Below are 72,089 nucleotides of genomic sequence, written 5' to 3'. Positions count from 1 at the left end.
TAAAAGAAATTAAAGGCCATGAGCGTGAAACAGAAAATAACACTGATCCATTCCTGACACCTCTTACCTAATGTGAGAGAGAGAGAGAGAGAGAGAGAGAGAGAGAGAGAGAGAGAGAGAGAGAGAGAGAGAGAGAGAGAGAGAGAGAGAGAGAGAGAGAGAGAGAGAGAGAGAGTGACTCACATGCAAAATAGCTCAAATGTCTGCCTTTTCTTTGTGTTAGTATATTTCTCTAATATAGTTACACAGAAACACACCCTGTAGACATATAACCAGCTGTATATGGGTGTGTGTGAGAGAGAGAGAGAGAGAGAGAGAGAGCTTCTGATGGGTTAATATATCCGCCCTGTACCCAATTTCTGCATCCCACTCAGATCATGGAGCAAGGGGACTGTTTGACTACAATCACCATATAAAGAGCCATTAATATCCATGAACGAACAACACTACGAGGTCACTGTCTCCCACTGCTGCTCTGCTACAGTCACAGAAATACGATAAATCAACGCCCTGCGTTTTGCTCATTTACAGTACGTACTGCTCCTCGCTCCTTTCAGGCCTACACTCCTGCATGCGGCGCATCTGTTCAGCATGAGGACACCTGGCAACCTGCTGCATGACAACAAAAGAGAAAGATCTCATCTTTAGTGGATTTCCTCAAGTTAGCTCCAACCATCCATTTCCTTCACAGTAGCTTAAAGGTCCAGGAGACAGCTCAGCTAGAGTAATTACACATGATCCCACATTTTGATGTGCCAGACACAAGGAACTGAGCAGAGGCATGGGATTGAGCTAGAGTTAGTTCAGATTATGGATCTGTTTAAACGTAACAGACTCAGAATATAACTAGCGGGAGTCAGTTCTCCATCCATCCATTTTCTGTTCCGCTTATCCTACACAGGGTTGCAGGGGAACCTGGAGCCTATCCCAGGGAACTTGGAGCACAAGGTGTGGGACACCCTGGACGAGGTCCAAACCATTGCAGGGCACAATGGCACACCCATTTACACTATGGACAATTGAGAGATGCCAATCAGCCTACACCGCATGCCTTTGGACTGGGGGAGGAAACCGGAGTACCCGGAGGAACCCCCCCCCCCCCCTCCCCACGCACGGGGAGAATATGCAGACTCTGTGCACACCATTATAAATGGCATAAAACCCTAATGTAGAATGATATTAAAGTTTTAGTCATAATAAATGATCAACTTGTGGTTTTGCTGTATTTTATTACCACTCTTAATTCTGTGTATTTTCACTGTGTATTTTCACTAAAGACTAAAGTACTGACACATTCAGCAGTGTTGGGATACGTGTTTCTATTAAAACATTGCTTTTCCATCATGCTAAATAGTTTATCCTGTGATATGCCTACTTTAATTTCCTAATCATTACTTTCATAAACAGTTCATGTAGCATTTCACAAATCATCACCCACAGGAACTCTTCCTACTTTCATGGGTTGTGACTAGCACTTGTGCCTCCTATTTGGCTGGAATTAAAGCCTGCAGGCACACCGGCCCTTTGTGGACAAGATTGAAGACCTCTGCTCTAGAAGTTGTCAGGCATTTTGCTTCACAATGTAACCACTGTTGCATTTTTTCATATTTATAGGTCATGTGAAAAAAATAAGGAAATTGCCTTTTTTGACATATTTGGACAAGCAAACATTTGATCTTTGAAACCGTGCCTATTAATAAAGTTCATATACTTGAACAAAACCACAAGGAAAATCAGCTTTTTCAATTATTTGTTCAACATAAATTTCAATAGATGTTGATATTCTTCTGAGGAAAAAGTAAGTACTGTACACCCTTGGACTCTGAGGCTAATATTGCCCCCTTTAGCAGGAATAACTTCTTGTAGGCATTTTGCATAATTGTCCACAAGTGTCTGACATTGGCTTGCTGGAAATTTTGACCACTGTTCCATGCAATATTCTTTCAGTTGCAAGATGTTTGAGGGTTTTATTGCATGTAACTGCCCATTTCAAATCCCCCCCACAACATTTCAATGGTATTCAAATACGGGCTTTGACTAGGCCATTCCATAACCCTCTATTTCTTCTTTTTGAGCCATTCCTTGGTGGATTTGCTAGTGTGCTTTGGATCATTATCCTGTTGAAAAGTCCACTTTCGGTTCAACTTCAACTTTCGGATAGATGGCCTCACAATATCACATACATCACTCTTTGATATGATACAGAATCCATAGTTGAATCAATTAATGCAAGCTGTCCAGTCCCTGAGGCAGCGAACAACCCCAAACCAAAACATTTCCACCACCGTGCTTCACAGTTACGAGGTGCTTCTCCCGAAAAGCTGTCTTTGGTCTCTGCCAAACAACTCTATGATTCGTCTGTCCAGAGCACATTATCCCAAAAGGCCTGGTATTTGCCTATATGCTCATTGGCAAACTGTAGTCTTGCAAAGGCTTTTTCCTGGCACGCCTCCCAACTCTTTAGATCTTGCCATGATGACACCACACACCTCAGTAGCAAAGGGAACACCAGACACTAGATATGGGAGGGGGTATAAATAAGACACGTTCCACCTGCACTCCCTAAGCAGGTTCTAATCACTGACACCCAATCTTGAACACGTGATTTTAATTTTATGTATTTGAAGGTGTCATAAATGTAGGGGTGTACTTACTTTTTAAATTGTGAAAATTACTACAAAATGGCAACTGTGTGTGTTATTTGATAGTCTATCAACTTTATTAATAGGCACTGTTTCAAACACTTCTGAGTGCAAATCTGTGGAAAAGCACAACGCTTGTATCTCCATTAAACAAACAGCAATATACACCTTCACCTGTTTATTACCTTTTCTTGATGGTTAACCTGCAACAAAGGTATAATTCTGAATAATTATGTTTAGATATTTAGCATCTTCAGAACCTTATCTCAGATGCTTCTCAGAAATGTTCCTGTTGAATCAAACCCCGGGCTTTCTTTCTATAAGCTCTGCTGCTCATTTCCATTAGTCACATAGCTAGGAGAGACGCATCTATGTGCATTTACTGTGCACATTTGGTTTAGATCATTTTCCTAATATCATCTGTGAAATGGCTGCAGGGGAAAAGGAACTGGGAGGAGTGCCAAAAAGAACACACAATGATAATACACACACTGGTCAAACAAGTTTTTAGGTACACACCAACATGGATGAATGTTGAAGACTACAATGGTGGAAGTGATCGCAAATCACAATATAGGTCACATCTCATTGTTCTAAAGTTTTTTCTGCATGGTGCGTTTAAGAGTGTACACACACACACACACAGAGCTATTAAACATATCAATATCCAAGTTCTGAACCTCTACAATATCAGGGTCGTTGTCATCATCATGTCAGGTTTCTGGCTGAACTTCGTTTGGGGGGGGATTTCAGCATTTGCATATGTACTGTGCTCTGTCATGGCAAAAGATACACAACATTCCTGTGGGTTCCAGGTCACGTCACATCACATCTCCCCCTCTCTCTCTCACATACATACACACACACACACACACACACACACACACACACACACACACACCTTTGTCCATTCCATAATGAATTCTTTGTACGTATAAATATCCTAGTAGTACTGCAAGAAACGTTGAAAGTTTATTACTTTTATTACTACAGCACGACAAATAATTCAAACGCTAACATTTAATACTTCCTAGATTTTATTTAACTAGCAGTATACAATCCCAATACAGGCCATCACTATGCTGGTATTGTACTCGACCTATAAACAAGTCACCTTGTGCATACATCTTGTAATGCTCATACAATACACAAGTGTATACACAACACATATGGCACACTAATTCTCCAAAAACTCTGTTGACAACTCTCAGTAATGTCACGTGTTCTGCTTGTGGTCAGAACACCCCCCCCCAGTTGAACCAGATTGTAACTTTCCATCACCTGTTTCCAGAAAGCTGCCCATGACCACAACACAACTGGTGTGTGCACTACTGTGTTTATAACAAAAGAGTTAACAACCACATAATGCATCTGAATGAAAGAAAAGTGAAGGCACATCTATTTTACAATCTCCCGACAAAAGAAAAAAAGAAATAAGTGTATTCTGCAACAGGACAACACCCCAATCTATTTTCAACGGACATTTTGTTATGACCCTCCCACTCTCAAGACCTAATCTGAAGGAGACCATTCATAGGATTTTGACTTATAGCAAAGAATGTGAATGTATTACAACTGAGAGGAGGCAAAAGAAGTTAAGCGTCTGCTGAACATGTTCTCGTGTAGGTTTTGTCTGTTGAAATGATAACTTATTAGAATGAGCACGTTAATATAAACCTCGCAATTGTCCCTACTGGGCAATGCAACAGCACTGTGGTATAATAGAGAAAATGTAGATCACAAAGTAAATGGGAGATGCAAACTTTTGAAACAAATGTACTTTTTTTTTTTTTTTTTTTTACATTAACACCCATTTTCTATTATTTGTTACAAGCAAACAATGTGAAACCTAATAAACCAACCGTTTTTATTTCAGTTCTATGATGATGCACTTTTGCAACGCAACTGGGATCTGGTCTGAGTAATAGGTGTTTAAATGGCACTAATTTTTCCAAACATGTTTAACTAAAATTACATCTTCACGAACAGAATCAGGACTAGATCCTATCTGCACTATTATATTATAATAATTATTATAATATTTATTAGTAGTAGTAGCCTACTAGTACCTGTGTTGCTGCTGTTGCCATTATTATTACTATGATGATGATGATTAGTAGTAGGAGGAGGAGCAGTAGTACTAAACATACCTCATGGCACATTTAAACTGACATTATTGCACATTTCCACTACATCCAAGTGAATTGTTTACAGCATGTGTTTATACTTTTTTTGTAAAGAGATAAATTCCCACTGCACCTTAATGCATTTTTTAAAAAATTGCACTATGCTTCTTTATTTTATTAATGTTTATCTGTAAATGTTTGTTTTTCCACATCTCAACAACTGCACGATCCTGTAGGTTCATCCTGTACAACATCAAGAAAATCAGACCCTACCTCACCTAACAGGCTACACTTCTACTAGTCCAGGCTCTTGTTATCTCAAAACTGGACTGCTGCAACTCACTGCTTTCAGGCCTCCCAGCCAGCTCCATCAAACCCCATTCAAATGATTCAGAATGCAGCAGCATGCCTCGTCTTCAACCAGCCCAAGAGAACCCATGTCACACCCCTCTTCATCTCCCTCCACTGGCTGCCCGTATCAAATTCAAGGCCTTGATGCTCACCTACAAGACCTTGTCTGGAACAGCACCCTCCTACCTCAACTCTCTCCTGAAATCCTATGTTCCCTCTCGCAATCTGTGCTCAATCAACGAGGGATGCTTAGTAGTACATACACAGCGTGGCTCAAGGTCCCTTTCAAGAACCTTCAAACTAACTGTTCCTCAGTGGTGGAATGAACTTCCAACCTCAATCCGGACCACAGAATCTCTCACCATCTACAAGAAACAGCTAAAAACCCTCCTCTTCCGTGAACACCTAATAACCCCAAATTTTATTTATTTTTATTTTTTTTAACTCTGGCACTTACACCTCTACTCTGCGCACTTTGCTTCTTCTGGAACTCAGTTAATGGATCTTATATGGTAACAGTACTTGTATTGTTCTCTGCTTGATATATCGCTTTGCTTGTATTCTCTCATTTGTAAGTCGCTTTGGATAAAAGTTATCTGCTAAATTAATAAATGTAAATGTTTTTACCACTACTGTAACGATGCGATTTCCAACAGGATCAATAACGTTTCAATCTATCTATTTATTTATTTCCATATAACTGCCTTTGGAGTAATACAATCTGAGCACTGCCTTAGAGCACGAAGCTGTATGAAAGATACATGCCTTCCCAAAAGATCTGGAAATGACAACTTCTCTCCACGGCCTGAGTCATGGAGATGAGGAGCAAACAAACAAGCGCGCGCACGCGCGCGCACACACACACACACACACACACACACACACCCCTCCCAGCAGGATAATATGGAAGTGACATGGAAGTGCAGCAGTTAACTGGGTTTTGGTTACAGATCACTCACTATAATATTACATACAAACACAACAAGATCGCACAATATTATCAACTTATACAAGGCATGAAGTCACTTCACATCGCATCCTCACTTCACATGTACGAATCATTTACCGAGTAGCTACTAACTTCACATATTTACATACAGTACGAACCTGAATATAAAGCCGAAAGTTCTGCACATTTCAGAGCAGCTGAAACTCGTGACTAGCCCTCATTTTGTAGCACCAATAACCGACTAGCTTCATTACTGTCACAGGCTAGGCTATCGAGCTAAGCATAAACCTGCCCTCTCACCTGGGGAGTACAAATTTGCGAGCTCCCGAGCGCCTGCGTGTTGAGGACCCCATCTGGCCGAAGCCCGAGACGGAGAGCTCAGCTCGGCTTCCTGACTTTGTGCCTCAGTAGTAGCCCCGTTTTCACTCGGGTTGCTGGTCATGTTGGCTCCGGGTTTAGTTCACTCTCCCCCGGTGAGGAAGTCAACCCAGCCAGATCAGTTCCTCAAACTAGAAACCACGCCCTAGTCCTCTCGGTCACGTGCAGCATCCTCCAATCATCAATCGATGTAATGACTTCCCGTTAGTAATCTTGACCAATAGGATTACAACGAGGTCTAGACGTATTTCATAACCCCATCCATATGCCACCAATCAGAAACAGCTTTATGGAAAAAGAACATCCAAAACCACACCCTATTCACCAGTGTGTTTAGTTCATTAGTGCTATGGTTCTCAAACTGGGGCACGTGACGCAAATAGCAACTAATTATCGAAGTGATTATATTTATTATTGAGGTCTTATAGTTATTAACTATTAACATAATCGAGGGGTCACTTAAATTTGAATCCAAACCTCAATAACTCAAAAATGAGTAGGCCAATAAATAGTCGGCCTGAATGTAATGATACTTTTCATAATCATGTGTTCTGTGAGTGGAAGGTTCAAAAATTAAAAATCACTATGGGTCCAAAAAGTAGTCAAAATATTAAGGTACACATTTAAATAATATGCCCAATATGTGAAAAGTAGGTATGACCCCAAGTGCATACAGCTGCAATCAAAATTATTCAACCGCCACTGCAAATCAGGTTTATTGTCAAAATTTCAAGTGGTTTCTCCAAATTCAACTGAAAATGCAACTTATAACGACTTCTCCAGTTTCTAAATTATTCAACCCCTTCATAGCAAGCATCTTTAGTACTTAGTAGAGCACCATTGTGCTGTTATGAGCTGCTGCAAACGAGATGCATAACCAGACACCAGCTTCTGGCAGCATTCCTGGGGAAACTTAGCCCATTCCTCATGAGCAATGGCCTCCAGTTCAGTAATATTCTTGGGTTTGCGTGCTGCAACCGCCTTCTTCAAATCCCACCAGAGATTTTCTATGGGGTTCAAGTCAGGTGACTGTGATGGCCCTGTAGAATCTTCCAGGAATTCTTCTGCAACAAGCCTTGGTGGAATTCGAGGTATGCTCGGGATCATTGTCCTGTTGGAAGGTCCAATGACGCCCAAGCTTCAGTTTCCTCACGGACGGCATGACGTTTTCTCCTAGGATTTCCTGATACTTCAATTAATCCATCGTGCCTTCCACACGCTGCAGGTTTCCAGTGCCAGAGGATGCAAAGCAGCCCCAGAGCATCGCCGAGCCACCACCATGCTTGACTGTGGACAGAGTGTTCTTTCTTCATCCTTCCTCCAGACATACCGCTGATCCATCATGCCAAATCATTCCAATTTTGTTTCATTGCGCCACAGAACAGAATCCCAAAACTTCTGTGGCTTATTTATATGATTTTGAGCAGACTTTTCTTGTGCTTTTAGGTCAGTAGTGGCGTGCGTCTTGGAGTTCTGGCATGGAAATCTTCTGTGTTTAGTACGTGCCATACTGTGCTCACTGAAACCTCAGTACCGGTTGCCACCAAGTCTCGCTGCAGGTCTTTTGCAGTCACTCGAGGGTTTTTCGCAACCTGCCTTCTCAGAAATCTGGTTGCGGTCATTGATAGCTTCCTTTTTCTGCCCCGTCCAGGTATTTCATATATTTTCCACTGCTAGCCAGTTTAGATATTTCATGTGTTCCAGCTCAAGCACACCTGGTGCAAATAATGAAGCCATTGATTAGTTGCATCAGGTGTGCTTGAGACAACACTTGCTCTGCATATTTGTGCTGTTCTGAGGGATTTTCAGGGGGTTGAATAATTTTGAGACTGGAGAAGTCATTTTAAGTTGCATTTTCAGTTGATTTTGGGGAAACCAGTTGAAGCATTCATTGGGTTGAACTATTTCAATTGCTTTTGTTTGATTTATTCATTGCAAACAGCTGAAAGTCTGTAATTTTTTAAAAATATATTGCTTTGCTTGATATATTGCTTTGCTTGTATTTTCTCATTTGTAAGTCGCTTTGGATAAACGCATCTACTAAATGAATAAATATAAATGTAATGTAAATTTTGACAGAAAACCTGATTTGCATAGGGGGTTGAATCATTTTGATTGCAACTGTATGCACTGGGGGTCAGTTGATTTTTTTTTGTTAACAGCAAAATGGGTCCTTGGCTTTAGGAAAGAACCAGAGAACTGGATATTCTCACTAAGCTCTGCGTGAGACTAGTTAATGACAAAAATACCAAAAATTTTACAGTAGTGAATATAGTGCGGTTTCGGCCATACCTATTTGTGTCCAAAAATCTCCCCACTTCCTATTCCCTACAAAAGTAAAAGCGTATTACGGTTATTCTGTATTGTCTAATGCACATTGGACACTAACTTATTATAGTGCATTATGGGAGCCATGGATAGTCTCCAAAATAGTGTACTATAGTGAACATATTTGCACATTCTGCTTTAAAGCTGACTCACTTGTAGCCTATAGTGCACCAAACTGTATACCACACACTATACAGTGTACACTATGCAGTAATGAATGCAATATGCATCACAGTGTACTCCATGTGACTATCTGTCAGTCCAGTTTAGAATTAGACTGCTTAGTCTAATTGGGTGTTAAAATTAAGTTAAAATGAGGCGGCAGAGAAAGGCTTTAAGCCATGCAACCAGTTTAACTGCTTTAACCGTTTAAAACAGGAATGCAAAGCAAATAGTAGCACAACTAAAATAAATCATGTTTTCAGTTCTGTATCAAATAAGTCATTACAAACTGTCTGGAAAAAATCCAGTTTAGTCTGACCAGCTGCCAAACACAGGCCAAGTTGGTGCACCCTCTTTACCAAATGCTAAGTTATTTTTCAGCTTCATTACTAGACTGATCAGAAAGTGTTGGAGAATTTCTAATTGCCTCACTGTTTTGTTATTTTATTTAAAACAACTCATTTACAATGTAGAGTTTGTAGCAGTAATTCACAAACTGCTTCTTCTTTTTTTCCTTTTTTTTTTTTTTTTTTTTTTTTACCGGCATGTACCACATAGCAAGGATGCTCTACCAGTTTGACCAGCTCGGCCAGTGTTTTAGCAGCTAGTAGCTGGTTAGTCTAAGCCAGACTTTTCAGCAGGGAAGAATAGTTGAAAATTTTGCCTGAGTAAGTCATCGAGGTGTATTTAGTGTACAGGAAACGAACAAGGTGTTCACATACTATGTATTAGATATTGCATTGCAACAGGTTTAGTACCATAGGAATAGTATACAAAGTATGTCATTTGAAATTAAATTGTGTTGTTGTCACACCCAATAAAGCAAATAAATATACACGATACATCACATCAAATAAGAGCACATAAAAGGTCAATTTGCAAAGAGTTTTGCATATAATTTGCAACGTGACGCTACAAACACGCAAAATTGTTCCGCAGGGAATTCTCAACGCCTTTTCCTGCAGTAACGCAAAGTATCCGCCAGGTGTCAGTGTAGTTATTGTTTGCCTCCAAATGAAGCCAAACTTTAGCTTTGTGGAGTTCACGGACACGTTCAGATTTACTGACTATGTAAACAGCAAAGTCCCCAGTGTTGAATGATTTTTCTTAACAATGTTGAATCAATTTTCAGTGACCATGCAGACAAGTGTTTATTTATGTTCAACTGCAAGCATTGTGTGTTTTTTGGAAATGTGTAGTGTATCAAATCTATCCAGTTTATAGTCCAATCTATGTGGGTTACATTCACTGCCTAGCATCATTAATATTAAGTAGACAACTAAAATAGAGACTTCCTTACTGAAAAACCCAGTTTACTCTGACTAGCTACCAAAACACAGGCTCGAGTTGGTCGAGCTGGCGGACCATCTTCGCCAGCTGGTAAGTCATTTTCCAGCTTCCTTATTACTTGAAAAAAATTCATCAACTGTCATTTTGTTTTCTTAAAAAATAACTTGTTTACAATGTAGCACTAGTAGCAGCACTTACCAGCACTTACCAGCTTGACCAGCTTGGCCTGTATTTTGGTAGTTGATAACTGGTCAGACTAAGCTGGGTCCTTTAGTCAGCAGAGTTGGCCTACTTCATTAAGTTAAGAAAAGTTTTGACCAGGGGCACTGTAAGTTGGGGTAGCCATAAATGGTGGCCAGAGCAAGACACACCTTGGAATTAGTGCCATAAGCCAGATGCGGTAAAGTTAAGGCGGTGGGCTGCCCAGTGTCAGCTTTTCTCAAGAGGTTCAGGATTTCTACTCATGCCCTAGCCATAATCGCTCAGTTAATCCACACTGTGGATCAGGTTTGCCGTTGAAATGGTAAAATGCCATGCTGAGGCCCTCTAGGACTGTCTCCTCTGATCCAGTGTGGCATGCCTGAAATGTCATTGGTAATATAATGGACAAAAATAGGAGCATATTCTCAAGCTGTCCTCTTTTACCTTGTGGTTCTAAAGTTACTTTTCCTAACATTTTGCATTCAAACAGGATCTTCAAGCAGAATTCCATCAGGATTTAATATGACTGTGAAAAGTGGGTGTCTCAAAGCAAACAGAGTCAGACTCAGATACAAATCACAAATCAAACATCAATGACTGTTTTTTAATGATTGATGGGTTTTCCCCCCTGCCTCAATATGCAAGGTCACAATCAAAAAATCTACAATTGATTAAAAGCATTTTCTTGTGTCATAGTATTATCATCAGACAATCTTTATTGTGTAATCTGGTATGCATGATATCGCAAAGTCTGCGACGGAATTTGGCCAAGATTTTATTGCCAGGATCTCATACAGTGTGATATGATAAACCTGCTTTTATCATACAGTGTGCAGAGAGTTAAGCTGACTGTTTCTGTGTTTAAATAATAATAATAAAAAAAACACATCCTTATGGTAAGGATGACACAATGACACAATGGTTCTCAGCTATTTTTGCATCAGTATCTAATTATTTAAATGGTTCATGGAAAATTGTATCAGGCCAGTTCAATATTTTCAACAGGGTATGTGTAGGTGCTATGGCCTACCGATCTATGATTGACGTTTTAACAAATACGATACACGAATCTGTTTTTGATGTGTAATGAAGGTATAAATGTAGCAAAGCATTTTTACAATCCAGATTTAAACCTTATCTATGTATCTGGTGTTATGTTACTGTACCATTCTGTTTTGTTTAACAGCCTGAAATATGTAGGCCTAATGTCTGCCAAAGGGGCTGATCAGATTTTCTGATTTGAACCATATTGTGTTTGTTTCAGAATAGCTTACATTTTCCAGTTCTTCAATACTCAGTGGGCTATTTTAGGCTCTAGGGGGTCGAATCAACTTGATATATAGTTGATATGTTTGTTTGGTGTACTTTGTAGTAAGGGGAAAATGACATCCCACCTCCGTTAACACAGACCAGCAGGTTTAGGCCGGTTTGCACTAGGAGCAGAGTTTTTTTTTTTTTTTTTTTTGGCTTCTTCTTACGACAGTCACTTCTTACACGCCCACTTCCTCAAGCGCATATAAACCCACCTCCGAAACATGGGACTTGACAGCGCGTTCATGCACGAGCATACAGAGGATATCAAGATTAGATCAGATCAGACAGATTTGTCAAGTTTCATAACTGGTGTTTCAGGAAGATTTTCACTAAAACGTTAATAGTGCTTGTTGCTGGTTGTGGGTTGCTGTTGTTGTTGTTGTTTTTTCTTCGAGTTCGTGGGTGTAAACTTTTGTCAGGGCAATCAGCCCCTGCTTTATCGTCCTGCCGCAATCCGGCGGGTGTTAAGATCCATGGAAGTGGTCGGTATTTACGAAAGGGACTGCCTTGCATTCCACAGCGGCCACAGTCTTGGTCCCGTGTACAAAACCTCCACTGACGGCTCGATGACGAAACTCGGCATCTCCGAGCACGAGAAGGCGATCGACTTTAGCATCTACTTGGACTCCGTTCCCCACTACCCTCAGCCGGCAGTCCACGGCGAGGAGATCTACAACGCGGACTTCTCTATCAGCGAGGACGCCAAGAGCAAGCGAGCCGCCTCGGAGGCGCCCAGTTACAAGAGCTACGCGCCGCTGACCGAGCGCGACGCCAACCGGAGCCAGCTCGGCTACCCAGAGCTCCAGGAGACGCGCCTTGACACCGTTTTCAGCCCGGACTTCCTGGGCGGTTACAGCAAAAGTCAGTGGAGAGGCGACGTGAACGAAGACCCGCGGATGGACGGATCGGGGGGCTTCGACATGCGCTCCTACCTGCAGTACCAGTCGGCGCCAAGCGGAAGCCTAGGGAACATCTCCAACGCTTCCTCGTCGTGCTCGAGCCCGCCTGGCACGCCCGCTCCGTCCAGCAATGATAGATCGCCTCAACCGGGCGGTAAAATCCCGTCTACAGGTAAAGGCAAGAAGCGACTGGACAAGGACAGCGATGAGTACCGGCAGCGGCGTGAGCGCAACAACCTGGCCGTGCGCAAGAGCAGAGACAAAGCGAAAATGCGCAATCTGGAGACGCAGCACAAAGTGCTGGAGCTGGCGGCTGAAAACGAGCGGCTGCAGAAACGTGTAGAGCAGCTTTCCCGAGAGCTGGCCACCCTGCGCAACCTGCTCTCCGCCACCGGCCAGTGCTAACGCATACTTCAACAACCTTTCTACACAAGACTGTAAAACATTGCTTCCAAAGAGTATGCATTATTATTTTTTATTTTGTTTTTATTTTAATTTTTTTAAACAAATAAGTCAGTTTTGCGTGAAAATGACAAACCGTGCTTATTAAAAAATGTTTACAAGAGCGAAAGAGCATGAAAAGGGGACTGGCGCCTGGATTGCGCAACACTTTCTCCCATGCTCGATGACTTTGTCACTCTGGTGGTGTTGTGGAAGCCCGCTCGTGTACTTTGATCTGTACAGTATTTTTGTACGGGTGAAATGTCTACTGTTTTTAATAATACTCTGTTATTTAAATACCTTTTCCCCCCATAATCTGGGGCAGTGGCTGTCGAGGGAAGAGTTGTACTGCAGAGGTATGATGCAACGCATTGTAACAGTATTGGCCATGCAAGTAGTCTGCTAAAACAGAATAACGGTAGATATCATGTATTGGTTATATAATATTTTATTGAATTAAATGATTTTTATGTCTTTTTGAGCTTTCTTGTCTGACTGCATTTTTGTCTGATTGCACTAGCTCAAGTCACACTCACCTTTTCTGTGTAGAAAGACTTGCCATATTTTGACACTTCAGTTAGACAATGGAAAAAAACATTCCATATATAAAATATAATCATTCAGTTGCTGAGTTGCCGGAATGTAGTTTGAATCCATTTTATTTAATCACTATTTTAGGATCAAACGTGTGTATGTATGTATGTATGTATGTATGTATGTATGTATGTATGTATGTATATATATATATATATATATATATATATATATATATATATATATATATATATATATATATGTGTATGTATGTGTGTGTGTGTGTGTGTGTGTGTGAAAGGAAGGTAATACACCAAATTCCTCCATAGTCTTGAGTCACTTTGTGTCATACAGTGTGTAAATAGTTAATCAATATCAAGCATTGAAAAATCTATTACATTTCGCTGTGATGTAAAACCTACTATATATATATATATATATATATATATATATATATATATATATATATATATATATATATAATGTGTGTGTGTGTGTGTGTGTTTATAATACCGTAATCTCTGTTAGGGAAAACGAACGTTTTCATAGCCTACATAGGAATTGGAAGAAACCTTTTTACAGGTTTGTCCTTTGTCCATGTCAACCAGCAGTAAAGCAGAATTATCTAAAGCACACAGGCATTGTCAATAGTCTACTGGGTTCAGTGCTCTCTCAGAGCACTGAAGGGGTCAAGGCTAGACCAGCAACGCCCCAAAATGACCAAACTGGAGCTGGTTCTTCTCTAAGAACACATACACAGACACACCACTGAATTTTAATATGAATTTAATATTATGAACCTAATTCTAGAAAACATTTTTTTAAAGATAGAGAACTGAGATTGTATTCTAGTATAACTAGGACCCACAAGAGAAAAAACATAGGTATTATTGGTCATAATATGGGAAGTAAACCTTTTACTAGGTGTCAAGGTTTTAAAACATGTTTGGGCATTTTTATATATCTCAACAGTCCAGAAATAAACATCATAATCTTAAATCATCCAAATTAATGCTTTCATCATATTACTGACATAACAAAGCGTTATACAAGAGTATATGCCCAGGCCTAGGCTGTAATTAACCACACTGCTTGCGCCAGTGCTCTGGGCCATAATAAACTTCGCCATTATGAGCCAATAAACCTATTCTCCAGCACTTCATTGCTTAAAGTGTAGTGGCGGCCACATATTTCCATCCACAGTATCAAATAAACAAACCTGCACCGAGGTTTTCAGAAGCACTGGCATTAAAAGAGCATGATCAAATCTTAAAAGGTGTTGCATCACGGCACAAAAGATATCTTACATGGGAAAATTGGCCCTGAGATAATAAGTCAATTGTGGGGTTTTTTTGGATAGCAAGGTAGTTAAACCTGTTTATTTCATAGGGTTGCCAGTGGTGCGTGGTGTATCTGACCCTGCAGGTAGAGGACTTCTCAAAGCTGGTGTGTGAGAGTGAGAGCAGAAGAACCAGACAGACAGGTGCTCAGTGGTACGTGAAGATGAAGAAGAGACCCCCCCCCACCCCCCCACCCCCCCCACCCCCATCCCCATTCCTTCATCAGAGATCATCACCATGACAATAAAGGGTGGGAGAATGAAAGAGACAGAGAAAGGGAGAGAAAGGGTGGAGGTGAATCAAAGGTTTCTGTGACACATATAGCAATTTTATTAAACATTATGTATTGTATGTAATGTAATGTAATCTACAATCTTAAACTACAATCTGTAAACTACAATCTTTCCTTATGTTATTATATCTTATCTTATCTTATTGTATAAATTTTGTATCAACTACCATCTTTTTTTTTGTCTAAACATTCTCCTCACGCCTAGAGCAAAGGAGGAAAATCATTTCCCTTCTATCATTTCGCCCGCTTCCAAAACTTTGTTAACGTTATACAGAATATCAAAGATAGAGGTTCATATATAATTGATAATGGATATTTCATCACTGTACTACATTTAGACACAAGGCATCAGGCCTTAATGCCTTTAAAAAAAATGTAATACCTTTTAAAAATGGCAGTGCAATTCAACATTACGCTTTTTTAAAAAATGCAGAAATTGTTAAATTCTTTAGGTTTATTAAGTTAACATTTTGAGAATCACTTTTTTTTTTTAATTGATGAACTTCAAGGAGGCTGCACAGTGGTAGCATTGCTGCCTCACAGCTCCAGACTCCCCGGTTCGATCCTGAGCTTGTCTTAATGTCTGTGTGGAGTTTTGCACGTATTCCCTGTGTCAATATGAGTTTCCTCTTGTTTCCTCCCACCTCTCAAAATACAGTAGGTGGATTAACAACTGTAAATTGCATGTAGGTGTGAGTATTGGTGTGCATTGTGCATTGTGATGGACTGACACCCTGTATTCCTCCCTCATGCCCAGTGTTCCTGGGATAGGCTTGGGATCCACCGAGATGATAGAGTGGTTGCTGAAGATGAGATGAATTTCATGATTACAGTTCTGTGCCAGCTAGGCCTATGTTTATCTCCTTTGTATGTTTAGCAGATGATGTCATACCATAAGAAAAAAGATGCTATAGGTTATTTATTTTTATTTGACAAAAATTTGGTGGAAGAAAACTAATAGGCCTGGTGACCTGTCATTGTTTTTGCATGAAAGACATTTCACAACACTTCCCATTCTGGAGGAGAAAACTAGGGTAGCTGTGTGTTGCTCAATGTCACTTCCTTCTCCTTCAGAGTGGCTTTTTCTGTTTCCCAACCATCACAAGCACTACTCAAGAACAGCTACTATGCTGACGCAAAAATTAGACACAGAGCAAAAGAACAGTTAGACAAAGATATGTTACAGTTTTCCAAGCAATAAATGTGAAGACACCTTTTAACAAACTAAAACAATGTTATAAACCATTTTGCCTATATATATCAATGCTTTCTATTGTAGTATGTTTTCAAAACCACTAAAAACATGCAAGTATATATATATATATATATATATATATATATATATATATATATATATATATATATATATATATATATATATATAATTTGTGCCACAAAATTGTATCTCACATGCATGTATTTGTAACTGTGCCATAAATGTAAATAAATGTCATGTATCTCACAAATGGTTACATTACTATTGTTTCAGCCACACATGGTGATTAAAGTTATTAGTGTCATTATTTTAATTTTATATCTTTAAAAATGAAGTTGCAAAAGCAATTTATCACAGGAGAAAAAAATAGTTGCAAAGATAATAAGGTTACAAGACTGAATTGGTTGAATGTACAAAAAACTTGGTTATCATAACTTCACAGTGAGTGTCTTTATACAATACTCAAGAGTTTTAATTTGAAAAGGGATGTTGCCACATCTGTATATCAACTTCCAAAACATTTACATTAGTTCCTTGTTGGTTTCCCATTTAATCAGCTGAAAATTTTCAAACTACTAGGTATGTACCAATCTGATACCGGGTATCAGTAGTGAGACTAATAGTGGCCTAAAATGCTGGATATGTACTGGATCAGATTTGGCATGTTTTCTCATGTACATCAGGTTCTGATAGAAAGTTAACATTTTTCCTTGTTAGTTTCATGGTTTAGCCAACTGGAAAAAAGGTAAAACCACTAGGGATACATTGATGTAATACTGAGAATCAGTATTTAGGTGAATACTGGCATAAATAGTGGATCAGCATTGGATCAGATTTGAGATATTGTCTGATCTGTATTTCAAAGGGATATCATGAGCATGAACATAGGACCCAGAGATGTTACCCAAAGCATGAATGATATGACCCTGGTGATAAGATAAGATCCTAGAAAGGCAATTTCCATCTCTCCACTATCTTTATTCCCCATAGGTTGCAGATCCAAAAACTGCATAGCTCTTTCAGAGTAGTAAAGATGTCCCCGGTGTCCTGGCGAAATTCCCCATTGGTCCTTCTCTCTCATGGCCCCCTAATAATCCTCATCTCTGAATTGTATACATCACTCTCCAACTCTCCACTAATAGCCAGTGTGTGGGTGTTCTGGCGCACTATGGCTGCCGTCACATCATCCAGGTGGATGCCACACACTAACACACTAGTGGTAGTTGAGCCCCCCCCCCCCCCCCCCCCCCACTATGTAAAGCACTTTGATTGTCTAGAAAAGCACTATTTAAATGTAACTGTGGCAGTGGTGGCTCAGTGGTTTAAGGCTCTGAGTTACTGATCAGGAGTTCAAGCCCCAGCACTACCAAGCTACCAGTGTTGAGCACTTGGGCAAGGCCCTTAACCTCAATTGCTCAGTTGTATAAATGAGATAAATGTAAGTCGCTCTGGATAAGGGCATCTGCCAAAAGCTATAGCTGTTATTTAAAAAAGTAGTAGAGAGTGGTAAAATCAGTTTGTTTGTTTTTTGTGTAGAGCTTTTGTAGAATGCCTTTTTATATAATTAACAGTAGGCTCTTAATCAGTGTCTTTCTTTAAGATGTATTGGTAGGTCAGGTCTATGTGTTTGCCTGAATGGGATCAACCATGCTATTTGAGGTCAACAACTAATCTCCTTTCAATTCAATAACGCTAGATCTAATAAAAATGGGGGGGGGGGTTAAATATAAATAAAAACATTTCAGCAAAAGTAATAATCTATCCCAGAGTTGCCCTATTGTTAACTCAATTTTCACTTTTTAAGAAAAATAGGAAGCTGGGAAACTTGTCTTCTGAATCAGCTAGTCATTCTCACAGAGGCAGAACTGAGCCTAACTTTTTTTTTCCCCTCCATCTTTAATTACGTTTCTAACTTCTCTTCCGTCATGTAAAAATGCTCATATATACGCTACACGCATTAATAAGACCTTTGTATCCTGTGAACACATGGGTACACAGAGTACACGACACTTTGGACTTTCCGACTCTCTGGCACAGTATGGGTCAATCACCGGAAGCGGTGGATTAAACCCCGCCCCCTGGAGTCATGCTCGTGTCCAGGTCTCCAGGTCGCGCGCGCTGGGTTTTCCCACATGATCATTCCTACATAAGCGTCTCCTCCTGGACGGAAAGACACGCCCACTTTTGTTCCCGACCGGAGTTTACCGGCAGTGTCGGGGCTCGTGGTCGTAAATGGTTGTTGCGTAATTCCTCCTGCAAAACAGACCAAGCGGTCCTGCATCCAAACATGATGAAACGAGCTCCAAATCAGCTACACTACAATGTTTTATTTAATTATTTATTTTTAGGAGAAACACATCCTATCTCAGATGCATGCCTTCTTTCAGCACTATTCCAGGAAGTTATTTCTCTAGGAATGGCGTGGTTGAGTTAGAAGTGATTAATCTGGGTGAAATTCAAACCCTTTTTGAGAGAACACAGCTGAACAGTTCCACCAAAGCTCTGACTCTGTCTTTAACAGACATTTAGTGGGTGGTTAGACTCGCTTCTCTATTTTAAGACTTTTTTTTCATGTTGTTGAGTTCTTTCACTATTGAAAACCATGTGTACCCCCCCCCCCCCCCCCCCCCACACACACACAGGAAAGCGATAATAAAACCATTTAGAAAGCAACGTGCTAGACAGCAGAATGTTGACACTTTAATAACTGCTGCACTGTAGGAAAATCATGAATGCTCGATGCAAATTTGTCTCACAGTGCTTGAACTCCTTGACTTTTGTATTCTTTGTATGATTCATTTGCTGCCAGTGTTATCACACTGGTCGGGTTTGTATCCGTTGACACTTGCAATATCCATCCATCCATCCATTTTCCATATGACTTATTGTACACAGGGTTCACGGGGAACTGGGGGCACAAGGCAGGGGACACCCTGGACAGTGCGCCAACCCACTGCAGGGTGCAATCACACACACATTGACACACTACGAACACACTCCTCTCTGTCCCCAGATCTCGTCTCTCCACAATGGCTGGCAGGTCTTTTAGTGTTGTAGCACCCAAGATCTGGAATTCACTCCCTTTGACACTTCCCAGCATCACATCCATCTCCGAGTTCAAATCCCAACTTAAAACATATCTGTTTTCAGTGTTATTTGTCTTAATGTGTTGCTATGCATTTTTTCTCAGTGACTATTCTATCTGTACTGTGTTTTTCATTTTCTGTGTCTGATTGTTCATTGTTTTTCACATTTTGTGTTTGTCCATCATTGTTCATTGTTTATGTTTTATTGTATTGATATGGTAAAGTGTCCTCAAGCTCTGGAAAGGCGTTAAACATATTATTAGGCGTTAAACATATTATTATTATTCATTTGGAAATGCCAATCAGCCTACAATGCATGTCTTTGGACTGGGGGAGAAATCCGGAGTACCCAGAGGAAACCCCCTGCAGCACAGGGAGAACATGCAGACACTGCACACGCAGGGTGGAGGTGGGATTCGACCCCCTAACCCTAGAGGTGTAAGGCAGGCACACTAACCACTAAGCCAGTGTGCTTTAGTAAACTATGGGCTGACACTAACTAGATTTTCTTGCTTTTATAATGTAAGGTATGCACTCAATACACATACTGCATGGGACTGTGTTTGCCAGCACCATGTTGTTGTGCCTTCATCAGTGGATGTTTGTGGACGTCCACTTCTCGGTTGGTACGTAACACTTCCAGTCTTTTTGAATTTGTTAATAAGTTTGGCAACATTGTTGTGTGTGATGTGCTTGCCATGTTTCCTGTTAAAGTCCATCGCAACCTTGCGACAGCTTCCCGATCCAGCCATGAGAATGATTTCAGTACGTTCTTCTTTTGTCAAAGGCGTTCTTAAAGGCTGTCTGAAAAAATATATATAATATAAAATAAGTATGAAAGTATTTTGGAAGACATTTTGCTAAAAAGTGTTAATTTCCCCTATGTATGGAGACTTTTGGGACACGCTGTACTTAGGCACCTCACACACACGCACACACACATACACACACACACACACACACACACACACACACACACACACACACACACACACACACAGACAAAGGCCTTAAACATGATCAACATTTGTTTGGTCCAATTTGCAGTAAATATATATCAAATTGCCAAATGTTTACTAAATATATATATATACTTTTAATCTCCATTATCTTGTACGTCGATTCCTTCATAAACTTCTCTGACTACAAACCATTTAATTTTATTAAGTTAGATATTTTGGGGTACAAGACCATATTTAGTTTATCTTTCTGAATTTCTGAAAGTTTCTGAATTACATTCATGATAGTATATCATTAAGACAATAGTTGATATTGAAATTATCATGCTTGTAGCACATTATTAATGAGTAACTTTGCATAAATACCATCATTAAACTAGTGTTTATTTATATCCAGATAAGGCACTTACTTTAACTTAAGTCACTGCAACTAGCAAGCTGGTCTAGCAAAATAGTCTAATTTAAAACCAGCTGCTCGAAAAATCACTCACATATGTCATGTCATATGCTCTTGCATATACTTACACATTTATACCATAGCTATGTGAGATATTAGCCTGTAATATGTGTGTAGCATTCCTCTCGCCAAGAAGTATGGGTAAACCACAAGCGTCCTCCTTAGCTGCTCTGAGGTCAGTTGAAAACCAGTTATCAGTACTGACTGAATAGTATTGGAATGCAAGTATTTTTTCCATGTAATAGGCTACATTCTGCTAGCAGGGGAATGTATAAAATTACAGGGGTCCTGACCTCACTGTCCTCAATGCTACTTATGTCCATGCATAGGCTTACTCTTAACAAGTTGACTGTTGTGGTAAATGATTAATTTGGCACTTAACAGAATTTCTAGCTAATTACAAAATAATATGTTTTCCCCCAGATTTAAAGTAATTATGTGTACTGAGTTATGTGGCGCCATTGCCCAACACCCTTTGTTCCATCTAGCACCCTTATTTAAGTTTCCCTCTTGAGGAACCCTTGAAGTTTGGACGTAAAAGCAAATTTGTCTCACAGTGTTTTTACTCCTTTAACCACATCACTGTTAATCAAAATGAGCTTCATACAACGCATGTTTCTGTACCTGAAGGAAACCCCCGTTTAAATGAAAACTCTTTAACAGAGGTTTTCCGTGATTCCAAGTAGAACCCCTTTGGAAGGTAATAACCATTTTACCATTTAAAAACTATTCAAAGAACTCATAAGCAACCCTTTTATCACTTTTACCACTGTTGAGCAGAGAGAACAGTAGGGCGTGTCTCATTTACACTGGCACCATGCCATTTCTTTTACCAGCAAAAACTTGATTTGCATTTATTCGCATATTCTGAGCAGGTACACATTAATGAAATGATTTGATCACTACTTATGTGTATAAGAAAAATTATCTGTGGATGTTGAATTCCAAATAACAAAACGATTTCTCCAATATACAGGAATATCCACACACACACACACACACACACACACACACACACACACACACACACACACCTGTGGTGCCAAGACAAAAACTGAATTTGTATAGATGTAGGCTGTGTGTTAACATAAGTAAATGTCCTTTCTAAATGCACACACAATTAAATTTTGGGATGAGAAAGCATGTGTCAAATGAGATATAAATAGCTGGTATTCATTATCTTAACTTGCTCCACTAGGTCCCAGTGAAATCCTACATCATTACAGAACTCATGACACACCCAGTCAGCTTTCTGCATCACATCTCATGAGGTCTCCAGCTATGATTCATATTTACCATTCAATCATCTTTTCACATTTCCCTTCGATACAAAAGACTAAATGGCAACAATAAAAAGGAAGAAACACAAACTGACAGAAAAATAAAATTCTGCCAAAAAGGTCTTTAGAGGCCAGGAATATAGCCAATGGGTTGCTATAAACAGTCAACAGTCAACTCAAAATTATTAGTACACTTCAAGAGAATGTGCAAAAATGATTGTGTAAAATTAATATTGCATGAAAATTCCACTGAAACAGCCAAAGCAACTTTTTTTTTTTAAAATTTTCTGTGACAAACATTGTTCATATATGATCTTCCTTTAATAGTATTTTCTCTCAACAACATATGTGGTAAAATTATTGACTCCCATAAAGAAATTGGCATTTCTGAAAATATTCCTTTTTTTTTTTTTTTTATTGCTCTCAACCTCCGGAAACTCAACTGTAGGCCATATGTCAAATAAGTCACCCATCAAGACAAGAAAAAAACTTTGAACTCAAAAGAGGTGGATGGATTGAAAAGCAGTTCAACTAAACATTAAGCACAGTCATTGTCCTAATAATAGAGCTTCATTAGTATGGAACAGGAAAACTGTATAGGAATAACCCAAACATACTGTACGTCTTAATTTTTTCTGCATGGAACTTTGTGAGACATTACAGGAAGAGGCTCAGTGGTGTTCTTTTGAAGAACAATGTAAAATTTAATAAAACATTTATGATTGAAAAAAAATATATATTTGTTGTAATAAAACTATACAGCACCCTCCATTTTTATTAGCTTCATATTCATCTTTCCTGAGTTTCAGCAAGGGTGTGAATCCTTTTAAATCTTATAAACTTATAAATCCTTATAAAATTATAAACTGGGGGGAGTGATTTTAACATTAAAATGTTTTTTGTCAAAATGCCACATTGGGAAAATGGGTGAGTTGATTCAAACATAGTACAAACTCATTTGCCTTGCCTTTGAATTACAGTAACATTGCCTGGTTTAATTGCTGAACGTGCTCAAGCAACCTTAGTCATGCAATAACAAGATAGCAGCAGTGTGGCCAAATATGCAGCAGTCATGCCATGTCAAATGGAGATGATTATACAGATATTTCACCAACTGACTCTGAATTTGAAAGAGAGGCACTACCAGAACATAGAAGAACTAAACCAGGGGCAGTGTATCCCATATTTCTGTGCTCTGTGTAGCATCAATTATTCAGTTTAAGCAATCCTCATACATACACACAAGCATAAGAAGGCATCATGGAGTGCTAAGAAAGCAGGTTGGGCAGAATCCTGGCATTCCAAAAGTCAAGACACACAAAAAAATCCTGCTCAGGGTTCAAATGAAAGATTTCTGCAATTTAACATGATAACACACTATAGCAGAGATTTATCTGGCTAATTTTGCGGTTTCTGTCACTGAACTGGTGGGAAATCTACTACTATCTCACTTCTTGATGCAATGTGACATAAATGCATAGCTATTATTACATTATACATTACAATGATGACCCTTTCAAAAACTTGGAAAAATGTATTGTCTATATGTCAAATGAATGTTCAGTTAGGTCAGAAGTCAGAATCTGACAGCACAATGCATTAGGTAAGCTTTGTCTAGAAAGTGAGCCCTAGCAATATTTTTCCCTGTTTCTTTCTAACGTTTGGCCAGTGTGGTACTGTCAAGCAGAACTAGGTGATCCATGGACCCTCGAACAAGCTCGTTCAGAAGACTTGAAGAAAAACCGCAGCATGTCCAAGATAGGCGGAAGTCCGGTTTTTGGTGGTGCCATTGTCGGGAACTCAGGCGTCTGTGCTGTCCGTAAGAGGAGGAGCTCTGACTTTATGCAGGCCCAGATTTCAACACACACTGTACTTCTCTTATTCTGGCCATAGTGGCCGCGTAGTGACAGCGTCCGCTTGACGTGTCGTGAGGCCGCAAGGTTCACATCATAAGGCCCAGGGTTGAGCAACAGCATGCTTTCCTGTTCTTACAACACTGGGGAGCAGAGATGCAACCCATGTCAGTGCAGAGGTGCACTGACAGGGTGTGTCATATCTGCAGATTAGGGGTCTTCAATTTTATCTGCAAAGAGCCAATGTGGCTGCAGGCCTTCATTCTAGCCAAATAGGAGGCACACTTGATAATTGATTGGAGTCCAAGATAACTGATTATACAAATGGAAACAGGTGTAACTCCTGTCTGGTTGGAATGAAAGCCTGCAGCCACTCCGGCCCTTTGTGGACAAGATTGAAGACCCCTGCTATAGATGATACACCATGTATGAATATGATCACATTTACAGGCATGTGTGTTCGCAAAATATGGAGTGTTCTGTGATTGGCAGTTGAAGTTGTCCAAGTCCAAGTCTGACATGCAGCATGTTTCAGTAGACAGAATGAACCCACAACAGTGAGTGTTAATGTCATTTTGAAATAGTTATCAGGCTTAGGGCAAATTGGGTACGCATATTGTGACGCACATTTTTAAGATGTAGCTCAGACAGGAGGATGTATTTGATGACGGTGACTGGAGATTAAGTGATTCATATCTCAGAATAATCCATCATCAACTGTAAACAATGTGTGAAGAATCATAATTGAAGCCTTGAGGCAATAACTATGAATCATTTGTAAGACAGTTGTCTCAAACAATGAACACCTACACCTGTATTATATCATGGTTCCAAGAACTATGATTTTGACAGAAAGCAACAGAGGAAGTAACTCTTAACATTCAGAAAACTTTCGAATCAGCTTTAAGCTGTACACTTCAGACAGACGCATCGACTGTTAGCTGTGGCACATGAGTGGCACCTCAAAGTGTTCCATTAGTTAGCGGCAAACATGCTTTTGCAGCACTGATCTGTGTTTCTGGCTTAGAGCTACGCCGCTCTTGCCACAGCACGGCAAAGGTTGTGTCTGATGTCATTGCCCCTAGCACAATGAGATAGGAAAACAGTGCAGGTCGCTCAAAATAGGCCACTTTCACAATCAGATCAGGCTGATATTGGCTTTGTGTGTAAGAACGCAAGTGGGTATGAAAAAAAGTACGTCTCAAAAACTCACGTGGTGGAATCTCAACCGTCTGCCCACAATGTGATATTGGATCGTTTCCTTCCTGTGTAGATAATGCAAATGGGAGGAACAAATAAACAGAAAGAAAGAAAGGGCTTTGCATTGCAGCACTAACCTGATCAAATGAGTCATAACCATTTTTGATAGGTCCGCTTTTAAAAAGGTGCAATGGTTTAGGTTAGATAAATCTGACTTTTGAAATCACAGACATTTCCTGGAATTAGTATCTGGGTTGGTTTTTTTTTTAAAGTCAAAGACATAGGTTTTCTGTAGAGTGTAGGCTCTATTTAAAAAGTAGTATGCTAGGATTGATCATTTTCTCTTTATGTGTATCATTTCTTCTTTAGACAGATAAAGTAAAAAAAAAACTAAAGTAAAATTGGCATACAGAGCTTTGGTAGGTTATGTGAAAGATCTCTTAAACATTTTTGCCAGTAGGTTTGAAGAGAATTATCAGGATATTTTATTGTGTACATGTTCAAGCATGCCAAGATGTTCCAAAAAAAAAAAAAAAAAGGGACTCATGACGCAGTATTTTCAATAAATATACTGGCATACAGCAATCTTTCCCGTGCTCTTCATGTAGTCCATATGAAGCTATCTGCTTAACAGCCTGTGACTATGGAGTTACAGTTAAACTATCCTCCAAAGCTGACTCCAATCAACCGTCTTCTCTTCTAATGTGGTGATTGTATTTTTTCTTACGTTCTAGGCATTTCAGGACTTCTGTGGCACCTGTAAGATTGATGTGCTTGCCCTTATTATCACTGCTAACTTTACCCTGTTTTGTTTGTTCAGCATTGGTGCTCACCTCTCATTCTCCCTCTGGTTGTCAGATGCAACCACTGGACTGGTTCATGTACAGTAGGTGCATCTGCACAACACATATTTTGACGCTCCCATCAGCCCAGAACAGGCTTTCCAATTCCTACACTTCATCCTCTCTCTAGCAGCACACAAGAAGACTTCCAGGTGATTCTCAGTTTAAAAAAAAACATAGTTTTATATGTAACTAGCTACAGATTTTTAAAAAAACAAACAAACAAACAAACAAACAAACAAACAAACAAAAAAACAGGGGCTTTAACAAATTCAAAATCTCAGAGGCTTTTTTAAACTATTCAAAGAGATTAATAACATCCAATAATAAGCCAAGGCCCAACTTGTTTTGAAATAAACATGTTTTATTTTGTTTACTTCATTTCATTTGTATATCAGGTGCAATACAGCAATCAGATTTCACTCCAGTCAATCAGATGTGTGTTAGACTACAAATATAAATGTATTCAGTGTGAATGGGTTCAAAATGGCATGCTTGGTGAACTCTACATAAGTAAAGTAAAGTAAAAATCATCATATGTGCTTTTTGAACATCCCATTCCAGATTTAGTCTACTACTTTGCTGTTATAATAACGTCTACTCTTCTGGGAAGGTTTCCAGTAGACTTTGGTACATGCCTATGGGTATTTGCTCATTCAGACACAAGAGCATTAGTGAGGTCAGGAGATGATATTGGGCAAGGAGGCCTGATGTAAATTTGGCATGCCAGTTCATCCCAGAGGTGTTCAGTAGGGTTGATGTCAGGCCACTTGAGTTTTTCCACATCAACCTTGGCAAACTATATCTTTATGAGCCTTGTTTTGTGCACAGGGCATTGCTGGAACATGTTTGGGTCCCTTAGTGTAACTGAGGGGAAGCTGTAATTCTACAGGATAGAAAGACATTCTAGATAATTGTGTGTCCACCTTTGTGGCACCATTTTGGGGAAGACCCACGTATTGTATGTGTGATAGTCAGGTGTCCATACACATTTAGTGTATATAACATAGGCAAATCTAGGGATCTAGAACCAAAGGGGAATTATACACAAATAGGAATTTAGGAGTTACAACAAAAAGTGTATGGCTAAAGTACTTTCAGTATTGATTCCCTTTAGAAAACCTGAACCTGCAAATGTGTGCATTCTGCATTTACTATTTAAAAAATTCCCAGATTACCAGAGTTCAGCCTATTGGTTTAGCTTCCTTTTGGGTGCTGAGCCTGCTAAGGAAGTGAACTCTGACACAGTCATCTTTATTAAAGTTTCTCCTTTCACATCATACAAGCCCCATTTTGATATGTGATTATTGAACTGCTTTCAGTAGACTTGTTGTTTTATCCAAATCATGTTGTCTATTCACATGAAAAGCTTGAAACTTGATACATTTAAGAAAAATTCCTTTTTATATAAATTAGCATTTTAAGGTTTAATCTCCTGGTCTATCACTCCTCACGCTTATAATATCACATTAGCTTAATCATTTTGTATGTTTTCTATGTATTTACTGGATTACAAACCTTAAAGCCAATTCACACTGGAGGTGCTGCATGGAGCATTTTTCGTTATCCATCTCACGGAAGAGATCTACTTCTCTTTTAACCAAGATTTCATTCCGCTCTAGCTTTGTAAGGCCTATGACTCATGTCCGTCAAAAAACGCAACTTCATCCACCCTTTTGTGTTTTTTTTGCATGCTTGAATGAAGCATATGTTGAAATCCATTACATTTACATATTCACAAATAACATAACATAATATAATGTAATGTAATGTAACATAATGCAACTTAACGTAGCGTGACATGACATAACACAACATAAAATAAGGGTGATATCCTGGCACAGTGGGTAGGTTGCATTTCACAGTTCCAGGATCCACAGTTCGATTCTGAACTCCAGTTACTGTCTGTGTGGATTTTTGCATGTTCTCCTTGTGTCTCTGTGGGTTTTCTCCCAGTTTCAGCTCTGACAAACTGCTACTTGGTGGATTGACTATACTAAATTTCCCCTAGGTATGAATGAATGCGTGAATGTATGTTGACCAGAATAGTGGCTGCTGAAGATAAATGAATGAAGGAATGAATGACATAAGTAGTGTACACATTTAAGCACAATGAATGCATATAATCTCAATGTCTCATGTCACATTTTTTGTCAAAGTTAACTAATTAACTTTGTAATTACAGCTGCCCCCAACTTCAACTCTCTCCCTTTACATTTCTTAAGTTTAAGAGGTTAATTGGCGGCTGTGGCTCAGGTGGTAGAGCGGGTTGTCCACTAATCCCACGTGACTCCACGTGTCGAAGTGTCCTTGAGTAAGACACTGAACCCCAGGTTGCTCCCAATGGCAAGTTAGCCCCTTGCATGGCAGCTCTGGTACCATGAGTGTGAATGGGTGAATGAGACACAGTGTAAAGTGCCTTGAAAAAAAGCGCTATATAAGTGCATACCATTTAATCATGCAGGTTGGTTTTGTAAAGCTGAATCAGTTTATATTCAAAAATAGTAATTAATAAAAGGGACAAAGATCTGTTTAGCTCACTTTTAAAAATCCATCCTACCCACACCCCAGCTACAGTAGTCTCATGGATTTGTGATATGTCTCATTCAGTGATGCTTTGAGCTGCGGTTTAGATGCCTGCACCCCCTACGGTTTATGTCAGCCAGACTGATGCAATCTGAGAAAGATCTCCCGTAATTCAGGTCCACTTCAGAAAAGGAAGAAGTCGTCTTTTGCTTGGGCTGCTCAGCCTTTTCTGGCTTCTTTCTATTTGCCACACCTAAAGAAGAACATCAATTGAGTCATGCTCATCTGATCAAGAATTAAGGCATAGGTCAACTTCTGGCACATCACAGAGATAAATGGATAAGGAATGAATCTGAAAGACACACGCACTTACAGTGGGGGAAATAAGTATTGGACGGGTCAACATTTTTTTCAGTAAATATATTTCCAATGAGGTTATTCACATGAAATTTTCACCAGACATCAATATTAGCTCAAGAAATATGGAAATATATAGAATTCACAACATTAAATTCCATAAATAAAGTTATGTGTAATAAAGTGGAAAGACACAGGAAAAGCAGTTCTCCAAGGCAAGGTAAGGCAAGGAACCAGCTGAAATCCATAAGTAATTATACCCCCTATCTGTGCAAATTAATATCAGCGGGGTTAGTAAATTGATGGTCTATAAAAAGGCTTTTCGTTACCATGGTTTCACACAAGAAACATCCATGATGGGTAAAAGCAAAGAGCTCTCCCAAGACCTTCGCAGCCTTATTGTTGCAAAACATATTAATGGAATCGGATACAGACGTATTTCAAAACTTCTGAATCCTCCAGTACTCTGTCCAGGTTGTACCCCGCCTTGTGCCCGATGCTCCCTGGGATTGGCACCAGGTTCCCCTGTGACCCTGAAGAAGAAGTAAGCGGTAGAATATGGATGGATGGATGGATGAATTCTCCAGTAGGCACCATTGGGGCCATTATCCGCAAGTGGAAGCAACATCACTCCGTCATCAACCGGCCACGCACAGGAGCTCCTAGCAAGATTTCTGACCAGGGAGTCAGAAGAATAGTCAGAAAAGTAGCCCAAGAGCCAAGGAACACACGGAAAGAGCTCCAGAAACACTTAGAGGCAGCAGGTGCCATTGTCACAGAGAAAACAATAGGCACTCCACTGCTTATACTCACCCCGCAAGACTACATTACTAAAGAAAAGGCATGTCGAAGCTCGTTTAAAGTATACCTCATTGAAATACTGGGAGAGTGTAGTCTGGTCAGACGAAAGCAAAATGTAACTTTTTGGCTGTCATACTACACACCCTGTTTGGAGAAGAAATGACACTGCACATCACCCTAAAAACATTATACCAACAGTGAAGTTTGGAGGTGGAAGCATCATGGTGTGGGGCTGTTTTTCATCGCATGGTACTGGCAGACTTCATATAATTGAAGGAACGATGAATGGAGCCCTTTACCGGGAGATTCTTGAGAAGAATCTGCTGCCATCCACCAGGATGATGAAGATGAGACGTGGGTGGAGCTTCCAGCAGGACAACAATCCAAATCATATAGCAAAGGAAACTCTCAATTGGTTTCAGAGGAAAAAAAATCAAGGTGTTAGAATGGCCCAGTCAGTCACCTGACTTGAATCCAATTGAAAAAGATTTAAAGACAGCATGTTTACAAGAATGGGCCAAAATCACACCTGAATACTGCAGCCGATTCATTTCTTCATACAGGAAGTGTCTTGAAGCTTTCGTTACAAACAAAGGCTTCTCCACTAAGTATTAAATACATTTAGCATGTTAGCATATTCAATACTTTTGTCCTGTGTTATTCCACTTTATTACACATAACTTTATTTATGGACTTTAATGTTGTGAATTCTTTATATGTGTGGATTTCTTGAGCTAATACTGATGTCTGGTGAAAATTTCATGTGAATAACCTCAATGGAAATATATTTACTGAAAATTTTTTTTCACGTGTCCAATACTTATTTCCCCGACTTGTACGTGACTTCATGCACACACAATCACACACACTCAGTAGGTACACTGTGGTAGAACCAACAGGAAGTTGACTATGTCTGTGTGGGTGTGACGTTTTGAAAGGACTTGTTACACATCCACACCTTCCTACATTCCTCACCCGCTCATGTGCACTGTGCTTCTTTTCATAGCTTACCTGAGATTTATTGTGGCTGCTCCCACACACACCTTCTCAGTAGGTGCAAGTTAAATAGCCACTATAGTAATATAGTCTAGCACATTTAATTTATTCTATCCACTGACTTAAATGAGCAAAAATCCCAAGGTCCAAAAAACATAAGTTTAAAGGGATAGGTCATCTAAAAATGACAGAAAAATCTGTCATCATTTACTCACCCTCATGACCCGTAAGGCTTTCGTTCATCTTTTTTTGATCGAAGTAGGTGTGGTGGATCATAAAAGACTGAAATTTTGCTCAGGTACTGTGGCTATTCAGTGCTTTATAGGTCAATAATAGTATTTTATAATCAATGCAAAATTTTACTGGGTGCCAATGCAGTGTGGATAAGGTAGGGGTGATGTGGTTGTATCTTCAGGTTCTAGTAAGGACTCTTGCAGCTGTATTCTGGACTAACTGGAGCTGGAAAGTTTTGGTTACTGGACTGTAAAAATAAGGTTTTATTAAAAGATGGCTTCATTTGTGTTCTGAAGATGAATGAAAGTCTTGTGGGTTTGGAACAACATGAGGGTAAATAACTGACGACACAGTTTTCATTTTTGGGTGAACTATCCCTTTAACAGTAACAGTTGGGAATTTGCATGGTCAAATTCCCTGAGGATTAGATAGATAGATAGATAGATAGATAGATAGATAGATAGATAGATAGATAGATACATGCATGCATACATACATACATCATTAAAACATATTGGGATTTCAAAAGAATGAGATAACTGGACTAAAGATAAGACTGTATAAATAGGGTATTGAGTCTGTGTACAGATTCAGATCACTTTGGGACGCCTCACTGATTGGATCTCTTGTTGTTTTTTGAACAATAAACTGGATTTTTGCTTCTCTCATCCATCTAGATTTTTACATTCAGTTATGCTTTTGAGTATGATCCCTTGTGGAAAAGGGTCATTAGCACATTGACACAACAATAGGTATAAGTCTGTTTTAGCCATAAAGTCTTTGCATATACAAACATACAGACCAAGACAAAGGAAAATACTTTGATTCATCCTCACAACCCTCTGTTCTACCTTTTCATAATTTTCTATCTACACCTTCATCAGCATATATGCTGTCCAGGCATGGGTATCCACATGTCTGAATCTCTAGTTATGAGGTGCTTGGGAAGCTGGGCTCATATTAAAGAATCGTAGTATATTTAAAATAACAGGAAATGCACATTTGCCTGTTAGGTTTTCTGTTTATCCTATTCCTCAAATGCGACCCTTTCATAAAAGCTCCGCAGCTGGTACATTTGATGTGGCTGCATATTAAAAAGACTAGCATTCAAATGTTAGCAGTTCAGCATGTGAAATGTAGATGGACTTGATGTGTCAGCAACAGACAGGAAAAGCAATGTGCGTACATTTCTGTTTGTATTACTTTGCCTCTGCAAACACTAAAGCTACACAAGATTTTGAGGTTACACAAGGTAATTAGATTTTTCTGTGCCAATCATTTCTTTACGAAACTTTATGCTTGTAACTATTGCTCCAAAATATACTGCTTTTTTTTTTAAATAGTAGGCCATCCTCTATTTTTTTTATTGCATATGACAGCACTTTGTTCTAAAATCATTAGGAGCTCAAAGATGACATTTTTGTAATTGGCTCAGTGACAGACTGAGAGTACACATACACTCACACACCTGACCATAGTATCATATTTCTGTTACTCTGTGACTGTTTTATGTGTGTTGGAGTTTCTAAATGAAAAGACGAAGATGATTTTTATGGTCTCAGTAGTGTCCATGCACTTCTCTGCAGGTGAAGCAATGCTAAAAATCATAGTAAATTTGAAAGCTATAACACAGTGTTAGAGTGACATGCAACCACAAACATAAGGGCAAGGGTTCAAAATGACAAACAAAAACAAGATGTACTATCTAACTAATCCACTTTAGCTGGTTAGAACTGGTTAAGAGTTCATTATAATGACTGTGGTGGTCTCCTATGTCAGCAAAGTACACTACGGTAGTGCTTTTTGTTTACAATCCTAATACAACACAAACACATTCACACATTCACACGCGTACATGCAAAACACGTCAGTGAGAAAAGGAAGGAAGTGTTAGGGGAAGCACCGCTCTTAGTTTGTAGCCAATTGCATCTCAGTGACGAAGGCCAAACAGTCTACTTATGAGCATGTGACGGAGAACATAGCATGTTGCTATGGAAGCACGTCTCAGAAATATTGAGATGTGGTTAGAGGGCACCCTCAGAACAGCATGAACTTACCTCATGTCTGTTCCATCTGTTTATGTTGTTAAATATGTCAGATCAAGGTTGGACTTTTACAGCACAGTTTGTCATTAGAAGTGTACATGCAACAAGAGTATTGAATTAAATACAATCCTTATTGTTGTATTGACATTTTCCTTGAGTACAATCTGTTGTACTGGAGGTTTTGTTTTGCAACATATATTTGACCTTTTGCCTTGATTTGTCATATAAATGGCACACTTATCCAAAGAGCTTTACACTGTGTATCATTCACCCATTCACTCACACACCAACGATAGCAGAGCTGCCATGCAAGATGCTAACTTGCCATCAGGAGCAACTTGGGGATCAGAGTCTTGCCCAAGGACACTTCGGCACGTGGAGTCATGCGGGCCAGGAATCGAACCGCCAACCCTACGATTAGTGGACAACCCACTCTACCACCTGAGTCACAACCACCATATACTGTATAGCTATGTGGCCTCTGACAGAAATGTGCAGTTTATCAATAAGTGAGTGGCGCTTTCCATATTGTAAAGACAATTATCAGAACAGGTCAGCACAGTGGAACAGTGGGTAGCGTTGCCGCCTCACAGATCCAGCATCCGTGGTTTGATCCTGAGCATGGGTTTCTGACCGTGTTGAGCTTAGCATGTTCTCCTTATGTCCGTGAGGGGTTTCCTCCTGGTTTCCTCCTGCCTCCTTGAAACAAGCCAGGTGGATTGGCTATTGGTGTGTGTGTGTGGTGCCCAGTAATGGACTACACTCTCATCCAGGATGGATTCCCACCTTGCACCTGGTGTTGTCTGGATCCACTAATTCAATTCATACAATGCTCCAAATACCCAACCTACAGAGAGATACAACACCCTCGCCAAAAACACCCTGAAGTAGACAATAAGCCCCATCACAATATTTAAGTTAGGAGGCATTGACTTATAAAAGTTTAATGAAGACTTCAAAATTCCTCTGGGAGTTTCCACTGTGCCGGAATTTGTTAAAAGATGTCCTGTTGCTGAGCAAGTAGAGCTGCAGGACTGCAAATGTCTCCTGTCTCAGAGGAAAACATTGAGTCATGTGTGTATACACGCTGAGACAGCAATGCTTTCTGAATTGCAATGGCTTTCGTTTTCCAGGAGTTTCCACACGCATTCCTTCCCAGGAAGTCTTCCAGATGAAATAAGGGTGAGAGAGAGGAGGAGGGTGTGAGAGTAAAGTGTGGAAAAGGAGAGCGATAATGAAAGCAGACTGGCTGACGAGAGCCTGTTGAGCGGGTGGGGGTAGGGGGGTTGAGGCTAGAGAGAGAGAGAGAGAGAGAGAGAGAGAGAGAGAGAGAGAGAGAGAGAGAGAGAGAGAGAGAGAGAGAGAGAGAGATTGTTAAAAAATAAATTCAGATTATTGTGTCCACATGGAAGTTTGGAAATTCCAGATTAATGAATAACCTAAGGCACTGGGGGATGGGACTGACTTGGATTCTCATAATATGATCTGTGGCTGTGTGACAGACCAATATGACACACACTCACACACACAAGTACACACACATACACACATACACACATATCTATTAGCCCTATCTGACCACAGTACAAGCACTTTTCACTGCAGCAGCATTTTTGGTTGTTGTTGTTTTTTTTTCAAAATTTTTAAGTCACCTTTAGCTTGTCGTGAAAAAGTTTTTTGTATCTTAATTCAACCACTTTTATAACTGAAAATTGTATATTTTGCACTACAACAAAATAAACAGCAACAAAAACAAATAAAATGTTGGAATGGAAATCAACAGGTTGCAATAGCTAGGAGTCAACAGTTTAACTTTGAGGTATAACAGAAAACAATTTTGCTTAATCAACAGTGATATTTAACTACTTAATTAGATTATTAGTGATTATGTCAGTAACGTATGTAAATTTATTTGGGACCAGCTGAATGAAAGGGATTTGAGAAACATGAACAGAATTGATTTCCATTTCCCCAGTATACCGAATATAATCTAATGATCCTAAATCAATCACGTTTACAATTATAGCAAAATTGATGTTCTTAGTGGGAACTTTGTGACCTGAGTATCACGGGATAAAGCAAAGAACATAAGTTCTTTCAACATAAAAAGAAAATGAAGAACATAAGCTTTTTCAACACAGCAGATTGATGTTATTGATGTTATTGGATTGTTCATTTGTGTGACTTGGGCTGAGGGGGGGAAAAGAGAGAGAGAGAGAGAGAGAGAGAGAGAGAGAGAGAGAGAGAGAGAGAGAGAGAGAGAGAGAGAGAGAGGGTGGTGTACATAGCACAGGACACAGAGCCATAACAGACAACATTAAAAGTATGAGTAATAGTACAGGAAATGCAATTGCCTGCTGTCAAACATAAGCTACTTGTTTTCATGTCACACTTTTAGTATGCTCTGGGTTTACATTAGTGCAATGCACTAATGTAATCTTGAATGACGTCTAGTGTACAAAAAAGGGAAACTAATTTTTCCTGAGACAGACAGATAGAGAGAGAAAGAAATCGAGAAAGAAATTTAAAAAGTTGTAATTTCTGGGGGGTTTTTCAAATGAGGTTGTTCACGTCTCATTCACACAGACCTAAAATGAAGCTCCAATGAGAGAAATGCATAAGTTCCTTATTTAAGAGTTCCGGTGCCGGGTCCCAACCCTTCAGTATTTTTCCTGGTCTGTTCAGACCTGTCCTGCTCACGTCATTACCGCATGGTACAGGGAGTGCCTTGACTCATACACACACTCACACACACTCACACACACACATATACACACACACAGAAAAAAAATTTACATTCCTAAACAACATGAACCTCCTGCTGTGTGAATTTATTACTCACACACACTTTTAATTCTTTTGTATTTTGTTCTAATATACACATGCAAGCATATACTGTATATGTTGACACAAAAACATGTTGGAGTTGGTATTACTATCCTTGTGAGGAACTTCCATTGACATAATTATTAAACCTAACACTTAAACCTATGGGTTCTATTAGTTCTTTTTAAATAAAAGGCACAGCTTTACAAAAGGCAGTTTTCCTCATGGGGACCAGTCAAATATTTTGGTTAAAATAAATAAATAAATAAATGGCATGTTGTTATATCTTGGTCAAATGTCCCCACAAAGATAGGAACAGCTGCCAGTTTTAAACTTGTGAGGGCATTTGGTCCATACCAAGTTATAAAAACATATCCATTACCACCATCAACACACACACACACGCACACACACACACACACACACACACACACACACACACACACACACACACACACACACACACACATTCTACTGTCTCTCACTTCTGCCTTTTCCAAAACATGCATGCAGGCAACATGGAATTTACACTTTAACACCTGATTCTCTTTCAGCTTCCTGTTGATTCAGCCTTTTCTTATAAATGAACTTAATCTGGGATTATACAGTACATATGATCAAAATGCCTGAAGCTACTTCATTTCATTTAATCCCATAAGTAAAAAATCAACATAACAACTTTATATTAATATAGCACTGTAGCACTATGCTTGTATATAATCTTAGACAAAGAATAGAGCAGAGTACACACAAAAAGGATGATAACTGTACCTGAGAAACATAAAAGACTTCATTAGGCTGGCTGCAATCCCAGCTACAATGAGTTAAAGCTTTACAAACTAGACAGGACAAACCAGTTCTGAGTAAGACCGAGACAACAAGACAGACAGAACAAACACACTGTAGAACAGCAGTCTTCGTGCTGAGAGCAGGGCATCTTCTTTTTCTCCTGAATGTCACTTTAAAGCCATTCAGAAGCTTCAGTCAGCTCTCATTAAATGCTATTTCAGACACAGCCACAATAACAACTATTTTGAGCCCACCTTATGGGGGTTCTGCTTGGTCATTTTCATCAGAAAAATGAGGACACTTCCAGAAAAAAAGGGCTGAGTAATGCTACAGGAAATGGAGTGGAGGAGTGCCAGAGGTGCACGGATTGCTCGCCAAGCTGGAATTCCTCCCCTCATAACTGCCCCAAATAAAACAAAACCAAATATTTCATGCGGATCAGTATCACTTATTAGTGCAACTACAAATAAGTACACATAATGCACAAATATTAATATTACAACCTTTAAAAATATAGATTAACTGTAGGACTCTAAAGGGTTTTTTCTGTTTGTTCCTCTGGGAGTTTTTCTCTATTAGTGAAGGTTTCAGGTAGAACCAAGTTTGTCTAAGTATGTATTAAATAACTTAACTAATCTCATGGTTAACTGTAGATGTAGAAACAGGCTAATCAAAGTGCTAATGTTCTCTATATATTAATATGAAATATAGGAATAGAGGCATTACATAAAATAGAAAAAATAATAAGAATGTGATACTTGTGGATCCAGGAGAAAATACATTATGTGGCCAAAAGTATGTAAACACCTGACCTTTAACCTATAAGTTGGTCTGCACCAAAATGTTGCCACAAAGTCGCAAGCATACAATTGTCTTGAATGTTTTTGTATGCTGTAGCACAGTGGTCACCAACCCTGTTCCTGGAGATCTACCTTCCTGAAGACTTTAGTTCCAAGCATGATCGTGCTCACATGACCACCTAATCTTTGCCTTAAGAAGCTCTTGATCAACTGAAACAGATGTGAGTTTTGGTTGGAGATGAAACCTGAAGGAAGGAAGACCTCAAGGAAGAGGATTGGTGACCACTGTATAATAAAGATTTTCCCCTTCACTGGAACTAAGGGGCCCAAATCTACTTCATCTGGACAGTGCTCCTGTGGACAAAAAGTGAGGTCCATAAAGTCATGGTTTGCCAAGGTTCAGGTGGAAGAACTTGAGTGACCCGAACCCTGAGCTCAAGCTGTCAGAACACCTTTGGGATGAATTGGAACACAGACTACGCACCAGGTTTTCTCACTTGACCTCAGTGCTTGGCCTCACTAATGCTCTTGTGGCTGAATGATTACGAATCCCCACAGCCATGCTCTAGATTCTAGTGGAAAGCCTTCCCAAAAGAGTGGAGGCTGTTAAAACAGCAACAGGTTAATGCCCATGGTCTTGGAATGGTAAATTAATAAGTAATATTTATGCTGCAACACTGTTAAAGGCTTAATTCTGACTGGTCAAAAGGTGTTGATTTATTTCCTTTAACAACTCTGATGGTAATCCAGACTGCAAGGTTTGTGTTAATGTACTCATTCTAATACAATATTATATCTATAGTATGTAACTATACTAAATACTGTAGAAAATAGTATATCCATCCATCCATCCTACTACATAGGATATGTAGTAGGCTACAAGGCAGGGGACACCCTGGACAGGGTGCCAAACCATTGCAGGGCACAATCACACACCCATTTATACACTACGGACAATTTAGAGATGCCAATCAGCCGTACAACGCATCTCTTTGGACTGGGGAAGAAAACCAGGGTACCCGGAGGAAACCCCGAAGCACAGGGAGAACATGCAAACTCTGTGCACACAGGGCAGAGACTGAAATCGAACACCCAACCCCGGAGGTGTGAGGCAAATATGCTCAATTCTGATTCATTTCTATAACAGCACAGGTCAGAAAGTAGTTTCAGCTGCAAGGTTAATATTAATGTGCTCATTCTAATATGATATTGTTTCTACAGTACCAACACAGAAATGTTTAATGATAATGAGTCTTTATTGGTCACATATATATTACAGCACAGTGAAATTCTTTTTTCTTCATATAGGTTGGCGTCAGAGCACAGGGTCAGCCATGATACAGCGCCCCTGGAGCAGAGAGGATTATGGTTAAGGTTAAGGGCCTTGCTCAAGGGCCAAACAGTGGCAGTTTGGCAGTGCCAGGACTTGAATCCCCAACCTTCCAGAGCCTTAACCACCAAGCCACCACTGATCCTCAGGGCATCATAATTGATGATATGGTGAAGTTTTCAGTGTGGAGATATTTTACATTTACGGAAGGAGTCTCCAGTGTCATCACTCTGCAACAGTCATAGTTAAAGCTGTAACTTCAAGTGGAAGTCCTGCCATGTTTTATAATTTACATAATTCCAAAACCACCTGTTCACTTTGTAGATAACGGTGGACAGTATACACAGTTGGGAAAAAATGTTTACATTTAAAACTTTACGATTTATTCGGCTTGTTCCTTTATAAGTTTCGAAACCGAACAATCCCTTTTCTAGGAATATGCCTATTGAGCTTTAACATTACAGTTTTCACCAGATGACGTGTGTGACTGAGCACGTCTAATGGCTTGATCTTAAATGACACACTTGTGTGTAGTAAGCTATCTGAAAGATGTGTTGTAACAAGTCTTTCCAAAGAAACAAACTGAATTGGACTGATTTTATCCCAGTGTTAGATATTTTCATGTTGAGATCATTAATGAGCAATTGTAGACTCCCCCCATAAATTGAGTTTTTCAAGACAAAAGAGATCTCATTCCTCTCTGCTGTCACAAGCGTGATTATATTCATGTTATCTTTAATTCATTTCAATCTCCAGAAGTAGAGACAAACACCAATATCTGTAATGGAAACTTTCTTATCCTGAAGTTCCCCCTTGTGGCAGCTGTATGATAAGCATAGATGCAGACTATAAAAGAGGGCATTTGTTAAACCACAGGGTTGCTTGTCATATATGAGGTATATATTGTGAGATATACACTTAATACTTGCACTGTACAGAAGGCCACTGTAGATAAAGTTAAACAAACCTGGCCTGCCACTACACTTCCACTTCCCCTTGAGATGATAATAAAAAATGAAAGTTCGAATCACATGAAGAACCCGACCTTGTGAAATAAACCGCTGGCCTTCCGAGTAATGGCAACATATTATACATTTGGCACTTTAGATTTGCCCAAAACTGAACAAACACAAGCTGCATGTGAATTTGCACGCTCTAAACTCCATCTATTTAGCCATTAACCCCAGCACCAGATGTGCATGGATGTGAACACACACACACGCATGTTGTTCTACACTTTCAGTACTAGGTTGTGTCATGTGACACGGGAATATCCAGTTTGCTAAAAACAAAACCAAAAGGACAAAACTGTAAGACATATGATTTTATTAACACGTTTGTTTTTCAGTCTTAAGATAAAAAAAAGCACAAAAAAAATTCTCCAATGCAAATCAGATCCAACCACAACAAAGCAGTAGTTTTTTTCCCCTTTTTTTTTTTTTTTTTTTTTTAAAAAAAAAAAAAAAAAAAAAGTAAGATGACATAACCATTAAAAAAAGATGCCAAAAAGGTGGGGGGTTTTTTGTTTATTTTAGTTTGTCAGTCCAAAAATATAAATCACACATTGGCATACACACTCACACACTCAAGTGCTATACCTGGCACAAAGCAACCTATTATAACAGGTATAACAAGAGGACGTCCATGAAGAGGTTATTACATTCTAGAGGACACAGAACAGGACACAAGAACTGGGCATTGTGTAATGGGGACTAGATTAAACTGGACCTTAGCACTCGAACCATGAATCCAAAAGGTAGAGCTGCAGTGGATGAACACAATCATTTTTTCCCAGCAGAGAGAAGAAATACAATCAAAAGTCTTATTGGACTGATTAGAAAGAGGCAGCTACACACAAAAAAAAAAAGGTACAAAAGACCGAGTTCATTGAAAGAAAACATATTGAAGGGGGACCCCCCCCAATGTACGTCTAAACTGATTAGACTCCTGCTTTAATCCATGCCCATTTCAATTCAGTCATTAATGTCTGGTTTAATTTATTCCAATGTTTTATCATTTAAAGAGATATATGCGTAAATTGGAATTTAGACAACAACGAAAAACCACCCATGACTCTCTCAAACAACTGTTCCAGATTAACCAACAATGAGCAAAACTTATGTTTTATTCACACAGCTGAGCAGAAAACTGCAGGGATGACCAAAGCATATTACTCGCACCATTTCTTTTTTATTTCCATGTTTTATCATATTTAATTTTATTCATTTTAGGTTGTCTGGAGTATACAAATGACACAAATTCCTAAACGGCTTTCAGAACATCCAAAAGTTGTCACAAAGAACAAAACATGGGAAGTGGAAATCATATACTCTCAAGCAGAAGGGGAAAAAAATCATTTATCTACGTTGCCGTTTGGCGAAGAAACCAGACGTCGGAGCTGCCATTACAAACTACAAGCTGCATCCCAAGAACAGCCATTTCTAAGACACACAGATGGATTTACATATTGCTAGGGAAGGAGTAAGAAGAGGAGGAAATGATGACCAAACCCCTTAAAAGGATGCTTTTCCTGATAAGCAGAACTCAATGCTGCCTCCTGGTGGCTATATGATGCGTTGAAGTTAAAGCTTTATAAACATTTTTACACTACCTCCAATGTGCTATGATTGCAAATGCAGAACTGGGTTTGGTATCAAGCCAGGGCATGTCCTCATTGGGGGACCTGGTGGTTTTGTGCGTAAATGCGGCCTGCAAAGGTTACAGAGTCATAACCCTGAAATAACGTTTAAGTAACGTTCAGAACATCCCCCCCCCCCCCCCCCCCGTCCCCCTTCCCAAGACATGACATGGGTCTGAGCCAGAAAAGCTTTCAGGGAGCTGGACTACAGCATACAAACGAGGTGAATGTCCCTGAATATGTTGATCCAATGTTTACAAGATGGATGGAAAATTGGACAAGTTGTATAAAAAAAAAAGTGGGAAAAAAAATGGAAGAAAATCCAATGTAGAGAAACAAAAACACCACATTCCGTGAGTTTCTGTAAGAACTAAAGCAAATCCATGCAAATGAGTAGGATGGACACGCTGGTGTCTTATCTTTGATCAAGATATTTCAATTATGATGTTTCGTTTTCAGAACAGGCTAAGTGCAAATGTGAGCCCTTGCATTGGGCAGGAAGAACATAAACCTTTATTTCATGGCTGGCAAGATTGCTTTCAGAGTGGACTCGATACCACTCCCTCCTCTCCCCACTCACACGTCACACACACAAAACTCAGAGCTTTGCAAGGGGCATCATTAAAGCTTAGCAGAAAAACAGAAGAGAAACAAACACTGTATATTTGGAAAAGGCTAAACAGATTGCCAAAGCCACAGGAGTCCATGTGTGGCAGTTATGGTGTACTCAAACTGCAGTGATTTTTTTTTCCTCAAAACGTTGACATGAACTGTGACACATGTATTCACACAACCTATTACTCTGACACAAAAACAGACATCCTCTATATACACACACACACACACACACAGTAGACACACACACATTCCCTTGCTTATTGCAGCAATAATAAAAGGGATTATTTGGATAAGTAAAACCTGGATGTCATATTTGGGGGACACCTGAAATGTGAGGCCCTGAGCTATCGAACAGACAGACTGCTTGTGTGTGTGGTGTGTTTGTGTCGTGTAATAGGGTACAGCAGTTTGCCTAAGAAAGTCTTTTCTCTACATCCTTCCCCAAACTGTGTAGGGAAAAGAAGTGGGGAAAATTTTGAAACTAAGAGAGACAGGGCTTGATGGCAGGTGTCTGTCCCTCTCAATCTCTCTCTCTCTCCCCCATCTCTTTCATCTAATTCTCTCTCTTTCTCTCTCAAAGGAGGTAGAGAGAGCTGGCTGGCCAGTAGAATCTATTCGGCCAACCTCACACTAACAACAGACAGAGGGAGGGACAGAGAGAGAGAGAGAGAGAGAGAGAGAGAGAGAGAGAGAGAGAGAGAGAGAGAGAGAGAGAGTGAGCTAGAGAAGCAGGAAGACAGACAGAGAGAGAGTAAAAGAGAGAGACAGAGAGATAAAAATCATCAGTGAAAGTAAGTGCGGTAACAGTATGTTCCCAGAGCAACTACACTGGCTACAGACAGCGTGCACAGACACACGCTAACCAGCAGGGGGTTCCACTGTCCCACAGGCCTTTTCTCTGGTGGTGACCTTGACGGTTTGGGCGGCGCTTCTGTCGTTGTGGTGACCGGGTCGCTTGGCTTCGGGGCGCTGGCATCATCAGGCTCGTCGGTGGGCAGTGTTGGCGTCTCAAACTCCGCTGGTGCTGAAGCCGCTAGTGTTGCCACCGTCCGTCTGCGAAACTCCGGTTCTGAAGGAGCACTGGGAAATATTCAAAAGAGATTAACAATTAAGCAAATAATTAACGTTTTCCAAACAACTGTGGAAACTACAATTTCTGTCCAACAGAAAAGTTTGTTTTTTTCATTTAAACTATTGTTAATCCCCAGGAAGTCCATTCAGATTGATAAAATATTCATGCAGCATTTTATAGTCGATGCATTGCCATTCACTAAACCAACACGAAAAACACATCATAATGCAAGACTGCATGAGGCTTATATATAGAATATATCATGCAGAATGCTGACTGATTGAGTGTGTGGTTGTCAGAATATTCCAAATGGTTGTGTATTGGCTAGGCCCAATGTTTGCGCAATGCCTCTGATCGATTTTCCCTCTTTTTCTCAGCTTCAAAATGGCTTGCTTTTCTCCAATAGACAGCTCTTTGATCATGTTGGCTTATCCTTTGAAACAACAAATGCAGTTTTCACAGGTGAAAGTGAAGGCTTAAAAAAAAAAAAAGAATAGATGTTCAGAGCTATTTCTTGTTTAAAACAATCAAATCAATCTAACAGGACACACCTGGGGAACTAGAAACACCTCTCAGTCACGTGTTCCTATAATTTTGCTCGCCTACAGATTTGGTGGTCTGATAAAAAATAAAAATAAAAATACAGTCACCTCTGAAAGTATTGGAACAGCAAGGCTAATTCTATTATTTCCCGCTATACGTTGAAGCCATTTGGTTTGGGGATCAAAAGACGAATATGAGATGATATCAGAATTTCCACTTTCATTTCTTCATATTTACATCAAGACATGTTAAACAACTTATAACAAGGTACCTTATGTTTTTGGCCACACAATTTTTCAAGTGATCAGATATATTGGAGCACGACTGATAGGCGGTTCTTGCTGTTAAACTGATTGTTTAAAGAATTAATAGCTCCGAATGTCTACTCTTGGTTTGAGCCCTAGGTTTACCCTGTGAAAGAGTAAAAAATTTATCAGAGCCATTGCACAAGCATTTGGCATAGCCAATACAACAAACTGGAACGTCCTGAAAAAGGAAGAAGCCACTGATGTACTAAACAGGTCGACCAAGGAAAACAGCAGTCGATGACAGTATTGTAATTGTATTGTATGTAGAATTTTACCTGTGTGTGTAGATGACGTTTTTGGCCTGTATAATATCATCCTCAGGGAAAAACTGGGGCGTGGACTGGGGTCCGTTGTAGGGAGGCTTTGGTGGACGTGGCCTAGGAGGGGGAGTGAACTCTGGGGGAGGATCTTCCTCATTTGACAATTCCTTCCATGACTCCTGAGGACACAAACACAATGTTTCAATGCATTTGCTACTAGGTTATTTCTAAACATGCCAGAAATGTAAACAAATCCCACTTGTGCATGGATATTGTTGTCCTCTAAAGTGGCCCATGTGTGTATAAGAGACATTGGTAAACAGTGCAGGTGTGTGCACTCGCCTGGATAGAAGTGTCTCCCATGATGCACTTAGCACCCTCTATGACGGCGAGGTAGGAGAATCGGAGCTGGTCTGCTGTTTGGATTAGACCCATCCGGTACCCCCTCATCTCCAGGAGAACATCCTTGATCTGGACTGAAGATGGGTCTTTCCGCAGAGACATCTACACATACAGCCAGTTTCAGAGTAGCCAGTTTCAGAGTAGATTATCAACAGGATCGTATTTATTTATTTTAAACTGACTAGTTGGGGCTACATTTGGACATTTTTGGACTGGCAAACTAAAACAAAAAAACCCACCTTTTTTTAATGGTTATGTCATCTTACTTTTTTTGGTTAAAAAAAAAAAAAAAGAAAAAAAAAAGAAAAGAAAAGAAAGGGGGGGGGGGACTACTGCTTTGTTGTGGTTGGATCTGATTTGCATTGGAGAATTTTTTTGTGCATTTTTTTTTTATGTTAAGACTGAAAAACAAACGTCGTGGTAATAAAATCATATGTCTTACAGTTTTGTCCTTTTGGTTTTGTTTTTAACTGGATAATCCCGTGTCACGTGACACAACCTAGTACTGAAAGTGTAGAACAACATTCATGTTTCTAGACTTATGGATTCAATCTTCTGGCCCTAAAATTTGCTCATCTTTCAACTGGCAATGGAGGAAGAAAGCCCGTATTTATTGTGATTGCATAAATTCAGTTCATGCCACAGGCAAATTACAAACTGCTCCTTTAAATATACACTAAAATCTAACCAAAAATTCCCAAGTTTCCTCTTGAATTTTGTCACACATTAACCACACTCAAATACCACAGCAAACGAGAAATTAGACTTGCCCATCTCTGTCTATAGCAGGGATGTGCAATCTTATCCGGAGAGGGCCGGTGTGGGTGCAGGTTTTCATTCCAACCAAGCAGAAGCCACATCCGTGTCTATTGAAAGCCAAGATCAACTGATTAAACAGGTGGAATCAGATGTGGCTCCTGCTTGATTGGAATGAAAACCTGCACCCACACCGGACCTTTGCGGTTAAGATTGGACACCCCTGAACTATAGGAATAATAGAAAATATCCACCTGAAAGAATATAAAACAATTTGGAATAGGAAGATGCATCACCTCACAGTGTATATAAAATATCCTTCAATGGTCATAAATATTATTCCCTCAAATTTATCTAATAAGTGTAAATTAGCACAGAAGAAATTCAGAACATAATATATAGGGCTGCAACAACTAATCAATAATTAAAATAATCGACAACAAATGTCATTATGGATTAGTTGGGTCTGTGACGTCAAGGTGGATAACGCAGTCAGTGACGTCACTTCACAATGGTGAAACACACATTTCTATGAATAAAACACATCTGAGAAACAGCGGAGGTCACAGAGTGAGCAGCTGGGGGAAAAGTGCATGATCCAGGTCGTCCAAGACACGAGAACGTTTTATATTGAGCTTCAAACAAACTCGTAAGTGTATTAAAGTGGCTTGTCGTGTCAGATTATGTGTCGGATGCACGTGCTGTTTAATATGTTCCAGAAATGTTTTCTTCAGTGAAGAAATGACATTTTAACCTTTAGATCCTTATTTGTAAATGTTAGAAATTCACGCCAGTGTTTCCATTTTACATAAAGCCTCGTCCTGACAGTGAGTGAGTCTCCATTAAACTTCACTGAACGAGCAAGAGTCCATGCATGTGCATTAAACAGTGCGCAACAGAAAGCGCAATAACTAAATTATTCATTTTGATCAAATATTTTTGATGCTATAGTTATTTATATTTAGAAACAAAAGTAATTGTGTTTATGAAAGCAGTAAATGTAATGGGGTTAGACCATGTAATTGTATAGAAACGTAAGTGTCATACATTTACAGAATAAAGGAACATGTTACTGTGTTTAAATGAGTGAATGTGTGTTACTGTAGAACATTCAACCTCTTACCAGTTAACACTTAGTTTGTGCTTTTGTTCTTCTTCTTTTTTTTTTTTTTTTATCATTTTTAATATACAGATTTAACTTCTGCTTTAAAGCTTGTGGAGAATCGGTTGGTTTTTTTTTGTTTTCAAAATATAAATGTTAATTTTTATATTTTTTTTTAAATCCTTTGCACAATACATGGCATAGCCCACATAGATGCATTTAATACCTTTTTCATAGCCTTCAATTTGCACAATGTTTGAAGGACAACAGAAGGAAGAATGAAGGGGAAGAATGTGAAATAGCATGTTTTTTCAAAAACAATACAGAAAATAAAAACTGGCCTTTTAATCCAACTAATCATTTCATCGAAAAAATAATCGACAATCTAATCTAATTCTAGTTGCAGTCCTAATTATATCATTATTAAACAAAAGATCTCACCAGTAGGAGGCAGGTGTCTACAAGGCAGAAGGTTCCGGAGCGACCGATGCCAGCGCTGCAGTGGACCACCACAGGCCCTTGATCTGAGTTTAGACAGCCTGACTCTCGCACCTTGAACAGGAAGTTGAGGAAAGAGGCAGGAGACTCGGGCACTCCGAAGTCAGGCCAGGTGGTGTAGTGAAAATGAAGAATCTCTCTGGTTTCCTGAGTCTTTAAACAAGCCCACACCCCCAGTTTATTATTACGCATGGGTATACATGTCTAAATAAAAGTGCAACCGACCTGTATAATAAAAACCATCAACATACTGATTTTAAATAAAAGTTTCATATTGTCTCACTGAAAGATTCTCCAGCTCCAGCTGCCGGACTGTATAGTACGATTTCACGTCCTCCGAGACAAGAGTAAGCTTGAAGTTTGTGTCCTCGAAAATGGCTTCTCGCTCCTCCCTCTGTGGCCAGTACTGCGCACATTTCACCTGATCCAGCAAAAAACACACAGTAAATGTTGTCAGCCCAATCATTCGCCAACAGTACTTTCAGCTGCAAAGCAAATCACTTGTTTCAGTACGTTATGGTTTCTTTGCTAACAACTTACACTGGGACTGTGAAAGGAAGTTAAAAACTAGAGTGTAATTGTTGATCTGGTGAATCAACAGTTTTCTGTGAGGAGATGTTTATTTGGCATTTTCCAACCGCGCCTCCAGTGTCAGCGCTTCTTAAAAGTTAACGGTACAATTGCAACTTTAACTTTTCCTCCAATACACGGGAAAGTCTTCAGGACTTTCTTTGTGCTTTGCGGTTTCTCGGTTAGATTACAAGATGCTTTTTTTTGTCTAAGTAACTACGAGAGAGAGAAATAGTGGCGGGTCAGGGAATGACTGTTTACAGCTGTTGTTATCGTCATGAGTAATAACAGGAACCAACTTGTCTCGTGGACATTCCACAACATTAACTGTAAATATAAACTAATAAAAAGGTATGATGTGACATACTTGAATTAGTCAAATCTGTAACTGTTGGCAAACAGATGTGGTATAAGAGAAATAAAACACTTCAGGAGGTACTGTTATAGGAAAACACTCAACTTTAGGGTGGTATTTCCCTGCACATTGTTGATTATTCGTCTATTACAGCACACCCCATCATGTTTTATTCTTTAGTATGTTCATAGAAGCTTTCAACAGGTCATTTATTCCATGGTATGAATGACATAATTACAAAGATATAAGATATTTGCAGCACACAGGGAATCGTTGATTCTTTATGAAGGTCATCTGTTCCTAATAATCAACATGTCCGGCCAAATGGGAGGAGTGAAGGTTGAAAAGGGTGACGCTCACCGAGCCCTTCTCTATGACACGGTTCAGCATGACTACTCCACGAGTCCTCTGCTCCCACACCATCTCCCAGAAATGCCCACATGTGGTAGGTAAAGGACCCTAAAGGGAGAGGAAGAGAGAGAGAGAGAGAGAGAGAGAGAGAGAGAGAGAGAGAGAGAGACACACAAATTAAGTATTGTACGCATGTCTATGAAAGCAAGCGACACTGTGAATCTTGATCATGTGCATGGTCACTCAAACTTGTTGATGAGGCTTACAAAAAAAAAAAAAAAATTTAAATCTATAAACAGCAAGTACATCAGAATCTAGGAAAATAAACAAATATGGATATTTCGCAAAACAGTTTATTTCAACCGGAGCTTTTTAATATGAAAATTTGGGCTCACATTTACAAAAATAAATAAAGAAATAAATACATTTGTAAGTTGCTTTGGATAAAAGTGTCTGCTAAATAAATAAATGTAAATAAATAAATAAATAAATAAATAAATAACAACAAATACTATTTTCTTGTCTCGGCTACATTTCATGACCAGTTTAATCAGGATAATTTTTTTTTTTTAATTTAAGAAATAAAAATAGAAATACAATAGGAATAGGAACAATAGGGACATAAACTTTTGAACAAGCTGCTTTTTGTAAATTGTTTTTTTGTTTAAAGGTCCCCCCCCATTTTGTACTGCCCTTCAGCTTAAGCTACATAAGATATTAAAACTTTTCCCAAAAGACAAAATAATAATTTACAAAGATCATCCTGTTCCAAAGTTTACACCCCCCAGCTCTTAATGTACCGCGTTGCCTTCTTGCACATCAATGAATGTTTGCACCTTTTGTAATACAGTAGTTGTGTACGAGTCCCTCAATTGTCCGAAGTGTGAAAAGACGGATCTCAACATCATATAGCCGCTGTTGGAAAGGGAAATATGCAGAAAATGCTGGAAAAGCAAAGAATGTACAGGACCTGGAGGATTTTTCTGAAGAACAGTGGGCAGTTTAACTGCACAGGACAAACAAGGGACTCATGAACAACTATCACAAAACATAAACACAGTTGCTGATTATCCAGGTACCAACACACAGTATTAAGCACATGTAAACTTTTGAACTGGGTCGTTTCTGTAAATTCAGTTATTGTGCCTTGTAAACTATATGTAAACAGATGTTGTGTGAAATAGCTTATTCAGGGCAGCAGGCGACAAAATGCAGCCTTTATGATCAATTTCTTTTTTTTAAACTAACATTTTGCAAATTCTGAAAGGGGTGTGTAAATTTATGAGCACAACTGTACAATCCTGTCAGTGTGGTGTTTTAATGCGTTTAAAGATGTAAAATATAGAAATGAAGACAATGATTAACAAGTAATTTCAATATCTAAAAGTTAAAAATGTTTGAAAAACTTCTGGTTTTTTTTGGTCATTACTAGGCCTTTTTTTCTTCCTTCTTTTACTGTTTTTACTTATTTTTCCTCTATATACACACTTTCATATGTACTAGTCTACTTTGGGATGGGTGGGAACTGGGTGAGTGGGGGGATTTTTTTCCTTTCAATTTTGTTGCCGTATGTTTCCACATCTGTTATTTAACCAATGCAATAAAATAAGAATAACTGCTCACAAAAAATAAATAATGACCGGATATACTAAACTCAGAGCAAGTGCTTTACTGAATGTGCTCTCAATATTTCAGCCTGTACACCCTTAACGTAACTTTGTTAATATTACAACATGTTTAAAAGACTTGATACTGAAATCTCATTGGATTAACAAACTTTATATTTACACAGTAGCAATGTAGGTTTATAATAATTTTTAGGTCAGTATTTGCACATTACATTGACTAAAGTAAATAAAAACAGAACGGAATGCATGTGCCACTCCTTTTAAAAGGAGTTTAACCTGCAAACCAATGCTCCCAGAGTTGTGTACATTGTGGTTTAAGACTTTTAATGGAGTTGTACTTTCTTGCTTTTGGACCACAGGCCACATATTTGACTGCTTACTCTTAAGTCTTCTATTTCATACTTTTTCTACTGACTTCCAGTGAATGCAGCACATCTACATCTGAATTTCAGTATTCAGATACTGGTTTCTCAAACAATTAATTGCACATTCAAATTATCTTGCACACTTCTTCTGAAAAAAAGCAAACTAAAAGATACCAAACATGGCTCGGTCTATTTGACTGTTTTAAGATTAAGTGGACTATTATGGAAATGTTTGTTCCAAAGTTTTGCTTTAAAGGGATAGTTCACCTACAAATGAAAATTCTGTGATCAGTTACTCACCATCATGTCACTCCAAACCCATTAGACTTTTGTTCATCTTCGGAACACAAATGAAGACATTTTTAATGAAACCTGGGAGATTTCGGTCCCTTCATTTACAGTCCAATTAACCAAAACTTTCAAGCTCCAAAAAGTTCATAAAAGCATCGTAACAGTAATCCATGTAACTCCTGTGGTTTAATCCCAATTTTATGAAAACGATACACATGCTGTGTGTGCGCAAAAAAAAAAACCCAAAAAACTTTACAGCAGAGAAAGGGGGAGGCTGTACACAAACTGGGTCACATAGAACAATCTTTGTAACAAAGACGCCTGCAGATTTCAACATAGGAGGACGTTTTTTTGTGTCCACTCTCGCATCAACACAGCACGCATTCATCGTGAAAACTGAGATTAAAAAACCACTGGAGTCACATATATTACTGTTACGATGCCTTAATGAACATTTTGGAGCTTGAAAGTTTTGGTTACTTGGACTGTAAACAGAGGGACAAATCTCTCAGGTTTCATTAAAAATGTCTTCATTTGTGTTCCAAAGATAAACAAATGTTTTACGGTTTCGGAATGACATGAGGGTGAGTAACTGATGACAGAATTTTTATTTTTAGGTGAATTAACCCTTTAACATACGGCTGAGGTCGGTGACATTCCCCACATCACATCCCTCCTTTTTATTCCTCTGGAGTAGGGATCAAGTTCAGTAGAGTCGAAGAGGAAAGGCTTTTCAAAATCAAGGCATGTGATGAGGCTTTCTACAATCAATCAGACTTACCGTACAAAGACTAAATTTCAGAAAGGACTTGTGATAGCTAGGACCTGTGAGGATATCTCGGACAATCAGACTTTTGTGTAATTCAGTTCTAATCCATTAAGACATTTACTGAAACTCTATTCCAAGTCACTCATCTGAAGGCTTTGCTTTATGCTGAGGAGTAGGGGTTCAAGCAGGGTTAAATCTTCAGGCTGAACAGAATGGAAAAGCACGTTCAGACGAGTCCGTACCTCTTAATTCTGACGCATTCTCTGGTATTTCATAACATATTCCAAACGGCCCAGGAAACGTCAGCAGTGTACAATAAACAGCTGACATTTCCTGCGTATTCTGTGAATCAGTCACTAAACTTTAACAACAGTCTCATCGTCATAATTACAAGTAACGTCCCTCTTTAAACTGGAAAACTCCAGTCCATACACTATTACTCAACAGAATCTTACGAGAAGGTTAACCTAAAGTATATAATAACGTCACAATGTTAAAACAACCAACTGTTATTATACTTAAGGCGGGAATAAATCTGGGATATTTTCATAGAGAGAGGTATATGAAAATATGAGGGTATGACGCTAAAAGGAGGCTTGAGATCATTCCTGTAATCCCGTTCTGTGCTTGTATATGCATATATGTATGCAAGTATATATCCATCATTTTGAATGTATGGAGAAATTAAACACTTATTACTAAATACTTTAAGATGTTAAATGAACCCCTTTTCAGTCCCTCATAACATCTATTGCTTCCTACTCAAAGTGTGGACTTTGTCTTTAAGCTTCTCTCACATTAAAAGTCATTAAAAATAATTTCAATAATGCTAACGGTGTACACTTTCTGTGCGTAGATATGCCCCAGTACACAAGAGTACATCAATAATAATAAAAGTTGACGGTAAACAGGAGATGGATCTGAGCGTGTTCGTGCTTGTTTAACACTCAGCAGCGTCGCCTCCTGCATTTTTTTTATATAAAGATGTGCATGGTACAAACTTCCATGGTAATTCTAAAATATTTTAGGTGAAGTCAAACCCTGAGAGTCAGGAATATCTGCGTTTAGGCCTCTTAGTTAGTCAAAAGAAGAACTGTGCATACAAAACTTTTCATTTCAAAACATTAAATGCAAACAAATGACCAAAATATGTTGGACCAGTACAGAGATGTTTACAATTCAAGTGTTTATGAGGCTAGAAAGTGAATATCAGATTACATGAACACAGTGACATATACAACCTCAGTATGTGTTTGCGCCGAATCTAAAAAGAATATTAACACCAACTCTTTGTCTTGATGTACGAGATATTATATTATAACAGCTTTATTCCACTGAAAGTCTATACACAAGAGTCATGTCACAGTGCATTCAACTCCATTATAGTGAATTACAGTGATGTTTGAATTCTCGATTCTGATTGGTCAGAATGCAGTGAGTAAATATCTATAACGTTAGTTTTGGCTGCAATGCAAATCCCAGGTTTATATTTATGTGTTCGTTTAAATACGTTATTGTTTCTAGAGTAAAAACTTACACTGGGACTGCAAAAGCCTGTAATTCCTGACCTGGCGAATCAACAATTCTTTTTCGAGGAGACGTTTATTTAGCATTTTTGGGTTGTCATTTGAGTCTCCACGGTCAGAGTTTCTTAACAGTTATAAGTACAGCTGCAACTTTAACTTTTCCTTTAAGATAAGGGAAAGTCTTCAGTACTTTTCTTTGTGCTTTCTCACTGAGGGAGAGAGCAAAAGATTAATACAGGCTGGTCAGGGAATGACTGTTTACAGCTGTTATATGGTGAGAGATAACAGGAACGTGCTTGTCTTGCAGACAATTCATAACATTAAACTATACGCTGTACGGCATGGCATTCTTTCGTTAATTAAAGTCTGTAACTGTTGGCAAATTGCTGTGGTATAAAAGGAATAAAACACTTGGATGTCCTGTTACAGGAAAATGATCAACTTTGGGGTGGAATTGGTGCTCCACTTCATCCTATTGATTATTGTTTTTATTATAGTTTTATTCTTAATCAATAAAATCAAACCAATTCAGACTGATTTGTGCTGCACAATAACTATTTTGTTTTGGGGGGGGATTGTTTTTTCTTTGTCATATTACACTTTGAATTTAATGAGACATCCCTCTAGGATGTACACTGATACACAACACGAACATTAAAAAAAAAAAAACACACACAAGCACAAACGATATTTTTACAGCACAAATGAATCAGAGTGGCTTCATGTTTACATCTCCTACTTGGAACGAAAATGGACTTTCCCACTAAACAAATATTTCACTGACAGCTTCAAGCGATTTAAATACAAATGGACTTTTAAAAAGTTCAGAGGCAGTAATATTGCATTGTGTAGGCTTTTTTATTTTTATTTTTTATAAATCGGAAATCCATTCCTCTATACGTTTATAACCCCTTTATATACTGAGCGCACAGCTGAATGTCGGGCTGTCTATACACATTTTACAGCGCTTTAGAGAACTACTGAAGTGCAAAGTCACAGCAGGACCCCTTCCAATCAACAAAACAATGCAAAAACCAAACCCCAGTACTGGAATCTAATGAAGCAGCCATGTGTAACGCTACGTTCCCATGAGGTTTCAGTTCTCCACAGCTACTTGCGAACATACAGAAGTCTTTATTATGGCGTTCAAACTAACAATCAAAAGGTTAAAATATACCGAGTTAGTACCATATCACGCCTGACTTCATTTGAAACATTCCTACGCAGAGAAATAAGAGTGTTAACTGTGATAAGGTGCCGTCTATCTATCTGCCGGAGGCCGACGGCTCTCCCTTGTCGCCTAACCTGAGTGAGAATGTAGCTTCTCCGCGCCTCCTCCATGGAGATCAGACTGGCATTGATGTAGTCGTTGCTGCCGAGCTGAAGATGAATTCGACTGTGGTCAACTGGTGGAGGGAGAAACAGAGACACATACAGTAAGTGTTTTACATCCTCACTAAAAAATCACATGACCGAGCACCATACAATTGACGCAGTCACACAGGTGCAGCTAGGGAGAAATTCCCAGAGGTCTCTGTGGTGGCACAAACACCACAGGTCTCTTTCAGGTCCTATTCTCAGTTCCACCAATTTAAAGCAAGCATCCTCCTCATATTAGCTTAGTAAAACAAAAAAGTAGCATAGTACATGGATTGTCAATAGGCAAAATGGCCGAAGCCTACATATGCGGTGATTTTTGCATGAAAAACTTGCAGCTGTTTTTAGGCCTGAGTGAAAAGAAAGAAAAAAAAAAACAACATGAGAAAACAAGAGGAAACCACAGCAGCACTGCTCTCTACAGAAGGAAGAGAAAAAAGAAAAAAAGGGGGGTGGAGGTGGCATGACATCAGTTGTGCTAAATTATTTCACAGATGATTTTAATAAAAACACTTTTCTGATCTTGACCATAATGCCAAAATTGGCAAATCACAATTAAAATGATGAAACAATCGTTAGAGATTTATGTATTATATCATAAAGCAAGCTAACAAGTTTGTATACTGTGCTATACTAGAGTTTTCCTAAAGACACATATTTAAGACGTTTTTATTAAGACATATTTAGTAGTATGGATCTTGAATCAGGTCTCTGTCCCTAAAGCATTTATATATTCATCATACTGTATATTCACACATCGAGCTGTTTTATTCGGACAAGCATGCGCTCAAGTATTAATCTGTGTTAGACTTTAGTCCACGTCTTCATAAATGCGCACATAATACCACAGTGCTGTTGAATTCATGAATCTGATTGGTCAAAAAGGTGTTGATTACATTAATGCACTTGTTGTAATACATTTCTGCAGGGGGGAAAAAATAAATATTTGTATAACTGAAAAATGTATAATTGTTGATATGGTGAAGCTTTCTGCCAAGACGCATTTATTTAACGTTTATGTAACGTGTCAGAGCTCTGTAACAGTCAGTAAGGGTTCTACCACAGGGACAGGATTACCACTTCAAGACAGAGAAAATCTCTCAGGGGCTGAAGAAGGGATGATGTTATCGCTTGCATTATAGCTACTATAATGCAAGCGATAATAGGAACTTGTCTTCTGGACATTCCAACTACAGAGTTGGAACAGACGGATTAAAAAGCATGCAGTGTTGTGCATTAAATTAAAACCATGGTACAAGCAAGAATAAAACACTTTGGGATGTGCTGTTACAGGAAAATAATCCACTTCACACCACACCACCATGGATTATTTTCTTATACCGGCATGTACCTCTGTGTTTTATTCCTTACATTATATCTAGTAAAATCAGAAAAAGCCTATATTAATCTCTTTTTTAAAAATGTACTTACATGGGCTGACATCTCTGTAGCGATTGCGGCTTCTGTTTTCTGGAAGTTTGGCAACCTTGCACGGCAGTTCACTTGACTGTTGTCTGATTTCCTGGAGAATAAAACAAATATCGGTTACATCTCTTACATATCATAATGGAAAATGTTTAGTGCCTTTCATAAGCATTACAAAAACCTACTTAGGTTTATTTTGCATACGGACAGGTTTGTTCCTGAGAACATCAGTGTTCACACAGTGCATGCACACAGACACGTCTTGCTATTGCTTCTGCACCAGGGCTGCAACAGGGCTTATTAGTAGGTCAGTTAAGTAAGGAAATGATGCCATTAGTATTTTCATTGACACACGTGCATGAATGAGAAATGGGTCGGCTAGGACAGAACGTTCTGGACAGCACCCAGTTGAGCTGGTTAGGCGCTCGCCAAATGCTGCCTGCTCTGTTTACAAGCTTTATACGATTACAATAATCGAGACGGACAGAGATCGAAGAGTGGGAAGCTTTACAAATGGAACCTGAAGTTGTTTGGAAATTTGCATCAGCGACATCGTCACAGTGATAAAAAGAACTTTAAAAGCAAATAGACGGTGCCCGGTTTTGCATGGAAACATGACGAAAAACTAGCTTGGGTAGTCTAGCATTCTCAAAGTAAAAACTCAATGGGAAATGACCAACAGCCATCGACTTCCTGACTAAATCATACTCTTAGCCAGAGCATAATTGAGGGAGTGGGTAGCGCTGCACAAAATAATCAAAAGTTCAGTACTTCATTCAATGTAAATAAAAAAAATATATTTTGTGTGTGTGTGTATATATATATATATATATATATATATATATATATAAAATGAGTAATAAATCAATAGATTCTATATTTTCACATCTTTATTAAAACAGTATGTCGACATATTTTAGCCTTTAATCAAGTCTAATCGTGCACGCTAACGAGCTCGTGTGGCTCTTGTAAAGCCTGACTGCATAGAGGTATTTAAAATAGAAAGCAATAATAATGAAAATCCACAAATAAAACATTCTACAGTCACTTATATTTAATGTCAGAACATATTTCTTTATTTTTCTTACTTATTGTATTGTCTGTATCGGACACAGTGATACAAGTTATCGGTATCCGAGTCAAAACGATGATATCGTGATAACCCTAGAGCAGGGTCAGTCAATTAGCAACCTAGCTAGCTATTCACAAGAACTAAATAACATGAAATAACAGTCAGAAAATATTTTAAACCCAAGTTGTTTCTTTTAATTAAAAAAAACACTGCTCTTATTAGGGTAACTAGAAACAGTAGTTTGGCATGAACAGCCATCACAACGCTGAGTTTGTCCGTTAGCAGAGGAGCTACTTGTTAGCGTGTCGGAGTCTATCAGTTCACACTATCAGTGCTGCTTGGCTACATTACATTACTTTAGGTTATGTTGGGTTAGCGCGCGAGCTAGCGAAGTGTCATCAACCAGAAGACACGAAGATTACACACCATGGCACGGCATTCACATAACAGGCAGCGCTTGTGATCTTGTTTCCTCACGTAAACACAGTCTTAAGTAGTTATAAACTAGGGTAATACCTGGTAAATGGCGTTCCAGTTCTCGGATTCATCAATTTCCCGAAACTCGGCTTCCATCGCCGTGTTTATTTAACCGCCCGCTCCACTACTGCCGATCCGTCACTCCCTGTGGGGTACGCAGGACCGGTTAGAAAAACAGCGACCAATCACACGGACTCTAAAAAAAAACCCAATACTTTTACGACGTTAATTCGCTTCCGAAACGGATATTTTAACGTTACTGTTTTCTCTTGGCCTGTTCTTACCGGAAACACGCCGCACGCTCCTCCCGCACCGCCGCACTACAGCGCTGACTCTGCGCATCGCCCCCGGGTTCACACCAGTAACCAATCAGAGAGCGCGCGTGCCCAAAATCCCCAGCCAGGAGCCAATCAGCTCACAGATGCTGTCCGAAAAACGCATACTACCCTATTTTAATGGTTGCGTGCTGCTTTCGCGTACTATCTAGTACGGTAGTATGCGGTTTGGGACGCGGCCACATTGCTGGGCGGGGGAGATCACCGGGGCATTTGTAAGATGTAATACAACGTTTATTGTAACAAAATGTAATAATAATAAGTATTCTGATTATTATTAATAATAATAATAATACTAATAGTAATAATAATAATAATAACAATAACTGCAGACAACTAAAGTAATAACTGGACCTAGAATTCAAATTAAATATGTAATTGAACACACTTTTCTTTGTGATTCTGGCGAAAGGTTTGAGCTCCTCCTCTTCTCTCCTGTTTACTATTAGCTGCTTCACTACACATGACTCGGGGTGACAGACTGATTACTCTCTGTTGCCAAGTCCACGGATTTCCGGCAGAGTGCGTCTGATTTTGAAAACCTGATTGATTCTGAGTAATTTTTGTGGGGCAGTTGGTCCACTAATTTCCAGAAGTTCTATAATATACGATTGTATACCACATACCACAGCACTGTTAAATTCTCGAATGTGATTGGTCAGAAGGTGATTAACTTTCAGTAACAGGAGCTGTGATAGTAGTGCCGGTCGCAAGCCAAATCACAGGACTTAGATTAACGCTCTTGTTCAAATACATCATCACTTCAACTCATTCACAGGGACTAGAGTATAGGCGACAATTCACAAAATCCATCCATCCATCCATCTTCTACACTGCTTAATCCTTTTCAGGGTCACAGGGAAACCTGGAGCCTATCCCAGGGAGCATCAGGCACAAGGCGGGATACACCATGGACAGTGTGTCAATCCATCGCAGGGCACACAAACACATACACATTCACACACCCATTCATGCACTATGGACACTTTGGACATGCCAATCCGCCTATCATATGGAGGAAACCGGAGTACCCAGTGGAAACCCCCACATGCAAACACAGGGCCACGGTGGGAATCGTACCCCCTGACCCTGGAGGTGTGAGGCAAATGTGCTAACCACTAAACCACCTTTCACCCTTATTGAAACTGTGAAGTTTACTGTAAGAAGGTGTATACTTAACATTTATGAAAGGTCACCAGTGTCAGCGCTTTGTATATATTAATAACATATATTGATATATTAATAGCATATAGCATAATTAATCTATAATTATAAGAATTATACTTACAGCAAGTGTGCATATAAGGCTGCAAATATATCGCCAAAATATATACTATGATGGCAAAATACGTACTATGTCTTTTAAAATATAAAATTATAGAAGTGATGATAAACAATTATCATTGCTATTAATTACGTTACATGTATCACATGTGTTGGGGGTGCAAGGTGGATTAGTGGCTAGCCTCACACCGCCAGGGTCGGGGGTTCGATTCCTGCTGCAGCCCTGTATGTGCGGGGTTTGCATGTTCTCTGTGCTGCTTGGGTTCATCCGGGTACTCCAGTTTCCTCCACCAAGTCCAAAGACATGGATGGTAGACATGATTGTCATGTCCAAAGTGTCCGTACTGTATGAATAGGTGTATGAATAGGTGAAAGAATGTGTGTGTGATTGTGCCCTGCGATGGATTGGCGATACACCCTGGATCGGTGTACCCCGTCTTGTGCCCCATGCTCCTGAGACCCTGAAGGATAAGCGGTATAAAAGACGATGGACATTGAGAGGATTATGTCGAGCGGATCTGGCAACCCTGCAGACTGACTATTCCCGGAAGAACGTCTCTCGGTAGGCCAGCTAGGCTAGTTAATCATTACTGTCTTATAGTCAGGCTTATAATAAAGCATACCGGACCTGGTTAAACACCACATGCAGACAAAAAGAAGACATTCGTGTTTTAGAGCTCTAGATCCGACCTCGCCAGTAAAGTTTGATTGATTTGGAGCACAGAGAGATCATCTGGTTTAATAATTGTTAGCTTGCGTAGCTTAACGAGGAGTTAGCACTATAGCCTGCTAACTGGCCATCTTGTCTTTTTTGCCTGCACTAGTTGACTTAAAGCTTAAATAAATCCTGCCGCGACTATCAGGAACCCTGAACAGGTATGGGAAGTGACTAGCAACAATACCCTCTTCTGTGATATGAGTTAGATTTATTTATTTATTTATTTATTTATTTTTGCACAGCCTGAAAGTGGATCGCTCGCAGTATTAACCAACAAACCGGTTACATATACAGTGTGGTATAATGATGTGCTGGGTTGAGTCAGAAAGCAAAGCTAACATGAAGTATCTACTAGTTAAAATGTTGTCATCGTTCAGTTTGACATTGAGAGTATGTAAACAAGTATTTGCTTGCTGTAGCTGGCTAATTTTACCTTCGCCCCCAATTTAAACGGCTGGAAAAACGGGTTCTGCCACGTAAACAAACCGAGGATCAAATACATCGGCAGCAAAATATAGTGTACATCGTCTGGGTTTCTGATAACGGGTCAGGATAGAATTAGTGGCTACTTTAGGGAAATTAAAAAAACAAAGATTGTCTGATGTAGTAATTTATCAGCCAGCACAAATACCAACAGATCAGATTGGATTTACAGGATAGATCTGATCATAATGTCAGGTTTAAGGCCTAAGGTTTTGATCAGAATTTCAAAATGTATGCAAAATGTATTGACCATAGACAAGAGAACAGCAGATAAGAATGGATTTAACCATCAGATAATTTTATATGACATGCATAAAGGCATCAGAGATCAAATAGTGTGATCATGTATACTGGAATTCTGTAATTACAGTAAACATTGACTTGACAGTGGGTGACATCCCCGAAAGCTTGGAGTAGAATCTCCAAGTCATCAGCTTTTAATTACCGTAATTATAATATCGTGTAATTCACCAATCAGCCATAACATAAAAACCACCTGCCTAATATTGTGTAACAGCTCTGATGTTAGCAGCAGATCCTTTAAGCCCTGTAAGCTGTTAGGTCGGGCCTCCATGGAGCAGAATTGTTTGACCAGCACATCTCACACATGCTCGATTGGATTGAGATCTGGGGAATTTGGAGGTCAAGTCAACATTTTGAACTCTTTGTCATGTTCCTCAACCCATTCCTGAACAATTTTTACAGTGTGGCAGGGTGCATTATCTTGCTGAAAGAGGCCACTGCTATTAGGGAATACTGTTGCCATAAAGGGGTGTTCTTGATCTGCAACAATGTTTAGGTAGGTGTCAAAGTAACATTCACATGAATGCAAGGACCCAAGGTTTCCCAGCAGAACATTGCCCAGAGCATGACACTTCCTCTGCCGGCTTGCCTACTTTCCACAATGCATCCTGGTGCTATCTCTTCCCCAGGTAAACAACGCACAGGCACGTGGCCATCCACATGATGGTCTTCAGACCAGGCCACCTTCTTCCATCACTCCATGCTCGTGTGCCCATTGTAGGTGCTTTCGGAAGTGGACAGGGGTCAACATGGGCACTCTGACCAGTCTGTGGTTACGTAGCTCCTTACAAAGTGCTCTGTGTGTTCTGACACATTTCTATCATAGCCAGCATTAACTTTTTCAGCAATTTGCACAACTGTAGCTCTTCGTTGGGATGGGATCAGACCAGACGGGCTATCCTTCTCTTCCCAAACGCATCAGTGAGCCTTGGGTGCCCATGACCCTGTCGCTGGTTCACTGTTTGTCTATCCTTGGACCCCTTTTGGTAGGTTCTAACCACTGCATACCAGGGACACCCCACAAGGCCTGCTGTTTTGGAGATGCGCTGACTCTGTCGTCTCATCATCACAATTTGGCCCTTGTCAAAGTCGCTCAGATACTTACACTTGCCCATTTTTCCTGCCTCCAACTCATGAACTTTGAAAACTGACTGTTCACTTGCTGGCTAATATATACCACTCCTTGACAGGTGCCAATGTAATGAGATAATCGATGTTATTCACCTCACCTGCCAGTGTTTTTAATTTTATATCTGAGCGGTGTAAATATACGGACGATAGCTGCAGTATTCTCAGAAAAGTGGACTTTATTTTATGACGATATTTGTGTCGTATTGAATTTCTGTCCAGCTCTCTCCCGCATTATAAATAGGTCAGCACTTTTATCTGGTTCATCTTCATATATTGTTTGACAATAAATCCAACTATGTTCATTTGTGTCTGATTTCATAAGGATTGCTTCGCTGTTACGCCGGTTCTCCATTAAAGGATCTGTGGATAGGATCACAGGACTTTGATCTTTGGCTGTGGGGTAAGGTGGGGCCTTTGGGGAGCTTTAGGTTTGTCTTCCCATGACAACGCAACACCATGGCAGCAACGGCTCCAGCAGCGATGCCGAGTGCCGGGTCTCAGAGGACGAGAAGAATGTGGAGGATATGGAGCTCACTGAGCTCGGACCGCTGCTGAACAGTCCAGAAGCCTCGACTAAACCCAGAGTGAGTGCCATTCCTGCTAAATGAGACGCATGGACTGAAAGAGGGACAGCGGTCATGGTTATCGTTATACTAATATGGTTGAATCCAATGCATAAATAGATGAACTGTGTCAAACCCAGAAATAATATTCTTTACACGTTTCTGTCAAAGGCAGATTCCGAGGCATCTTCGGCATTACAGATGGCTTTCTATATTTAACTTCCTTTATGTCGACAGGGTGCAGCAGCTTACCCGAGTGAGGAGGAGGAGGAGGAGGTGGAAGATAACAATGACGAGGAGGATGACTTGCGCATGGTCACATTGCCTTTGCAGGCTCACCATGCCATGGAGAAAATGGAAGAGTTTGTACACAAGGTAAACACATTTAAGTCTGTCGTCATTACCCAAAAGCCTGAATGTCATTTCCACCTTATCTCCTATCACAGAACATTGCTTCGTCTGAAACACATGAAGTCATACAATATGCCTAATATCACTCTTGATCGACTGAGGAGAGAAGGCGGCCATCTCGCCCACCCGGAGAGTTTCAATGATGAAATAGTTCATGGTAGTGGACTGTTTTGGACCATAGTATATATTCTTTAGGCTAGGTGTGCTCATCCAAAAGCAGTCCTTTAACTATGTACATTCCACTAATGTTATTAGTTTCACAGAAAGGAAGCTGGGCATTCTTTGGCCTCCAGGTTAGCAGTGCATGTGTGATGGTGAAATTGATCAGTTCCTAGTTTGTGTGGCTGATGCATATGAATAGAATTTAGCACTTGTCCTGTGGTTGATGTTATTACTAGGTATGGGAAGGGCGCTGGCGAGTGATTCCTTTCCACTTGCTTCCGGACTGGCTAAAGGATAATGACTACCTACTTCACGGTCACCGGCCACCCATGCCATCTTTCCGAGCCTGCTTTGGAAGCATCTTCAGGATCCATACAGAAACGGGGAACATCTGGACACATTTACTGGGTCTGTTCCTATGATTGTGTGTTTCTTAGCAGTTATTAATTTACAGCTGATGTTAAATATTATTAAACATGCCTTTTATTTCCTAACTGAGACACTCAGTTTTATGGTCAGTATTATGGTCAAATGTGTGACTTTGTGTTTATTATAGTATAAAGTTGTTGTTTTTTTTTTGTTTGTTTTTTTTTCATTAAAATTTGAGAACACTTGACATCATGGCTTAGGAATCCTCAGGACTAAATTCTGTAGATGCATAATTACATGATTCCTGCTGTAAAAATGCAGTAACATCTGATGTGTTGTCGTTTCCCCTCCACAGGTCTGATCCTGTTTCTGTGTCTGGGCACTCTGACCATGCTGCGGCCAAATGTGTCGTTCATGGCTCCTCTGCAGGAGAAAGTGGTGCTAGGGATGTTTTTCCTGGGTGCTGTGCTCTGTCTCTGCTTCTCCTGGCTCTTCCACACTGTCTACTGTCACTCAGAGAAAGTGTCCAGAACATTCTCTAAGTGAGTCTCCGTGTCTGTCTTAGATGAAAACTTGAACTCGTTCATTTATGCATGCTTTATCTTTAATTTGGTATATTTCAGATGTAAAGGTGCTACTGAAAATGGTGATTTCAAGCCGTTCAAACACATGAATGTATTTCTATATGTTTTCCCTCATAAAAAGCCAGGATCTAGGGATAATAATGATACAAAACCCCACATGTCCTCATCTGTTTTCAGTTAGCATGGTCATATTGTCAGTTATTTGTTTAATAAATCTATCTAATTATACTGCAGCTAAATAACACACATGGTTGCTATTAAAACCAGGTAGTGTTTAATTCTTGAAGGAAAAAAAACCCTGAAAAAGGCCCCTGGTTATTTGGTTTTCAGTAAAGAGCTCAAATGATGGAATTACATTGAAGTACATTGAAGGCTTTGCGTTTCTATGTGGTGTTTTCTGTATGGGGAAGTGGCTTAGTGGTTAGCATGTTTGCCTCGCACCTCCGTTGTTGGGAGCCTTCAAGTCCTGTGTGCACCCAGCATTTCTGTTCTCGACATGCTTCAGGGGTTTCCTCCGGGTACTTGGGTTTCCTCCCCCAGTCCAAAGATATGCACTGTAGGTTGATTGGCATCTCTAAATTGTCCGTAGTGTGTGAATGGGTGTGCGTCCGATTGTGCCCTGTGATGGGTTGGCACCCCATCCAGAGTGTCCCCTGGGATAGGCTCCAGGCTCCCCACAATCCTGTGAAGGATAAGCGGTACAGAACATGGGTGTTTTCCGTACGTCACTAATGAGTTTTCATAAACATACAGTTTATGTATTCTAACACCAATTTGTATAATTAGAATCAGACATCCTAGCAAAGTTTACTATGTTTAATATCACACTGGAGATGTGTTATTTTTGTTTGTGCCTGCTTGTGAATTTCTTGGTTTCATTTCTCAAAATAGAAATAAGTTTAGTAACTTAAACCACTCACTTAAATGGCCATAACCAGGATAAAGCAGTTACTGAAGATGAATGAATGTGGTAAATATATTGCACAGTACCATGCAGGCTGCCAGCACAGTAACATGTTAATGAACATGGCCTTTGTTTGCCCAGCGGGCTCCAAATCTGACCCCTTGTTCCCATCTGCTTAACACTAAAAACTACTTGCAGCTGCAACTTTTTTTTTTTGTTTGTTTGGTTCTGATGCATGCCGTCAATGAGCAGTCCACTGTACACTGTAAATACTACGCTGATTTTTCCGACCGCATATTTATGCATAACCTTTTGACTTTTGCCTATGTTTAGGTTGGATTACTCCGGTATAGCTCTGCTGATAATGGGCTCATTTGTGCCGTGGCTCTACTACTCGTTTTACTGCTCTCCGCAGCCACGCCTCATATACCTCTCTGTGGTGTGTGTGCTGGGCATCTCCGCCATCATTGTGGCACAGTGGGATCGCTTCGCCACTCCACGCCACAGACCTACACGTGCAGGTGAGGTGCTGACTCAATACACACTTAATATATACCTGACAGCAGTCTGCACACAATGAAGCACTTACCGCTCACTTCTGCAGTAACAACATGCACACATCTTATAATAGACATATGTATTGAGAAGTTTAAAAGAATCAAAGGTGCTCTCAAAATTATATTGTTCATAACGTTATATACAGGTGCATGTCGACCTATGTTAATTTATGCACACAATACTTAGTCAGGGCTTCTAAGTTTTAAAAAATTTTGCGATGCACCTGTACATAATATAATTAGGGTTGGGGGTTTTTTTTTCAGATATGAATGTCCCTTACAAATATTGATTAAATTTTTATGAAAACTTTAGTAACTGAGAATCGTAAGAGTCTGCAGCACTTAATTTCTACATGTCTGGCCTAAGTACTGAAGGTTAATAGTGTTCGCTTTAGGCAATATTTTGCCGTAACAAACCATCTTGCACTAGCAGGATTTCTTCCGCCACCTTTAATGAGCTTGCCGCTGGTTGTGGGAGGCAAGTGTTTCCCATACGGTTGCCTGCAGGCTGGTGTGTAGATCTAGAATGCACCCGTTTTATACACCAGTCCAATTGTTATGGATAAAAGCTAAGTCCTGCCCACCTAAATATGCATTTTCGCACAGAAATGCGTCATGTTGTGGGGAAACATTTCTATTTCATGTTGCCCTTAAGTTCAATTCAGTTTTATTTGTATAGTATGTTTACCAATGGACATTGTCCCAAAGCAGCTTTACAGAAATATGTAAGTTTTAAATTTATGAATTTGTCCCTAATGAGCAAGCCAGAATTGACGGTGGTGCAGAGAAACTCCCTGAGACGATATTAGGGAGAAACCTTGAGAGGAACTAGTCTCAAAAGGGAGCCCATCCTCATGTGGGTATCAACGGATTGTGTGATTATAAATAAGTCCCTTCTATAAATGCGCTTATACTACATGGTCAAATAGTGCAGTTGTGTAACCAGGAATTCATTAGAGTTTTTACATGAAGTCTGTTTTGTTGAACTTCTCCACTGTTCAGTGATGGAGGCTTAAGTACAAAACTGTTTGTGGTAATTACAGTGCTGAGGCTATAATAGCAATTGTAGTCCTGACCATCATAGCATAACTGTTCACATGAATTGAGGTCCAAAGCCATCTTTATGCTTTTTAAGTGGTACCATGCTCAGCAATCCTAGTGACCTCCAGGCTGCACCATGTGGGGCCATCCTCAGCAGCAACACGTAACTTCCAACTAATAAGAACTCCCAACGAGAAGTAGGGCATCAGGATGGATCAGGCAGGTCCCGAGAGCAGGAAGGGCCAGGATCACTGGCATCTCAGGAGCATCATGTGCTGGACAGAAAAAAGAGAGAGAAGGAGAGATTATTAGGTATGCTTATTGTTCTCTAATGGTTAAGGACAATGTACTTTGCATGAGTTCAAGCAGGGACTCGCTATGACAGTATAACTAAAAGGGAGAGCCAGGAGGGAACACAGACATGAGGGCGCCCTGGGACATAATGCAGCCAGCCACTCCACCATCAACAAACCTGAGTGAACAAGTGAAAGTAAGGGGGCGACAGCATCCAAACATCTCAGTTCACCACAACTCTATGCCTTTGAGCTCTCTAGATTTGCTCCCTTGCCCAAGAAAAAAAGCTATTCACAAAAGGTTTGGCTAAACAAAGTTTTCAGCCTCGACTGAGACTGTGTCGGAGTCCCAAACACTAAATGGAAAGCTGTTCCATAACTGTCGGGCTTTGTAAGAGAAAGCTCTTCCCCTGCTGTAGCCTTCATTAATTGAGATACCAACAGATAGCCTGTACTTTTTGACCGAAGTAGGAGTGGCGGATCATAAAAGACCAAAAGTTCGCTCAAGTACTGTGCCGCGAGACCATTCAGTGCTTTATAGGTCAATAATAGTATTTTATAATCAATGTGGAATTTTACTGGGAGCCAATGCAATGTAGATAAGGTAGGGGTGATGTGGTTGTATCTTCTGGTTCTAATAAGGACTCTTGCAGCTGCATTCTGGACTAACTGGAGTTTGTTTATGCTCCTACTGGAACATCCAGACAGTAAGGCATTACAACAATCCAACCTAGAGGTGAACAAATTTTTCTGCATTGTATAGTGATCTCATATTTCTGAGATGAAAGAAGGCTATCCTCGTAATATTATCCACATGAGCATCAAATGAAAGACTGGAGTTAGTAATCACACCAAGGTCTTTAACTGCTGCATATGATGAAACAAAGGTCATCCAGAGTTACTATGTAATCGGAGCCCTTACTTCTAGCTGCACATGGTCCTAGCACAAGTACGTCTGTCTTGTCGGAATTAAGTAAAAGGAAGTTAATAAGCATCCAATGTCTAATGTCCTTGACACATTGCTCAACTTTATTAAATTGTTGTGTCATCTGGCTTTGCTAAAACATACAACTTTGTGTCATCAGCATAACAGTGGAAGCTAATTCCATGTATAGGAATAATTTGAAACAGAGGTAGCATATATAAAGTAAAAAGTGGGCCTAAAATTGTACCTCAGTATGCACAGAGGTGTCTCCATTTACATACACAAACCGATGGCGATCAGTCAAATAAGACCTGAACCAGGAGAGGACCGTTCCCTAAATGCCAACAACGTTTTCTTGTCCATTAAGGAAAATGGTATGATCAAAAGCTGAGCTAAGGTCAAGCAACACGAGCAAGGACACGCAACCCTGAGAGGCCAGTAGTAGTTTATTTACCACTTTAACCAGCGCTGTCTCTGTGCTATGATGAGACCTAAATCCTGACTGATTTCATAAAGGTTATCCCTATGTACGTACGAGCATAGCTGCTGTGCTACAACCTTTTCTAAGATCTTGGAGATAAAGGGGAGATTTGATATTGGCCTATAGCTGGACAATTGACAGGGTCGAGGTCAGGTTTTTGAATCAGGGCTTTGATAACAGCTAGTTTGAAGGATTTAGATATACAGCCAGTGCTAATGGAAGAATTGATCATATTTAGAAGGGGAATAATCTGTTTTGAAGAAACATGTAGGTAAGGGATCCAGTATTCAAGTTGATGATTTTGATGAAGAAATTAATGAAATTAGTTCGGTTTCTCTAAGGGGAGTCAAACATTCTAATCATTGATCTGATATTGCTGTATAATCATCTACAGAGTTGGTTATAAAACTGTCTGGTTTTAAATTAATAGTCTGAATTTTTTGTCTAATAATTTGCCAGTGAAAAAATTCATGAAATCCTTGCTGCTATATAATGTGCATGTTTCTGTAGTGGTTTTATTCCTAGTTAATTTTGCTACAGTATTTGAATAAGAATCTTTAAGTGGTTGTGTTCTCAGAGCAGTGGCGTCGGTCTGCTGGTAGGTTTTAGACCGGGGAAAACTATAATAGTGTTACGGCCCTGCTAAGTTTGGACTCTGGCTTAGGGGAATAGTGCAGGGTTAGTAACGTGAGCTGGAGATGATGATGAACAGCTGGGTCGGTGGAGAATGAAGAGACTCTGGAACTGGGGTACACTTAAAGGATTTGTTACAATATACACAGTTCACACAGAAGGCACTTTGTAAAGAATCTTCAATAGTGGCAAGTTGAAAGACAACCAGTGTAGGAGATCGCCCTCTTTAGGGAGAGAACTAGATGGCAAAATAAGGAAATAACATAAGATACACTTCTACACCCTACTCTTTCTTCACCCTCTTACCTAACTGCCGAGATAATACTAGCTACTATTCTCCCTTATGCGTTTTCAAAGAAAAATTCCTACAAAAATAGAGAAATTCCAACATGAGGGTTATGTATGTGTGTGCACCTGCTGACCTATTCATCCTCCCTAGGGTTGCATCACGTGATGTGTAGCTAGACAGACAATACAACACTAACATAGCAAACATCAACATGACATGGGCAAACAGAACAAATAGCAGAAACAGTTAGTGCAAAACACAGAGGCATAGCAAAGCACACTAAATGCAATCACCGAGAAAACAAATGGAGAACTAAGCCGATAAACAGGGTGCTTTTGGGAGAGCCAAATTGGCTGGCTCAGCCGTCGCCGCAATGCATGCTTTAAAGACAGTTCTCCTCCTCTTTCAGGCACATCTCTATGGTTGATTGACCCAGCGGTAATGATGACTGACATTCAAGAAGAGAGCGAAACTAGGCAGCAAGCAAACAAACACAGACACATGCACACTAACATCCATGTACGTAACAAATAGTCTTGTGTGCTCATTTCAGTAGAGAGCACCTTCTATAGCAGGGATGTATATCAAACAGGAATATAATGCATCTTATCTAGTGTATAATGCATCTTATCTAGTGTTGTGAACATGTTACGATAAGTTCATCACGTGCTTTACATACAATAAAACGTAGAGGTGAGTTTTCCTTGGTAAGTACCTGCAGATTCTCAGGAACACAGGAATCTCAGAGCACAGGAAGCTGCTAGTTGGAGAGACCGAACAGAGGCCAGAAGTTCTCTTTATTAATGGAGATCGCCTGTATTATGTACGAGCATCCAGTTTACTGTACCAGTCATATCCAGCTATCTGTGAAATTCATGCTGCCTTTCTACTTTTCTTGTTAACGTGCTCAGGTGTATTCCTTGGCCTTGGACTAAGTGGCATCATTCCCACAATGCACTTCACCATCGCTGAGGGCTTTGTGAAGGCAACAACAGTGGGCCAAATGGGCTGGTTTATCCTAATGGGCGCCATGTACATCACTGGAGCTGGTCTGTATGCAGCACGCATCCCTGAACGCTTCTTTCCTGGGAAATGCGATATCTGGGTAAGGCACTATTCTGGGGATCGCTATCTTGCTTTTGTAAACTGGTGTCAAACAGTTAGTCACAGTACATTTATCATTGTACCTCTTATTTCTCATTTATTTCTGTGAACATCAAGTCAAACATTAAGCCATAAAACCATTTCTTGTTGTAATTCGTAACCAAACTTATGACCGCACTGGAACTCGTAGCTATGGCCTGGTTTGAGATGATGTCTCAAGTGCTAATGATTTTCTCTCTCTCTCTCTCTCTCTCTCTCTCTCTCTCTCTCTCTCTCTCTCTCTCTCTCTCTCTCACACTGTATCTCTCTCTCTCGCTCTCTCTCTCTCTTGCTGTATCTCTCTCTCTCTCTCTCTCTCTCTCTCTCCTTTTCTCTCTCTCTCACGCTGTATCTCTCTCTCTCTCTCTCTCTCTCTCTTGCTGTATCTCTCTCTCTCTCTCTCTCTCTCTCTCTCTCTCTCTCTTGCTGTATCTCTCTCTCTCTCTCTCTCTCTCTCTCTCTCTCTTGCTGTATCTCTCTCTCTCTCTCTCTCTCTCTTGCTGTATCTCTCTCTCTCTCTCTCTCTCTCTCTCTCTCTCTCTCTCTCTCTCTCTCTCTCTCTCTCTTTCTCTCTCTCTTTCTCTCTCTCTCGCTGTATCTCTCTCAGTTCCAGTCTCATCAAATTTTCCACGTGTTGGTGGTGGCTGCAGCATTTATTCACTTCTACGGCATCTCCAACCTGCAGGAGTTCCGCCACGGCCTGGGAGGAGGCTGTACAGATGACTCCCTCCTCTAAGCAACACCATCCTTCTCTCCGCTTGCTTTCCACTCATCACGTCAGCACTGAACTGATGAGGGTTTTTGAACATTTCTAGATCAGTTGTGTTTGGAAAGAGCTATTGTACTCCACTGCCTACCCTGCGCTCACTGATCAAGAACTGTCCTAAGATTGTTCTCTATATTTTAAAAGGTTTATACAATCATCAATGTGTTTTATTGTTGTAATACTTGAAGACATAATAAGTAAAGATTACTACTCAGTTAATGGAATACTCCAGTGGTTTTCAACCTTAATCTCTGTTGACTGGCATCTGTAGCATATGTGTGATTACCACAGGCAGGAATCGCAACATGTTTCCCTGTAGTGAGAAACTTGTTTACTTAATGTCATAATGTTACAGCAACCTTAAGCGCTATATAAATGAAAAGCATTTTTAAGTCTTGGAGCAGTTGTACAGTACAACAATAAATGTGTAAATTGCATGACTATATATATATAGAGATATCGTACATTCAAAACTACTGCTGTTACATTCTTCATAATAAAGGTCTTAGGATGAGACAGATGTGGGAGAATGACTTCTCAACTTGCTTATGCTTTCACGGTTTCTCTTTCATGGTTTTGTGGTATAAATGCCAAAAGGGAACTGGGGCAGTTGTGTTTCTGCCTATGTTGGTAAAGTAATACCACAAATTTTCCCTTCTGTTCTGCAGAAATACATTTTTGGCAACTGCCCGAGACTTCCATTATATGTGAGTTTAAAGCAAAAAAATTTTTTTCCCATTCTTTTCTCAATACAGGGAAATGTATATTCTTGTTTATGGTTATTACGCAAAACTACATATATGGTAGATGAGTATTTGGTTGAAAAAACATGGACAGTTTGTTTATGCATTTGTTCACAATTCAGTTTTCAAGGCACTGTCACACTGCTAGGGGGAAAATTATATCTCGAGAGGCATTTAGTCATAGACCACTGGGAGTTGTGTGAACAGTGCTACTTCTTCCTGTCTTGTTCAGTCTATACACACTGTTGGATAAATATGCTCGGGGTCTGAGAGCAGTAGCTATGTCTTTTGGGGCGGTGCAGGTATCTAGAACTATGAGAACAGGTATAAAATATTAACGTCTTTCATCTGCTGTAAATGTTTTCATATAATAATCTGTAGAGTTTGTGACATAATGGAATTTTCCTAGATAAATTTTTAAATGTTACCTTGGTCAATGTCTGGCTTTGATTTTTCTTTTTTTCTTTTCTTTTTTAAATAGTATATGCACACACTTTATCCAGTTTAGTGAACTTCCTGACTTAATGGTTGCACAGCAATTTGTGTTGTCATTGTTTTTGTTTTGTTTTTTGTTTTTAAAAAAAAAAAAGTGTCAGAAACCCAAATTTGCATCTTTTTACTAATGCTACCATCACATTCTCCTATTTTGTTTATGAAGTCATAATATGCCTCCACAGTCTCCACTAACATGACCTATTTTGCTAATCTAGCTACTTCTATTTTT

General features: G+C 39.6%; 4 protein-coding genes and 1 long non-coding RNA gene across 8 annotated transcripts in view; 3 read left to right on the top strand and 2 right to left on the bottom strand.

The window, feature by feature from the left end:
* Nucleotides 1–6,531, bottom strand: part of peds1 (plasmanylethanolamine desaturase 1) — a 10,852-nt gene extending 4,321 nt beyond the window's left edge. Inside the window, 2 exon segments of the mRNA NM_001200430.1 lie at nt 1–67; nt 6,369–6,531. The exon segment at nt 1–67 is cut by the window's left edge and continues 53 nt beyond it. Coding sequence (NP_001187359.1) covers nt 1–67; nt 6,369–6,510 — 209 coding nt within the window. The 5' untranslated portion in view covers nt 6,511–6,531.
* A 5,426-nt stretch (nt 6,532–11,957) lies between these two features.
* cebpb (CCAAT enhancer binding protein beta) lies at nt 11,958–13,562 on the top strand. Its single transcript, XM_017467709.3, has one exon. It carries the CDS (start codon nt 12,215–12,217, stop codon nt 13,043–13,045), a length of 831 nt encoding a protein of 276 aa, XP_017323198.1. The 5' UTR covers nt 11,958–12,214; the 3' UTR covers nt 13,046–13,562.
* Nucleotides 13,563–19,985: 6,423 nt separating this feature from the next.
* Nucleotides 19,986–39,529, top strand: LOC124628191 (uncharacterized). Its single transcript, XR_006982559.2, has 3 exons — nt 19,986–20,175; nt 26,119–26,292; nt 38,823–39,529. It is a non-coding gene; the product is annotated as an uncharacterized LOC124628191 (long non-coding RNA).
* Nucleotides 39,530–40,153: 624 nt separating this feature from the next.
* ptpn1 (protein tyrosine phosphatase non-receptor type 1) lies at nt 40,154–57,645 on the bottom strand. 4 transcript variants are annotated; one of them, XM_017467706.3, is made up of 10 exons: nt 57,532–57,645; nt 57,287–57,443; nt 55,705–55,795; nt 54,202–54,302; nt 48,327–48,425; nt 47,325–47,462; nt 46,985–47,194; nt 44,626–44,787; nt 44,299–44,462; nt 40,154–43,180 (listed from the first exon to the last, which is right to left on the bottom strand). In XM_017467706.3, the coding sequence occupies exons 2-10, from the start codon at nt 57,341–57,343 to the stop codon at nt 42,883–42,885; spliced, it is 1,320 nt and encodes a 439-aa protein (XP_017323195.1). In that variant the 5' UTR covers nt 57,344–57,443; nt 57,532–57,645; the 3' UTR covers nt 40,154–42,882. The 4 variants fall into 4 exon arrangements, with proteins under 4 accessions (XP_017323195.1, XP_017323196.1, XP_017323194.1 ...); XM_017467707.3 differs by having other exon boundaries at nt 57,287–57,392; nt 57,532–57,636; XM_017467705.3 differs by lacking the exon at nt 57,532–57,645 and having other exon boundaries at nt 57,287–57,531.
* Nucleotides 57,646–59,383: 1,738 nt separating this feature from the next.
* adipor1b (adiponectin receptor 1b) lies at nt 59,384–71,792 on the top strand. The gene is made up of 8 exons (XM_017468491.3): nt 59,384–59,742; nt 61,824–62,085; nt 62,302–62,439; nt 62,874–63,045; nt 63,362–63,548; nt 64,828–65,015; nt 69,625–69,818; nt 70,464–71,792. Exons 2-8 carry the CDS (start codon nt 61,942–61,944, stop codon nt 70,590–70,592), a joined length of 1,152 nt encoding a protein of 383 aa, XP_017323980.1. The 5' UTR covers nt 59,384–59,742; nt 61,824–61,941; the 3' UTR covers nt 70,593–71,792.
* Nucleotides 71,793–72,089: the final 297 nt, after the last annotated feature.

This window comes from Ictalurus punctatus, chromosome 5 (assembly GCF_001660625.3).
Source record: "Ictalurus punctatus breed USDA103 chromosome 5, Coco_2.0, whole genome shotgun sequence".
Classification (NCBI taxonomy): Eukaryota; Metazoa; Chordata; class Actinopteri; order Siluriformes; family Ictaluridae; genus Ictalurus; species Ictalurus punctatus.
Note: the sequence above shows the minus strand (reverse complement) of the source record. Positions and strands in the feature narration are given on the sequence as shown.

Bases quoted from the DNA above. Each gene is read 5' to 3' on its own strand.
- ptpn1 (XM_017467706.3), bottom strand. From the start codon at position 57,343: ATGGAAGCCGAGTTTCGGGAAATTGATGAATCCGAGAACTGGAACGCC. The intron at 48,426-54,201 runs GTTAGGCGACAA...CTCTCCCTTTAG, and splicing joins GAAGCTACATTCTCACTCAG to GGTCCTTTACCTACCACATG. The intron at 43,181-44,298 runs GTAAAATTCTAC...AATATTTCCCAG, and splicing joins AACGTCATCTACACACACAG to TGCTCCTTCAGAACCGGAGT.
- cebpb (XM_017467709.3), top strand. From the start codon at position 12,215: ATGGAAGTGGTCGGTATTTACGAAAGGGACTGCCTTGCATTCCACAGC.
- adipor1b (XM_017468491.3), top strand. From the start codon at position 61,942: ATGACAACGCAACACCATGGCAGCAACGGCTCCAGCAGCGATGCCGAG. The intron at 63,046-63,361 runs GTCTGTTCCTAT...TCCCCTCCACAG, and splicing joins CATCTGGACACATTTACTGG to GTCTGATCCTGTTTCTGTGT. The intron at 69,819-70,463 runs GTAAGGCACTAT...TATCTCTCTCAG, and splicing joins CTGGGAAATGCGATATCTGG to TTCCAGTCTCATCAAATTTT.